This window comes from Cavia porcellus, unplaced genomic scaffold (assembly GCF_034190915.1).
Source record: "Cavia porcellus strain 051 isolate PalLab524CR breed Dunkin Hartley unplaced genomic scaffold, mCavPor4.1 scaffold_2, whole genome shotgun sequence".
Classification (NCBI taxonomy): Eukaryota; Metazoa; Chordata; class Mammalia; order Rodentia; family Caviidae; genus Cavia; species Cavia porcellus.
The window spans coordinates 81,708,536-81,780,624 of NW_026947485.1; the positions used below are offsets into that span (position 1 = coordinate 81,708,536).

General features: G+C 38.2%; 2 long non-coding RNA genes across 4 annotated transcripts; both read right to left on the bottom strand.

Annotated features, from left to right (window-relative positions):
• Positions 1 to 22,408: 22,408 nt before the first annotated feature.
• On the bottom strand, positions 22,409 to 28,744 carry LOC134475205 (uncharacterized). The gene is made up of 3 exons (XR_010046228.1): positions 28,260 to 28,744; positions 27,627 to 27,695; positions 22,409 to 24,931 (listed from the first exon to the last, which is right to left on the bottom strand). It is a non-coding gene; the product is annotated as an uncharacterized LOC134475205 (long non-coding RNA).
• A 4-nt stretch (positions 28,745 to 28,748) lies between these two features.
• Positions 28,749 to 40,580, bottom strand: LOC101789324 (uncharacterized). Of its 3 annotated transcripts, XR_010046227.1 has the most exons (8): positions 39,930 to 40,580; positions 38,141 to 38,413; positions 37,016 to 37,124; positions 36,241 to 36,308; positions 35,138 to 36,109; positions 34,881 to 35,038; positions 33,226 to 33,306; positions 28,749 to 28,869 (listed from the first exon to the last, which is right to left on the bottom strand). It is a non-coding gene; the product is annotated as an uncharacterized LOC101789324 (long non-coding RNA). The 3 variants fall into 3 exon arrangements; XR_010046225.1 differs by having other exon boundaries at positions 34,881 to 36,109; positions 39,930 to 40,578; XR_010046226.1 differs by lacking the exon at positions 39,930 to 40,580 and adding an exon at positions 39,649 to 39,777 and having other exon boundaries at positions 34,881 to 36,109.
• Positions 40,581 to 72,089: the final 31,509 nt, after the last annotated feature.

Genomic DNA, 72,089 nt, shown 5'->3' on the forward strand with positions numbered 1-72,089 from the left:
TAACAATTCCAGTGAGTCGACTCACAAAAAATATTGTGTAGCCAGAACAACCGAGTTCTTTGAGGCACTCTATTGATGCTTAGAGAAGTTAGTATTAAATCACCAGAGCAGAAAAGTCCTTAGGAATAATAAGGTCATCACCACTTAAGCTGCTCAGTATCTGTTTTGGAACTTGCCAGGCAGACAGTAAGGCTGGGACTTGCAACTGCTCATTCAAACCAGGAAGCAGCCCAGGGTTGGCTGTCCTGCTCCCCTTGCCGGTGTCAGCTCGTGGCAGCTCATTATCAGACCGTGCTCCGGAGACATCAGCCCATGTGTCGTTGTTGTCTCTCCACACGTCTAACAAAAGGAACTCTTATGGTTGCTGTGGTCTTGCCCAGTTGGAATGTCAAAAGAATAATCCAGAACAGGAGCTTACTGCTGGACAATACCAAGCACTACAAATGACAGTCACTTTACCCCTGCCAGCCTCTCTGCTTGATAAAACTCACTAATAAAGAAAGCGAGTGCCAAAGAAAAGTGACATCAGAGTTACACAGGCAAGAAAAGCTCTATTCAAAGTTGTCACAATAGTGGAGAGAGAGCAAACACAGGCACTCAGTGAATGAAAGCTAGGAGGTTGGGATGAGGTAGGGGAATGGTACTGAAAGGATTCCAGGAAGAGATCAACCTCTGTGTTTGTAACTGATAATTAATGGTTAGGATCCTACCCCTTGGCAGAGATAAGAGGTGTCCTTTCTAATTATCTTGACTGTATCTCACAGGAATTGGCCTCAGATTGTTGAGATATTCTAGGGTTGTAAAAGGGGGAAAGAAATTGAGAGAAGGCTTACACCTTAAAAGAACAGGGAAATAATTCTATAATTGTTAGTTTTCCTGAGCAAATGCTCAGGAAATTATCAGGGATCGATAATTAAGAAGAAACACACATGTTTTATCAAACTGAAGGAAGCATTGAGGCAGTCATAGTTAAGAGAGAACAACCAGGAGAGGGATCTGGCTAGGACCACATTTATTTTGTGAACCACAGAAGGATCCCATCTTCCAGAACTGTTATGTATCCATAATGCTTCCTTGTTATCATCAACTTAATGCATTATTTTAAGGGTACTACAGGTGCATTATAGCATGGTCATTCTTTATCAGTTGTATCTGTCACAGATCATGTGAAATGTGACTCTCAGAGGGCTACTCTGACAGAAATGTGTGCATGAGAAATTTAACAGTAGTTAACAGTAGTAGTTTACAGTAGTAGTTAACAGTAGTTTAACAGTCCACATTGTGAGGGAGTAAAGGAAATGAGGGTGGGCATAAATGTGCATGTAATAAATTCCAGCAAAAGTCTCGGTGAACACATGGGGAGTTTAAAACTGGAACAACCCTTCAGAGCTGTCCCTTCTAGGATGAGGGGCCCAGACCCATGCATCCTCCCCTGAAGAACCTATGCTCAGAAAGGTGGCATAGGCTTCCTAAAGCAGCTTTCTTCAGCTGAAAACAATCACTAGAAGGACAAAGCCATGTGCAAATGTCAACAACCACTACTTTTGGTAATAGGGGAAGTGGTGGGGTTGAGGTCAGAACCAGAGAATAGAAACTGTACCCTGAAGATGCTCTAGATTATGTATCTCAGCTCCAACACTTCTTCCTTAGAACGCCATCTCTGAACATCCCATGTAACACATCCCATTTGGGCTCTCATAATTGTAAATGATATTTTAATTTTTTAAAAATTTAACAACACCAGAAAATATCATGTTTATTTGTGTGTTTGTTGTATTTTTCTTTCCATCTGGGATGACAGTTCTCTACATACATGAGCCTTATCTGTCATATTTATTTCCATATTTGCAAACCAGAGCCCACAGTTTAAAATAAAGAGTAATATTCAATAAATATAGATGTATCACATTGTGTTTGTTCAAATAGTTAGAAAGTTCAGCAACATTTTCTTGACCCTGTAGCATGGAAAGCCCATCCTTGAAAGATTGTATTGGGAAAGTGTCTTCCTATAGGGACTCTTACTCAGTAGGGGCAAAGAGTTTTATGTGTGGAGGCATCAGCCAGAGGTGTGTATGAGATGGCTATGCACAGATAAGGGACTTGGGGCCACAGCATAAAGCCTCCCAGAATGCCTGGTAAAAGACTGAAAGATCCCCTACAGCACCCTAAGTCCCTGTAGTACCAAAACACATCCCTCAGAAATATAAGCCATGATCCTTCTCCCTGTCCCATGACCCTTACATGAATCCCTGCACAGATATCCTTCTTATTTACTGTTTCCTAGACTTATCAATAAAAAGTCACAGACCTTCAAATCAGGGACTTTTTTCTTGAAACTCTCTCATGCTGAGAGTCTCAGTTAAGGCAGCTTCTCTGGTCCCTCTTAGAGTTTAAACTGGACATTGATTCCAAGTAATCTCTCACTCCTTGTGCCATGCCACAGTCTTGAGTGGTGACATTTATGCAATTCTTTTTTCTCTGTGGTACTTAAAACAATTTCTGGAGTTTAACCGGAGCTCTACAAGGATTTGTTGGATGGATTAAAAAAAATGCATAATCTAACAAATTAAGCCCTTTTAATTCTGACAATTGGAGCCCAATGGGGGAAAAAATTGAAAATGTTTCTATATAAAATCTAATTATTCTCTGATACTTCTGGCCAGTTATTGCTTAATTTCTTCAAGAAATATCTTTGATGTTTCATCATTCTTGTTTAAGAATGTTTAGTCATTGTTGAAATAAGTAGTTTCCGAACACCTTCAACGTTCAGGACTGTTTTCCTAGGGGTGAAATCAAGGTGCTTGAAGAGCTAATTCACATTTTATTGATTCATGGTTTTCCTAAAAACTTATGTAGAAGATTCTTAGGAAGACATATTTCTCTCTAATCTTCACCCATCTTAATTCAGCATTTTACAAGAATGGAGGTTGCTCATGTTCGATAAATGTTTGTAAATGTAGTTGTTAGACACTTGCAGAGTGCAAGTTGGTAAATTCTGAACTGATTACTTAAATTCCACACCTATCCTTCTTCTTTTTCACATTTCCTTCAGTCTTTTTTTCCTGTTCTTCTTTTCTATGTGTGATTTACTCTAAGAATATTCTCCCTCTCCTAGAAACTAATTAAAGTGTACCAATAATCATCCTAAATGTTAAGAGTCATATCATGCCTTACATGACAGTTTTCACACAAATAATGAGTAATAATGCCTATGAGAATGAACATAGAAGTCTAGTGGACAAAATTAGAGTGCATGGGTCAGGGAGAGAGTGTAAATTCATGCAAAAGGTACAAATAAAATAGAAGAACATAGATTAGAGAAAGTTAGAATCTATAATTCACTCACATCCTACATATTTAGTGAAAAGGGATTCATTTCAACACCTCTGAAAATAAATTTCAAAATTTGTTAGTCCATAAAAAGCTACCATGTAGCAATGGTATACAACCCTGCAATTACTACTGAAAATTTCCCTAGTCCTGCTTCTTTTCAATATATTATGTTCAGTAACAGGCAAGGTGCAATGGTAGGATAGTCACAGCTTTAACTTTTGAGATTTTATTCTGAAATGAAAGACAACCATTAAACACAAAATTATACACTAAATTAAATGGGATGGTGATTGGTGTTTTTGGTTACTCCAAGTATATATTTTCATATCATTGATCATGTGCCTACTTTATGCCCAATACTTAGGCTGATGTTTTATTAAATTCATATAACATTCCTAGCAAGTAACCATTAGCTTATTCATTTCCCAGGTGAGGATGATGATTCTCAGAGTTCTCAGAATATATATTTTGTACAAGGGATGGAACTCACGACATCATGATTGTCAGCAGGCAGGAGCTTGTGCTGCTGAGCTATATCCCCAGCCCTACTATTGATAATATAATCTAAAATCTTTTTGTTTATATGCACTATTTAATTCACCTTCATGATCATCCAATAAACAGGAAGAAGTTCAAAGAAGTGAGGGAATTTTTCAAGGTTCTGATGCTAGCCTTTAGGAAAGGTATAATTTAGTTACTGCCAGATGCCTCCTCTGAACTCATGAAAGTAAAAGAAAAAGACAAAGAAAATTGTGCAATCTGAAATTTAGAGAGGTAATCACAGGTTCAGGATCATACCCTTGGTAAGTAAATGTAAATCTAGCATGTTTCACTCCAAAGCATAAGCCTTTGCTGCTAAACTGAAAGATTTATTTCATAAATATTTTAAATTGGGACCTGAGGGCATTGTGATTTGGGATACTGACACATTTGCACTTTTCCAGGACAAAGACCACATTGCTCCTCTGACAAATTGCCATTGCTGCCCTTCGAAGAGTCACTCCTGCCCACCAGTATAGCCTTTCCAGCACTTTGTGCCACTGGTTCTCTCTTCTTCTTCCAGTCTGTGTGAAACTGCCTTCACCTGTGGAGCCTGCTCCCAAAGTTGCTGCAGCTTCTCTGTATCTGCGGTGTTTACCAAGGCTAGGGAACTGCCTTATGCTGCATCTGTTTATGTGCTGTGCTGAGAATATTACTGAGGTGTTTCCATGAATGCACACTCTTTCCTTCTGCTCAGGTCTCACATCCCTGCACAACAGGAAACAAAATGGTTTCCACAGTGGGCTCCACAGAGCCTGACTAAATTCATGCACAGTTTGGTTAATTATCTCAAGACAGCCACTGCCTCCCTCAGCATGCTGATGCATGGTGAAAGACAGAGCATAGGGTATGAAAAAGAGACAATCAAGACTTGCAAGCATTGAGCTTGTGGGAAACAAAAACTATTTTCAAACAGAACACCGAGGAGCAAAAATGGAATTCCTTAGGAAGGGTCTGATGACATCCCAGAAGAGTGTACCTCTTCCCTTTCAGAGGTGGAGAACATATAGGACAATCGTGGTGAACTTTAATACATGGTGGTGATTGTGCATTTAGAGAAGAAAGGATATTGAGATGAACAGACAGACAGGACAAGAGACCCACTGGCCCTGATGGAGGAATGGCACTTGGACATGAAGAACAGGGAAATGCTCCATTTAGTTGGGGTACTGGATGCAGCATTGCATGCAGAGTAAAAAACAATAGTTGAAAAAGAAGGGAAATCTAGATGGGAGAAGCTAGAACAGCATGACACAGTTCACAATCTAATTTGCAGACAATGGGAAACCATGGGAGTTCAAAGTGTCAGAGAATAACATGATCAGAAATAAGATTTGGGACAATTCAGCTACTTTACCATTGACAGTGGATTGAAGAAGGGCCACACCACAGATAGGAAAAGTAGTTACGAATATATCAAGCAGGAGAGAAAGACGAATTGAAAGATGAAAGCACAGGAGAGGGTTATTAAGGCTCCCAAGAGGACAAGTATACGGACTTTTGCACAGAGGCCAGAAACAAGGGAGAATGGAAGAATGAAGAGACAAAATCTCTGGTGAGGGATGGAGGTTTATCTTAGTGGCACAAGCACCTGCCTGGCAAGCACAATGTCATGAGTTTGATCCCTGGTACAAAAAAAAAAAAAAAAAAAAAATCTCTTGTGACAGAGCACAGTGACTAAGATTTTGTAGGTGTTTCCTCTATTCTGGGAATAGCAAGTGCATGATTCATTCCTTAGCTCCCTAAAACTTTAAACAACTGCTATGAAGTTGATAGAAGCTATGAAAGTAGATATTTATAGCTATTGATCTTGTTTTACAGATACAATAAAAGAAGACTTCAAAAGGTAGAATAATTAGTCTGAATGCACTCAGATAGCAAGAGGCACAGCTAGGATAATGATCCCATGAGTTTTATGTGCTCAGCTCCAGTGCTTAACCATCAGGCTTTACTGGAGTTTCAAACACAGAAAGAATAAAGAGACCACAGAGGGTAGGCTGTCAGTCAGGGTCACAGGACATAAGTACATAGATCACCCTGCTGATGCTGGTGAGATTAGGTAGCTTCAGTGAAGATGTAGTAAGATGTTCCTGTTTATGGAAAGATAATTCTGCCAGGAACCTCATAATATTCTTTATATTTTCCTATTGAACCATTCTAGCTACCTTATGGAGTAGGTAATATTATTACTATTCCTTTATTTTAACTGAATGAAGAAACAGAGGTTCAGGTTAATTAAGGGAATTGCATAAGATCACACAGCTCCAACACAAGAAAAACGAGAACTGAGCCTGATTTTAAACAAGTCTATGTCCACAACCATAATGCACAGTGAGCCCAGTCTAACTAAAGGCACATGAGGAGGACTTCTCACTCATCACTGATGAAGTTATTGAAACGTAGCTGTGACCACCAAATTTATGCTGCAATCTGTATTTTTTTTTTAAATTTAAAAACACATGTCCATTAATATAAGTACCTGAATGACAGGCATATGCTGTGACTATGTCAGACAAATCAGGCCTTGCCAAAAGGACAAAGACACTTTTCAAGAGGGCAGCATCAGCAGAGCTGTGAGGCTAGAAGTCAAATGACAGTGAAATAGAAGAAAAACTTGGAGCTAAGTAGTTAAGGATTACTGTACTTTATTTATTATTTCTTAATTAACTAATTTTTTTTCTTTTTTTTTTTTTTTGGTGCTGGGAACTGAATTTATAGCCTCATGCTTCAATCTCTGGTCTGTCTCCAAACCATATGATCAGAGTCTATCAAATTCTCAGGTCTGGACATAATGGCACAGCTGGATTTCAGACAAAGAGGATAATTCAGTAACTCTCCGGCCTGCTAATACAGCAAAGGTCTTGTTTATAGACACAAGCACAAGGGAATACCATAATCTACTGGCATAAAGAGGATTCAAAACACACCCAGCTACAGTGTACTAATTTTCCGCTTTTAGGTTTTTCCCCATGGAAGAGATAATCAGCATCTTTGAAGTACCATCAATTTTCAAACACTTTGAGGACACTCAACTTTGTAGTGGTTCATAAAAACTGTGCTTTAGAAAAGTTTACTTTACTTACTCAGTTTTTGAAGAAGAGTATGATTTCTAAAACTATTTTTGCAAAGGAAGTTTATTTGGAGCCAAATGTGTGATTCACCTGGGTGACTGGTTTCCTGCAAAATGATGACTAACACTGAAAATAACGGTATTAATTTTCTTGTAATACCTGTAAAGTTTCATTATAAATGCCAAATATTAACCCCATTTACCTCATTCTACTAAGGACATTAAAGACTGAGATAATGGAGTAATACATTAATTCATGATGCACAAATCCCGATGAAACATAAAATGTAAAACATACAATGAGTGCCTTTAATTGCAGTATATAAACTTCCTCTGTCTCTCCACGTAACTGTAACATTTAACGTCTCCCTGGCTGTTCAACACTATTTATGTGCAGCATGATTAAACACTATTCTAATTCAGCATAAGGAGACCCTAGGGACCATATATTATCCTTTCAAGCTGCAAATGTGGAAAGAAGTCTTATTTCCCTTGCCTTTGTCCTTGTGATGCTTAAGTCAACCTAGAAACCCTCATGAGAGTCCCAAACAGTTCCTCTCTATTCACCTTAGAGAACAAACGAGACAGCAGTGTCCTGCTTTCATGGAGGGGACTGTGAGGCCCATACTGGTCTGCTGTTCTCCATGAGACTGCAATCTGAGGCTATGCTGTGTCTGCTAGTGACCTTTGCTTCTGCGGCACTCTGGTTTCAAGGAGCTGGACTTGGCTACACTCACAGATCACCAGGATCTTGAAAAGTTTAATGAAAAATTTTATGATAAAAAGGATCTGAGCATTTTAAATACAAGACACATTTTAGAATCACTGGAAAAGAACTGTCATGGCCAGCCAGATTACAGTGATGGCACTGTTGCACAGAACATGTCTATAGAATCTTCTAGAAAAGGAAGTAAGCATCATTATCAAAATGATTTAGATTCAACAAAATGTGTATAGATACCTAACATTCACTGACCATTTACCATCAGCTGGTGTGCGCATCAGATATCTGTTGTCACATTAATGTCTTGCAAATAAAATTTCAATGTCATACAAGAATCAACATTCACTTCCTATCTTAGTCTACAGAGTCTCTAAGGAAAAATTTTATTCTTCCAAGCCAGGCTCAGCAGAACTCACTTTGCATCTGCACTCAGCCACATGCTGAGATTGCCTAAGGGTTTCTACTGATCTTGATTGGGCTTCTACCTCTGGAAGTTTTCTGGTTGCAGTGGGTTGAATGCAACACTTTTGTTATGTTCCTATGCTAAGATTCAGATGGGTTTACTTACATTTGTACTCATGATAGTTGATTTCCACGAGAAAGTGGATGTAAAAGCTTTTTCATGAATATCTGTTAATGTTCTATTGACCCAAGCAAGTTACTCCTCTGAGACTAGAATGAGTTTTTAAAAATTGAAGATTTTAAGTTATTCCTCTGTGCTTTCTTTGCTGTATGAGACACAGGTGGAGGTGGTCATCTACTGTCCCTTCAGTCTACCATGTCCTGTCCCTCTATACACATGAACCTTACATCTATGGTTTCATGGTAAGTGCATCTATATTATTTAATTTTTTTATCACCTATATCTTTAACTATCAATTTAATTAACCACTGTAGCAGATGCTTAAAAGTAGCCAATGACATCTTCCTAAGTCACTTATCCTCCCAAAAGTCCTAAGTACTAGAGAACTGCTAAAAGTCTACACAGTTGTGCATACAGAATCCTCATGGGAATTCCTTTTTCCAAAGGAACCAGAAACACCTATTAATGAAGAACATGAAAAGAAAGTCTTGCTCAAGATGGGGATTTACACTTTATGAACAGGTTATAGCTTCTCACTCTAAATCAATCTGATAAATGAGAACTGATGATAGTTGTGAAAACACGAACTGTTAAAGCTAGACAGAAACTAATAGATAATCTTGTATATAAATCTAAGAAAGTTATAGAGTAGTGAGTCCAAGAATTAGTAGCTATCCATTTGGATTTATTTGTAGATTTGCCTTAATAAACATTTTCTCAATTATTTATAAAAGTATTTGTGGAAAAATATGGAATGCTTTTCTTCCATGCTATAGTTTTATTTATTTATTTATTTAAAAGGAAAAAGAGAAAAAAAAAAGCAGAACAAAACAAAACAGTGTAAGGGTACAAGTAATACAGAACTACAAAAAAAACCAAACAAACAAACAAACAAAAAACCAATCCAAAAAACAAAAAACAGTAAGCTATCACCAGTTAATAGATTACACGCTATCATCTTAGAAACGGTGTTTCACGGGGCTGGGGATTTAGCTCAGTGGCATAAGCACCTGCCTTGCAAGCAGGTAGTCGTGAGTTCAATCCCTGGTACCGATAAAAACCAAAAAGACAAAAAAAAAAAAAAAAAAAAAAAAAAAAAAAAAAAAAAAAAAGAAAAGAAAGAAAAAGAAACGGTGTTTCAGGTCACAGGATCAACGCATACAAAGTGAAACATTCAAACAGTGAGACTGCAAATAGTTGTGTTCAGTAATCGAATCAAAAATATTAATATGGTCATCTATTTAACACACCTAAACACCTTTGCTGTTGTATCCTTTAGGGCACTTTTTTTTTTCCCTCTCTTTATTACAACAGAATTTACACATTTTGGGATTTATTGCTCCCTTAGATCTTATTACTTTTTTTGGTAAGAGAATAAAATTAAGCATGATAAAACAAAGCTGTCAGTCAAAACCAAGGGTAGACACAGCACATGATGTAAAAAGAGAGTATAAGGTTATCAACAATGGTTACCATAATGCCTCTTGCTTCCTTAGGAAGAATTGTCTATTTCATTAGGTATTATTAATACTGAACTATTCCTTTCAGGTCTTATATATTAACAAACACAAATTTGTTTTCATCTTCACTTTGTACAGAGTATCTTACCTAGCTTATTTTTCTCTAACTAATAATGCTTACTAATAACAAAAAGATCCAGACAGACAAAAACTTTAGAAAGCAGATAACTGGGCCACTTTTGTTTCTCATGCTTAATCAATTAAATAAAAAATTTGATTTGAGGGTGCCTTGGGAAATAATAGGTTTAACAGGTGAATGAGTAAACATTGGAATTGTTATCACACTTGAGTTACTGTCTGTTGAAACTTCACATAGCCTGTGATTCAAAGCTCACATTTCTGAGCAGTTGAGGAAGGAAGGATTTGAGAATATGATGCAGACAACTGCTTAATCCCAAAGGAAAGATTTCCAGGCCTTTAAATGGGCTACCAAACAATAAATTATTCATTGCAAAACTTCAAGGAAAAGTTCTCTCAAAGACTAACTGATGGGGTAAATGAAAGAAGTGAGAAAATGTAAATCCAAGGTATTCTAAAAGAAGAAAATTTATCCCTAACAGATTAAAGTGTTTATTGCAAGTGAGAAACATCCCAATTCATGGGCAAGTACAGAAATACTTTTTGCAGGGGGTACCACAAGGAAAGTAAAATGTACTCCTTAATTGCCCAGCTTTAATGAGATATAGTTGACAAAATTGTATCTATTTAATGTGTATCATTTTATACATATATATGCACATATATACATACATATAACATGTTTCTTTTAAGGATTACAAGCTTAAATATTGTATGATTTCTCTTATGTGAGAAACTCAAAATATAAATAAAGAGCAAAATAAGAGATAGATAATAAGAAATAGATCTTTTGCAAAAGGAAAGGGACCCAGAAGATAGAGGAAAGAGGAGAAAGAGAATCTACAGGGATGAAAAAGTGTTAAGATGTGCTATGTACCTATGCCAACTCGGCACAAGGAACGTACTCACTATGTACTTCAAACATGTATTAATAAAAAATGAAAATTTAAAAAGAATGCTTTATCTATCCTTTCAGCAAATTTCAAGTATGCAATGCAGTGTTATTTAGCAATCAAACTACATATTAAATCTTCAAAACTCTTTGTTTTATAATTAACGTTTCTACTCTTTGATTAAACTAACATTGTATTCTGTTTCTATAAGGTTTCTAAAATTTAATTTACTATTTATGTGATACTACACACTACTATTTTTTCTTACTCTTTCTGCCTTTCACTTGTCATAATCTCATTGAGGTTCACTTATGTCTTAAAAATTTTTAGCAATCCCTTCTCTCCTAGGGAAGGATAATAATCCATTATGGGTGCATGTATGCATGTGGATACATGGATACACTTGCATATATACATGTATATGGAATTTTATCCATTCATTCAGTGATGAGCACTAATATTATTTCCATAATTTGGTTATTGTGAGTAATGCTGTAATAAGTACAAGCATTCAGATAACTTAACATTTAATTTCCCTTGGATATCTACCTAAAAGTAGGATTGCTGTTTCAGATGCTAGTTCTGTGGCTATTTTTCTCGTTTGAAGAAACTCTATAATAGTTGTACTGATTTATATTCCTACCAATATTTGTAGTGTTCAGTTTTTTCATATCCTAACTAACATTTGTTACCACTTATCTTTTGGCAGTAGTCAGTTGAGAGTGAGATGAAACCTTAGTGTGGTTCTGATGTACAATTTCTGATGATTAATGTAATGGTTTGTGTTTGGATGGCTCCCCAAAGCTTCATGCAGTCATGAAGGTAGCTAAGGCTAGCGTTTATGATTGGTTCATTGTCTAGCACTGGGATTGGCGATGGTGTGAAGGTTTCACCTACCCAGGAGCAGGTAATCATCACACATGTAAGAGAGGAAGGGTGTGTGATTTCGCTCTTCTTTTTTCATTCTTGTCACTTGCAGCCACCATAAATGGCTGCCCTTCAACCACACCAACCTGCCTTGAAGCCAGCTGAGTATGGACTGAAACCTCCAAACACTATAAGCTAAATAAATATTTCCTTGTCTCACTTTGGGCATCAGTATTTTGCCTCAACAATGAGAGAAAAGCAACCAACACAGAATTTGGCACCAGAGGAGTAGGGTTGTTTCTGTGACTGTACCTGACCGTGTGTTTCAAGATCCTTTGGGAATGGTTTGAGAGAAGATTTTGGAAAGCTTTGGAGATGTCACCTGGAAGAGTAGCCCTGGAACAGCTTAGGCTATTCTATATGGGAGATTCTGGTTAGAGCTCAGAAGAACACGGAGCTAATTGAGAACCTGCTAGTAAAGACCAGGCTTGGGAGGTTTCCGCTGGCAGGGACTGCAATGGTTGTTGGACTCCAGATGATATGTGTTATGGCATGGCAGAAAGTTTGCCTGCACTTTGCTCATGTCTAAAGACTTAGGCTGGGACTGAGATTAAGGATGGCAGACTAATTAATCTTGCAGAAGAAATTTCTAGGCAGTTGTATGCTGAGGCGTGGCATGGATAATGCTAAGGACTTGTTTCGGAGAAATTTGTATTGTGAATCAAGAGCCAAGAGCCCATCAGGATGATTCAAAATGTTTTTTTGAGTTTTCCCAGAAAGCTGTGGACTGTAAAGATAGAGCTGAGACCTCAACTGCTGAGAAGAAACAGAAAAATAAAAAATGGATGGCCTGTAGGCATTACAGGAAGAGGCAGCAGGTCCCTATGCTTTGTAGCCTAAAACTGCAAAAGTGAAAGATTTTACTTGGAGGAGAAAGCTGCAGAGCACCATGTTCCAGAATAGCAGCGACATAGAGAATTTATTCTTTACAGTCAGGTTCAGAGTACTCAGTGATCCAGGCACTAGACCCCTATGGTGAAGAGATAGAAAAATCTGGCTACTGCTCTACCTAGCAGGAGACCTCAGCATCATCCACATGGTGCTGGTTTTAAATGTATACAGAATGCATAAGTTCTGAGGTTAAAAGGCTTCCTCCAATTTCAAAGTGCCTTGGAAGCCTGGTAATGTGCTCCTGAGAGGGTAGAATGTTAAACTGTAAGTGTGAAGCCAAATGTGCAATGGAGAACTCGGAAGTGTGGAAAAGCCAAGAGCATGAATTGTCTAAGGAAATCTGCAAGGAGAGAGCAATGCTAGCTCAAGAGAAGATATGGGAGCTAAAACCACTGGAAGTATGGAGTGGGTGGTGGTGGAGTTATCCAAGCCTTTGGAGGTCACAACCAGATTGCTTCAGATTCTAAGTGTGGAACTCCAGGATTTAATGTTTGCCCTACTGCATTTTGGATTTGTTTTGGTCACCGTCCTTTGTATCCCATTTGTACCTTTTGGAATGGGAATGTTTATGTTGTGTTGTTGCATATTAGAATTGTTTAACTGTGTTTTCATTTGTACAGGTTCTCACAGTTATGAGTTTGCTTTAGATCATGGAGAAGACTTAGGAATTGAATTTTTCATCAATACTGAAACTGTTAGGTCTTTGGAAACTTTTGGAGATGGACTATTTTGGGGGGGCCCCGGGGAATGTTACAGATTGTGTTTTGGTGGTCCCCCAAGCCTCATGCAGTCATGAAGGATGCTGAGTATAGTATTTGTGACTGGTTCATTGTCTAGTGCTGGGACTGGTGGTGTGAGTGCTGCCCCCACCCAGGGCTGGGGAGCTGCCATACAATATAAGGGAGGGAAGAAGTGCTTTTCCCTTTCTTACCCATTTCACTCTTGTCACTTGAGGCCACTATGAATGGCTGCCCCTCAGCCACGCAACCTTGACTTGGAGCCATCTGAGTAGACTGAAACCTCCCCAAACTGTAAGCTAAATAAACATTTCCTAGCTTCACGTTCAGCATCATGTATTTTTGTCTCAACAATGAGAGAACAGTAACCAAGACAATTAATCTTGCTGAACATATTTTCATGTACTTGTTAGTCATCTACATTTCTTTTTAAAAATGTCAATCCAGCTTTTTTGACTTTCAAATTAAGATTATCGTGGGTATTTTAATATTAAGTAGCATGGGGGCTGGGGATTTAGCTCAGCGGCATATGCACCTTACTTGCAAGTGTGCGGCCCTGAGTTCGATCCCTGGTACTGATAAAAACAAAAAAGACAAAAAAAAAAAAAAATTAAGTAGCATGAGTTCCTAATCCAGAGTCTTACATAAGTTATAAGATCATCCTAAGAAGATTAACATTCTCCAGGCCTAATTTGCACAGCATGTGTTGACTAGCTAATAAATAATGCCATAAAACTGTCAGAAATATTTTTGCTACATGGAGAACAAGAATCCTGTATTAAAAGGCAGGACTCTGGAATCTTTAGGAAAAAAAAAAAAACTATTTTTAAAAGCTGCTGCCTCATCAAATATGTCTTTTTCTGAGACCATCAGTCCTACTTGCTAATCATATTGCTAAAGCTAAGAAGCCATTTACTACTGGTGACCAGACTACTTACTGCTGAGGACTTCTGCCACAAATTTAGGAAAGTGCTTGTTACTCCCTTCCTTTTAAAAATGAATGCGTATGTTTCACAATATAGGTTGTTTGTGATACATAGCACACTCACATATGGAAATGGTACATAAAACACTACATCTTGATACATTTACTTCCATTTCCCCACACCCTCATCTGGCCTCCACTCATATCTAGATTCCCTTCTCATTTCTACAAAGTCTATCACACTGTTTCATTTTTTAAAAATTGAGTTTATTGGTACAATTTAGACATACATAATGATCCCATTTCTTCTAGGGAATTTGTACTGGTGCATGATACATCTTGATGCCTCTTTTCTTCTCCAAATCCTCTCCCAATCTCTCTTGCCTCTTCAGTCTCTCTTACCTTCCTTATTTGCAAAGCTTTGTTTCTTCTTCGCTCATTATACTTTTTCCCTTCCTTCCTTTCCTTTCAATCCCCATCTTAGCTCCCTTTTCCTTTGGAATAATCTCTTCCTATTTTACAATAATTTTTGTATATTTTGATTATTTTCATTTTCATATTCTCACACAAGAGATAACATGATACTTACAAATTTGTGTCTGACTTATTTTATTTATGTTCTGAAGATTCATCCATTCAGCTATAAATCCCTCAAGTTTATCCTTCTTTATGGCTGAGAAATACTCTATTTTATACAAATGTGCATCTCTTTTGAAAATTTAGTTTGTTGGTACCCGTTAGATACACATAATGACCATATTCATCACAGGAAAGTCATACTCATACCTGATATATTTTGATGCCTCTTTTTTCCCAATTCACCCTGCTCCTGTCAACTCATCTTCTCCTCCCTGTTTACAACATTTTGCTACTGAACTTTTTCCCCCCTTTCCCTTTCTTTCTTTCCTCTTTTCCCCATCCTACTTTCCCTTTTCTCTTGAACAAACTCTTCCCATTTCACAATAGATATTGTACCTCTTGGCCCTTATTTACTCTTTCAGTTTCTCACATCAGGGAGACAATGTGATGTTTACACATGTGAACTCAATTTACTTCATTAGAAAATATGGTTTCAAGTTGCACTGATTTAACTAGAGTGCCTCAGATCAACTGTTCAGTATGGTGGAGTCATATTTCATTATATAGTGAAATCACATCCTTTTTATCCATTCCTTAGTCGATGGACATTTGGATGGTTTCCAACATTTAAGTATTACAAACTGTGCTGATATAAACATGAGTGCACACATATTGCTGTGTTATGATGCTAAGATGCTATGCTAATTCTTCTGGGAAGATGCTAGAAGGGAAACAACTGGATGGAATGAAACTCAAACCCTGGGTTTCTGAGGAATTTCCTGAGTAGTTGAACCAATCTGCACTCCTACCAACAGTGGAGAAGGGCTCCTTTTGCCCCACAGCTCCTCCAGCATGTTATCAGTTGATTTCTTAATAACAGCCATTGTTTTTGGAGTGAGATTCAATCTCAGCATTGCTTTAAATTGTGCATCTCTAAAGACCAGTGATACTGAACATTTTTTTCATATATTTACTTACCATTAATACTTATGAGAAATATTTTTTTCATTTCAGATGTCCACTTTTGGATTAGGTCTTTGAACTTCAGGGACACGATTGTTTTTTGTTCTTTATATGTTCTAGATATAAGTCCTTTGTTTGAGAAACATCTGCTAACATTTTTTCCCAATTCATGGGTTGTCTTTCCACTCTATGTGTGATTTTTTTTTTTTGCTGTGTAAAAGCTTCTTTATGAGAACCCAGTTATTGATTCTTTGTATTATTTCCTATGCAATCAGAGTTTTGTTAATGAAATTTTTTCCTAGACATACGTCTTCAAGAGTTTTATGTATTCTTTCTTCCAGCAGATTTGGTGTTTTTGGTTTAGTATTTAAATCTTTGATCCATTTTGACTTTCGCTTAGTGCATACTGATAGACATGGGTCTAGTTTTAGTCTTTAGCATGTCAGTCTTTCAAGCACCAGTTATTAAAGAGGCTATCTTTCAGAACCAGCTAACAGAAAACCAACAATGGTTTCTATATTATCTCTTTGCCTACATAAAATTTTGTTTATACTATCATATGTAATAAAATCCAATAAGATACAACATGATAAAAGCAATGGAGACAAAAGAACAACAATTTGATGGAACTTCAAAACAAGATGATACTAAATCAGCACTAGCTATTATGGTGTCTTGTTTTCTTCAAAATAGCTGTTCATATCATCACAGACAATAATGTCAAACAGCCCAGAATAAAACCATTCCAATTAATACCTTGTAATATTTTCATCCTTTTGAACGGTTTCACACTGTCTTGATACGTTTGATGCTATAGTATACGAAGTTATACTAGAATATTTCAAGGAAAGAGACACTATGGTAAGTACTATTAAGTAGGGTTATCTTGTAGTAAAACACTATGTTGCTTAAATTGTTCTGTTCTGACCTGTATTGTTATATTGTTATGTCCCCTTTTATCTCAATCTCCCCCTTTTTAAAAATTTTTAATTTTTTTTATTTTTTAATTAAGGGAAAAGTTTTTTAAAAATTACCAGGATATATTATAGTAACTTTTTTGATTTCCTATTAAATCGATTTGAAGCCCTGTATTGCTCTCACCATCTTGTTTTGACTGATTTTACTCTATTCTGTTCTGCTTGATATTATCAATTTTAAGGGTATAGGCAACTACTTTGAAGGCAGTAAGATTCACTATGATGTCCACTCAGGTTTGAGTATTATCTTCTTTTGAAGTTCTGTAATGTTTCCAATGTGCAGGTTTTATTGGTTTTGTTCTGTACTGTTTAGTTCAATTTTATTATACCTGATGATATAGGCAATTCTTTTTAAGGTAGCAAGGGGGCATTATGGTACCCATTGTTAATTACCTTGTATTCTGTTTTTACATCATGTACTATGTCCATTCTTTGTTTTGACCGACTCTGCTTTGTTTTGTCACATTTGGTTTTATTCTCTTCCAAAGAAAGTAATAAGAACTGTGGGAGTAATAAAACCCAAAATGTGTAAATGTTATTGTAAAAAAAAAAAAGAAAGGAAAAGAAAGTGCTTTAAAGGGCACAACTGCAAGTGTGTTTAGGTATGTAAGACAGATGACCATATTACTAAGTTTTTGTTAGATCACCGAACACAACGGTTTGCAGTTTCACTGTTTGAATGCCCACTTTGTATGCTTAATTTTGTAAGTTGATCAACTATTTCTAAGATGACAGTATGTAATCTATTAACTAGTGATTTCTTACCTTTTTCTAAAATTATGTTATTACTTGTACCCTTTTACTGTTTGTTTTTTGCATTTTTTTTGTTTTGTTTTTTGTTTTTTTTTTTTGTTTTTTTTTTGTTGTTTTTCCTCTTTAAATAAAAAAAAAAAAAAAAAAAAAAAGAGGCTATCTTTCCTCCAGTGAACATGTTTGGTCCTTTTGTCAGTGATCAAATGGCTGCATGTATGTTGAGTTGTTACTGCTTGTTCTAATCTGTTGCACTGAGCCTCAGATCTGTTTTGTTGCCAGCAACATGTTGTTTTTACGATAATAGCTTTGTAGTTTAAGTTCAAGCCTTGATATCCCTGCCTTGCCTTTGAGGCCCAGACTTTTTTTTTTTTTTTTTTTTTTTTTTTGTTACTCTGGGTCTCTTCTGTTTCCAAATAAATTTCAAGAATGATTTCTCTAGTTCTGTGGTATGCTAATAGTTTTTTTATTGTTGTTGTTGTTGTTGGACTGGCCTTAAGTCTGCACAACAATTTTGTGAGTATGGCCATTTTCATTATGTTGGTTCTTCTTACACAAGAGCAAGGAATATCTTTCCATTTTATGATACTCTTTGATATCCTTTTTCATAGTACTATAGTTTTCAATGTAGAGATATTTTACCTCCATTATTAGATTCTTAAGCATTTCATTTTTTTCAATGCTATAATAAAAGATACTGTTTCCCTAATTTCTGTATCAGTGAGTTTCGTATTTGTGAACAGGAATGCTAGTGATTTGTTTTTTATTTTTTAAATTTTTGAGGCTTGATTTGCATCTATCTACACTACTGAACCTGATTATTAAATCAAGAGGTCCTTTGGTGGAATTTTTGGGATTGTCTCTGCAGAGTACTTTGTCTTGTACAAATGATGATAAACTTCTTTCTTTCCTATCTTTATTCTTTTCACTTTTCCCCTTCTCTCATTGCTCTGGGGAATGTTTCTAGAATGGTATTTAGTAGAAACAATGATATTCTTGTCTTTTCCTTGTTTTAGTGAAAGCTTTCAGCTTTTTACTATTTAGTATGATATTGGCTATTGATTTGTAATAGATGGCTTTATTCAGTTGAGATAAAGACAGTCTTTCTGTATGGTGTTTATCATGAATGGATACTAGTTTGTCAAATGCTTTTACGCATCTATTGATATGATCATGGGATTTTTGTCTTTGGCTCCATTGATATGATGTGTTACATTTATTGATCTGCATTTATTTCTGTTTTCTTGTCTGCTAATATGTGATTATTATATGTAGATGTTATACTTGAAATGTATACTTATAATTATTGCATACTCATGGTCAATTAAAACCTTAATCATCACATATTGACCTGACAAATGAGATAAATTTTAATTTTGACATTTTATTTTCTTATATAAGTAAAACTATACTTTTCTATCATTTGACTTCAAACTTGCATGACTTCTCTTATACCTCTTTCCTTTTCAGTTTGTATCTGCTAAGCTCATGTGAATCAGTAAATATTATGTAACAGAATATAGTTGGTTGTTTAGTCAACCATTCTATGTCTTTGAATTCTAGAATTTAATCTATTTATATGTAATGTAATTAATAATTGGTACTTTAATATTATTATCATGTTGGTGATTGTTTGTTTTATATTTCTTTTATTTGTTGTTTTTGTGCTAAGTTTTTTTCTAAGTTAAGGTTTTTCTTTAGTGATGTATTTTAAATCCTTTATCTTTTGTGTGTGAACTAAACTTTTTGGTTACTACTATACTTACATAAACAATATTATAATAATCTAATTTATACTAGTAATCGAGGATATTAAAAACTGTACCTATTTACCATGTTTTACATTTTAACCTAACAACTTACATCTCATATGCGTTTTGTCCATTAACAAATTGCATAACTTCATATCTTTTCATTACTTTTGTCTTTTAATGTTTATATTAGAATTGGGAAAGTTTTATAGTAATCTTACATCATTAGAGTTTACTGAAATGTGAATTTCATACTTTTGTTTATTTCTTAGTACTAAATAGAATTCTTTCAGCATGAAGAACGTTGAGATTTCTTGTAAAGCACGTTTGGTCACAGTGAATTCCTTACCTTTCATTTGGGAATGTCACTGTCTCAACTTCATTTATGAAGGACAGTCTCAACAGATGTCAGAAATCTTGAGTGACATCCTTATTTTTTTTTCTATCAAAGCATCAAAAATGTCACACTTCTCTCTCTCAGCTTTCAAAGTTTGTGCTGAAATTCACTGGTAGTCTTTTGATACTTTTCTTACATGAATTAAATGTCTTTTCTCGTGAAATGAAACCAGTTTTTTTTTAAAGTGGCCCAAAACATCCAGCCTCAGTACACCCATACTTTTCAATTTTGAGATGTATTGATAAAACTGATGTATTGGTGTATTGATAAAATGGTCCAGAACTCTTCTTTCTTGTCTTTTTTCCCCTGACATCTCACAAGATCATTATTTTCTTTGTTCCAACCAAACTTAGTAGTCCAAATATTTGGTTTCCCTGGTTGTCAAGTTTTACCTAGGAATGACAAAACCACAGCACATTCACTGTGATTCATCAGTCCACCAACACTGGTGGTCTGCCCACTAAATGGGTAACTTCACTACTGGCCAGGGGTTCATTTGTTACGTGACTTCTCATTTTTGTTATTAAACACACGAAGAATACAAACAGTACTTCTCCTCTGCATAAGCAGAAACTTATAAGAAATATTTGGACAACAGTCTGTTGAAAACATCCCTGCACTCCAGACTCAACAATGTTTGCATTTCTCAGAGCTGGAGATGCATCACAGAAGGAGGGGAAAATCTATCTTGGCTTAGCCTGGATTGATTTTTTAGGAACTGAGCTGTACCTAAGTTTCTGCCCTGTGTGTTTCGACTGAAGAGTTAACTGTGCTACTGCATGAAATTAGCCACTTCTAATGGGAGTAACATGATTTTTAGTCATTTCACATATGTAGTGCTGACCTGGGAAGCAGCTGCATCTCTATTAACAGCAGAGCTTTGAGCGAACTGTGGACAATCTCTTTAAAACAGAACCACTTAAGGTACTGAAAAATCCCTTCCAGCCGCCTTTCCATAGGTTAATGGAGCTACTTCTTTCCAGCTGTCTGACTTTTATAATCACAGATGCAAAGGATTTTAAAGTACAGCTTGATAACTGAAAATACTGGGGTCCCTTAAAAATATCATTGCTGGGACAGGGTAAAGCAATTGTATTACAAACCAAATTTGCTACTTAGAAATATTTCACTTTGTCTGTGTAATGACCCTTCTATAAAATTTGCCTCAAATAATGCACTTGGGGGAGTCTATAAAGCATTGTGGATTCTTATACTTTTGCGGTGGTGATTGATTATTTTGCAGAAGAGTAGGAATACTGTCACACAGCAGTAACCCCACATAACCAATTTGATTCTGTGAAGTTGTAGCCTCTGTGCTGCCAGAGTAGGTGCTCATAACCAAAGGCTCCAAATTAAATCAGCTCAAGACACAATCAGAATTGTTTGATTTTCAGCACATCTTTTTGATCACAATTTCCTCCACTCTTTCCGCTTCTCCACACCCTTCTCATATGAACAAAATCGGTGACCCTACTTCTTCTATCTTTTACTTTTCTCTTCATTTGTGTTATTGGTATCTTATATAAGAGAAATCATGCTGTAGTCAAGCCATGGGTCTGATTTATTTCACTTAATGTTATGGTTGCCTCCACTTTCACACAACAGCTTTATTTTCCTGTAAGGCAGAGCAGTACTCCATTGTGTATGCATAGCAAAGTTTCTTCACCTGATATAGGCTGTTACTTAGACTTGGCCAATACGAACTGTGCTGCTACAAACATGGGTAAACATGGATCACTGTAATATGATGTCACTAACTCCTTCAGAAAGATACATAGAAGAACACCTGGATGAGTCAAATGGAATTTCTAGCTTTACATATATTTTTCAATTAGTGCATGTTTGCAGTACATAACTATCATATCCATATCCAGCTCCTTGTGGTGATTAATCAATTGATTGTCACCTTGAGTGGGAATGCCCCGCTAAAGTTCTGGGAATGGAGGATCCATTCGAGGAGGACTGTAGTCTCAAAGGTATAAAGGAAAAGAGGCAAATATTTTGTGCTAGTTGCCTATGGAAAAGCCTCCCTGCTTCTGATTTCCACTCTGGCTACTCTTCTTCACAAAGCTCTGGATGTTCTCTTTGACTGAGATTCCCTCTTCACCTTTACCAGGGATGGCTGCTTCTGGCTTCTGAAGAGTTCTGGCCTTCGCCTTTGCCTTGAGCATCATCCACCGGGTCTTGTCACAGACACTCTGGCTTCCAGCACTGGCCATCAAGCTGCCAATGCAGACTCTAGCCTCCAGCATCCACCTCGGGGTTCTCAGCGCAGACCCTCCAGTCTTCCATTGCAGATTCCTTGGCTTCCTGATACAGACTCATGCTGGACATTGCCACAGGCCCTCAGCTGGATTCTTTAGCTCTCTAGTTGGACAGATCTCTTGTATTCTTCCAGATCTGACTCTGTGATAAATGTTACAAACTACTCATAAATTTCTGTATCCTGCATTAAATCTGTTCTTTTGCAAACACTGATCAACATACTGCTCTTCCCCTCCTTACTGTTAGTTTTCTTTGTTGTTGTTTGTTTCTGTTGTTGTTTTTGAGGAATCTCCTTACTGATTTCCCTAGTGCTTGTGCCAGGTTATATTCCACCAACAGTCTAGGAACATTTCTTTTGCCTTGGAAGTTTACCAGCATTTTTATTATTTGATTTCTTGATATCGGCCAATCTTTTAGGAGACAGACTCTCAAGGTTGTTTTAATTTGTATCAGGATTTGATCTAGATCTCCTAATAACACTGGTGAAATGAAAAGAAAAAATGGATGGAGAGGTTACTCAAAGAGTTAATGATGAACTAATCTTTATTTGAGAATTAGAGGCATTTACCATATTTAAAATTCTCAAAGAGAAGATTCCTGATGTTCCTAACACAGGTTCTAAATTAGTGATAATGGGAATTCTTTAAGTGAATCAGGTGTATTCATTCAACAAAATTCTACCATTATGGTAATAATAATAAATAACTTCAAATGGCATGGGTATAACACAATAGAATATTCAACATGTGTGACACAATCACAACTGCTACACATAAACATATAATCACAGGGAAACACAACTGATTAAGGTTATAAGGTACAAATGTAATTTTATTCATTTACAGTTACAAATGATTTACTCCTTTTGAAATTTTCACTGTATTTTATCAAGCTTCATGCTTTTTTGTTCAGAATAAAAATAATGTCAAGCATGAAAGGGACATTATTTCCAAGTAAAATAATTTAAGTGTAAAAAGTTTACTTTTCTATTTACAGCTCTAGCATTCTGTCTGTGAACAGCAAATATTAATAACACCCACACTTACCTTGAGGAATCACCAGAAAGTTCTATCACTGATGCCACTGGGACCCTTGAGAATACCAAACACCTGATACCACGCCTGTCTCATCAGATCAGAATCCCAAAGTTGAAGTTAACAAAGGAGTTATAAAAATAATTTGCTAACAAAAAATGCTACTGACATTTTTATAGTATTCTTCACCCTAAGTAATTAAATTTACTGTTGGTTTCAGAAGCCAAATAGACTCAACAGATATATTTCAGAAGATTCAGATTTCAGCCAAGCACAGGAAGGACTTCCCAATAATCAGTGCTCCTGAAGAGGACAGCTGGACACAGGTACTCAGTTGAAAGTAGCTGGAGCCCTTAAATGTGCAGTATGCTGGTGAGACTGAATTCTTACAGTAGGCAAAGGTTGTATTTAGATGATATGCAAAGTCCTTGCCTAGCTCTGGGATTCTGAGATCCAGAATGACAAAGCTGAGAATTTATTTGGTAAGAAAATAAGGCAGGGCCATTCACAGACTGAGGCAGGAGAGAACAAGGTTTGTATCAGCCAACAAGTCTGGGAACCAATGCCATGAATGAGCCTCCATTAGACTGGGGAAAGCCAGACCCCAGCCCCTTCTGGTGCACAGGCTGGCAAACAGAAAGTACCAATCCCCATCCCCAACCCGCCGAAAGTGATTGGCTTATCTGGAGAAACAGTCTGTGATTATAACTATTGAGGTTAAATGCAATTGGATGCCATGGTGTTTTGGTGTTTCACTAACATTGCAGGCTAGGACCAGTGGTCTATTCATTGTTTCAGAGGATAGTGCTACTCAGGGTGGCATCTGGAGGTATCTCCTTCTGAGGGTTGCGGCCATTGTTGGTTCCCTATGTCTTGTTTTGAGGTCTTATATAATTTCCATTGTTTTATTGGGTGGGATTTTATTCTCTTTTGTTTTGTTTGATTATGTTAAATCCAGTGGCAGGAGCAGCTATTTCAAGGATAGAAAAATATTATTATGGTAGCAATTTTAGACTTACTATTGGCTTGTTTTTGAAGTCCTTTATTACATTCATTGTCTTGTTTTTATTGTTTCTATTCTATTATATTCTCTTTGATTGTTACTATGTCTGAACTTATCTGCAGCTATTTTGAAGACATCGAAAGGCATTATGGTAACTATTGTTTTTGTAATGTTTGGGGTCCTGTATTTCTTACACTGGTTTGTTTTGATTGGTTTTATTCTGCTTTATCCTCTTTGAAATAAAAAAAAAGAAGGTAAGGCAGACAGAAATACCATCATAAAACAGGTGAAAAGTTTAAAGCTTATGAGTACTCAATGTCACATAATTAGACATAGGTGGAATCACTACTTTTCACATTACCACTGGGAACATCACTACTCCAATAACATGGCATATGTACATTCAGGATGCTAGCAACTTCCAAAGATTCAGGGAGACGGACACTATTATGGAAGACAGAAGGAAGCAGTAACAATGTCCGCTTCAACCTTGGGTCTTTGTGACTCGTTTACATTTTGCACAGATCATCTTCATATTTCATCTGACACAACAGTCTGTCAAGAGAAATGAACACTGCAGAGACCACAGAATAATCTTACATTCTTGTCTCACACCTGTTTAAGCTCCTTCAGAGGACTTAGAGAAGTCTATGCAGTCCTCTCAAGCATGCTGGCTAGGTCTGAGACCAGGGCTGGGAACTGGTCGGACAGGAAGGAAAAGACATGCAGATCCATTTGGCTGTAGGAAAGTTCCCTTCCCAAAGTGAGAAAATGAGTCTTTGGTACAGAAGCAGGAAACTTCTCTCAGGATCCCTACAAAACCACTGTGGTCCTTGCTATATGGCTTCTAAGGAGTACATGGGGCTTCCTGCCAAACAAATTCAGGGATACAGAGGGATCCGGGGAGGAAGCGAAGACATCTTGGCTACCCTTGGTTTCCGGCACTTTGGTCCTGAGCTGTAGCTGCTACCATTTTGCTGCAACTGCTTCTCTGCCATGCAGGGAAATCAGAGAAAACAGGAAAGAGACAAAAACAAAACAAAATAAAATAAAAGGCAAAATCAACACAAGTCATAAGTCTCAGGTAAAATAAAATCATGAGTATAGACAAAATTTGCCCATGGGGAACTGTTGTAGTGCTAGCTTGTGTAAGAGGGTGTACTGAGTATTCCAGCCTTGAGAATCAGTGGGCTCATTAGACCAAGGTTATTAACAATTAAAAATCATTCCAGTTGCCACTAACTGAGCTACCATTATGAGACAGGCTTTCTGCTGGTGCATCTTTGTGTGTGCTGGTTGGAGCCATCCTCTAGGAGGTTGGGAGAGGGCGTCTTCATTATGAGATGAGGAAGCACGCACAGATTCGCCCCAAGTAGAACCTGCGTATATCCAATGATCACTAGGGTGGCCTCAGAGCCCCAGCTCCACATCTCAACAGCCTTATCCACATACTCCAGGGGATGAAATCAATGCTTGGAAAGGACTAAAATTAAACTAACACATGTAATGAAGGCAAAACTCCAAGACCATCCCTGCCAATAGGAAGGACAATGGACCAGTGCTCCCAAGGTCCACGTGTACTCACAGAGCTTCTGGTTCAGGTAAACTTCCTGAAAACACTTCACTAGAAAAGACCAACACAGACATTGAGACAAACACACATTTGTCACCTAGGGTGAGCTAACCCTTCCTGTGCTAAGGGCTCTCACTGCATGAATTCATCACTACACTGTCATCTTCATATCCAGTACTGAAGAGGTTACATAGTTAACAGCGGGCAGCAGAAATGAAACCCTGACCAAGTCCTCTTTGCTTGGATTACAGTTTGTCTCCCCAAATCAATAGAAAGATCTTGAAACACAATGGCCAACATCACTGAAACTTGAGTCTTAGTCCCTCTGACTTAATCGGATGCCATTACAATTTTCTCTAAATGTCTTAGCCTTTAAAAACTAATTAAATGGTGCTCATAATTTTGGAAGCCAGAATCTACCTCAGTGGTCTGTTTTATTGTCCCTCATATAATTTTACTGATGTCTGCAATCACTTTTCACAAAAGTAATGCCTTCCTTTAGGAAGCAGTTACTTCTCGAAGTTTTTTAGTTTTCACATTACTGTCTCCATAGTTGTACAGAATCAATTTCGTAATCCAGGTCTCATTGGTGGAAATAAACTGCTACAAAGAAAAACAGAGATCACTTTTTAAACAAGTTGAGTCTTTGGTGCGAGAATGGGAGAGAAAATTTGGGCCACACTGCAGTTACTGGGGTAGGAAGGAGCTGTCAGTTGATGGTAACTGATGAAGGCCCGTTTCACAGACACTTTCAGTGAGGGTCTGTAATCAGCAGCCTGAGGAAGACTACAGGTTCAAAGCAAATCTGTTTTCAGAAGAATTGGACTTGAACTAGAATCCAGTCCCTCAAACTATAATGGCAAACAATTCACTGGAAGATTCACTGAGGTACAGAGATGCTAACTCTTAGGACTGCTTTACCACATATCCTGAAATAGAAAGTAATACTACCCAAGACTGTGCTACTACCCGTCAGTGGGTCTCTGCCCGTATCTAAACAGTCTCCCACTTGCAGTAACATATTCTTCTATTAATAGTAACCCACTGAGTCAATCAAAAGCTTTGCCTTCCATAGACTCTCTTAAGCTGCTTTCCTAATTAGGTTTTTCCATTAGCTGCATTTACACTTTCCAGGAGACATGGAATGGAAAACTGTTTCCTGCAAGCACTGGTCAAATCATTATAGATGTTCATTCTATATGCTTTTTATATACAACTCTTTGGACTCTGTTACAGCATCACACATTGTGTTCGAGATAAATCTCAAGTCCTCTCCTGAGATGCTTGATAAAGGATAATGTTTAAAAAAAAGCAAGATACAAGAGAAACAAACATGTAGTGAAGGGATATCATTCATTCCTCATTTGTTCTAAATGTTTAAAAACCCTCTCATCTCAGAGGATTCTTAGAGCATCTATTGGTACAGAAGATGCATTGATAATTTATTAATGAAGGTTTTGAGTGTCATCCCTAATTTTATTTTTTAACATTGCGTCCCACAGAACCTTACGAACTCAGATGACTGAGTCATAGGTATGTTATCATCAATGGATTTATCCAATAATGAATTTATAGCTCCATGTATTTTTAGGAGGTGGGGCCGGTAAGGAGAAATGAGTCCCTGGGGTGTGCCATGACAGAGCTCAATTCTCTCCCTGTCATCTTCCGCCATGTTTTGCTTCCCAGGAACCCTGCTGTGAGTAGCTTTGCTCCAACATGTTAGATCTGCTGTGGAGCCAGCGGGCAAAGGATTGCAACCAGGAGCCAACACAGCTTTTCCATGCAGTAGTGGCTTTCTGCCATAGTGTATACTGATGGGAAAGTGACCAAGGCAAACATGAAGAAGAAAACCTTGCCATGCAGAAAATATGTGTCTTATAATCTTTCAGGAGAACTAAGCGATATTAGGAGATTTCAATAAAAGGGTGTGGCAAGTGTCAGAAATGATTCCAGTAGGAGCAGACTTGGAAGATACAGCAGTCTCAGCTACAGGTGCAATTATTTAGCAGTTCCTTGGAAGAATTGCTCCTTTCCTCAATTCCTTGGAGTTGTCTCCTTTCAGGTTACAGCAGCCTTGATTTACATGGTCTTCATTTCCATTAATAATACCTACCTCACTCAGGATGCGTCTCAGAGATGGCCAGATGATACAAGGGACCAGGAGGGACAACTCTTCTCTGGGCTGCCATAAGCACAGAAATAAAGAGGGATAATTAACCTCTTGGCTTTGCTCAAGACACTGCTAGATATAAGTCTCTTCCCTCAGGGAGAACTGATGGTACCAGATCTTAGTTTTGCTCAGGATACCTTGTAGAGGACTATGTGTTTTGTATCTGATACCCAGGACTCACATTCTAGAGAACCACTTGAAATTTCTCTCCATTAGCCAAGCCTCAGTCAAGCATCAGGAGAGGAGACCTCAAATATCAGGAGTCCTGTACGGTTATCATTTATTTAAATTTTTCAAATGAAGTCATAGGCTAGATTTTATAGACTGAACATGTTACTCCCCCCCCACACACAATTTCCTATGTTGAAATTATGGCCCTCAATTGGATGATTTTGAGAAATAGAGCCTTTGGGAAAGGACTGTGCTGATGTCATGAGGGTGAAGCCCCTCATAACTGGGATTAGTGCCTTTATGAAAGAGACTCTGAGAGCTCATACTTCTTCTATCATATGAAGACACAAAAGAAGACCAACATATATAAACAGAAACAAGCCAGATACCTAAAGCAGGCCTCACCAGACACTAAATCGGTTGGCATCTTGTTCTCGGAATTCCATGCTCCAGAAAAAAATAAATTCCTGTAAGTTGTAAGCCATCCAGCATTGTTTCAACAGCCCTACTGCTGTAAGATATCACAAGAGACTGCACGCTATGAGAAGGTGTCCCCTGAAGTCAGGTGCATACATTCAAACAAACGATACACAGCACCCTCAGTGCCACTGGAGCTCCATTTCCTTGGCAGAAGACAAGCAAGGGCAACATTATGGCCCAGGGGGACAGTGCTCCTCCTTTCTAGTGACAGCTCAAAAACCTACACCCTCTAAGTACATATTGTCACTACCCAAATAAGGCCATAATTGGAAACTAGAATCAGGGACATCATCCTCTTTAATTTTTCTTTTTCCACTCCCTTCCTAGGTTCCCCAAGAGACCTGGTTATAAGCCATGTCTTTTAATTTTAATCTACATACACCCCTCTCCACTCTGAGGCTGCCAAGCCCCTTTACTTGCCTAGATTAGCTTTCTCTGTGCTCTCCTTGGCATCATTCTGAGGTTTCCACGTCTGATTTGTCCAAAGACATATCTGCTGATTTCTGAAGATAGCAGGAACACAAATACCACACCTCTGTACACAGAAAAAACATTCAAATATGTTAACAGTTTTATTACAAATATGGCAAAAAAATTCAAAATAGCGTAAGTACACATACAAATCTAAGTGAGGGGTGGACAATCTTTTTCCCTAAAGGACCACACAGGAAGCATTGTAGACTTTACAAGACACAGGGTCGCTATCACAGCTATTCACCTCTGGTGTTCAGTACAGAAACAGCATAGACAGAGACAATCACAGACAACCATAGGCAGTGTGCCGACCAATGAATGTAATTATGTTCTGTTAAAACTTTATGTAGAAGAAGCAGGTGGCAAACCCAATCTGTCCCACAGGACACATTTTGTCTGTTCTTGTGCTAGATCCCTAGCCTTACTTCCCAAAATAACTACTAACAGGTACTTATAAAACATAATCAGTAAATCATTTACCCAGCTCCAACTCACAATTTGCAGACAGATAGCAAAAATACACAGTGCTTAACTTGTCCAGGAGCTAATTTCTCAAAAGAGAAGGAAACCGTTAACTGGCTTTACATTCCCTATAAAGACCAGAAGCAACCATGTGGTTTGGGTAGCTAGGATAACATTCATTTTTTTTTTCCCTCAATGACTGGAGAGTCATAAATAAACACATGTATCCAAGTCTTTGGCAAAATAATAACCACTTCCTACTATGAATTCAAAAATCTAGTTTTCAAAAGAAGTGAAACAGCTTATTCTAGTTTGCTGCATGCCCTGATAAAACAGACAGTTACAAATATAAAGTCATCTAACTCCTTAACCACCCACATTCCAGTATAATCTCAATGTGAAACCCTGTGTGTCTGTCTGTCTGTTTTTTGTTTGTGGGCTCTCCTAGAAATTTAACCACTTGGATGAATATGGTGTCAAAAGTAAAATGCTTAAAAAACAAAAAAGAAAAGAAAGCTCTGAAATAACTCCTTGGTGAAGTCAGGAGTCACACACAGAAGGCTCTGGCCGCTAGTTAGGTCAGAAGTCTTGTGTACATCTCATGGGACCTCTACGGTACCTAGGGACAAGAAAAGCTCAGAGCTTATTTCAAATCATAAAAAAAAAAAAAAATGTTTATCAGTATATTAAAAGAGAGTCTCACGAATGCAAGAGCTATCTATATCCTGAAATCATGGTACTTTTAAAAAGCATTGAAGAATTTCAAGTACTACAAGATTTGTGATTCCCTCTGGTTCTTTGGATTTCCACGTCTCTGTCTTATTTTTTTGTGACTTGTCCTTTCTCCATCTCTCTGTATCTTACCTTCACCTTTAATCTCTTTTTTACTAGTGCCCTTACATTTAAGTAGAAGATTAATTAATGTCTTGCTTACCTCTATGATTGATAAGGCACAGGGAGAATATATGTGCTTGAATTACTACACATACATATGGACCAGTCTGTGTAGAAAAAGCAATAGGTAGAAACAGACATGCATGCATAGCAAGAGCAAGCTAATTTCTGATGTTTAAATCAAGTCATACACATATTCTTTTATGTTGAAAGGGATAATGATATCTCAGAACTGTGTGGAGTTTTACTGATGCAATGTCTCATCTCCAATTTAAAAAAAAAAAATTGATGAAAGTAGAGAAGAATCCCCTTATTGTATATTCAGAAGAAAAAACATGACTATCTTGGTGCCACTGTCATTAAAGCTAAGTACTAAGACTCAAAATTAAAGTAAAATTTTGGGTCTAATTCAGTTATCCTTAGTAATATGAAATACAGGCAAATTTATTGGTCCTTTTTCTCAGCTTTCAATTTACTTTTAGAAAAAACGCTGATGCAAATAGAAGAAACATCAGAAAATGCAACTTAGTTATAATTAAAACATTCATCAGTAATCATTGGTAACACTTTGCTGTATTTTTTAAATGGTTTACACTTTCATTTTTTTGCTTACAAAAATAGAAATGTACTCAATAAAGGTTACTGAGCTCCTGTTGGGAACCAAATGACAAATTAGGTATTTGAGATACATTAGAGAATTTAATACAGAAAAATTTCTTCCTTTATGACTTTAATTTTTGAAATTTGTGTTTTACTTTTTGTTTTGCTGTATACATTTTCTGTGCTATTACATATACTATAAACATATATGAATAATATAGATAATGGTTCTATGCTGTCTTATTCAGTTTATATTTGAGGTCATGGATTTTACTTGTTTTTGTACACCAAGAAAAGTAAAGAACTTCAAAAGGTCAGTAAAAATTTTAAAAGTGCTTAACCTGAATAAATGGTTATAAATACTGTAAGGGGCATAAAACAAAACAAAACAAAATAAATTTAAAAAGACAAAAAGAAGCTTCAGCCATTACATGAAATGGAACAGGGAGAGAGTATAACTACAGAAAGTGTAGAAATGTCCCAAAGAATATCTTATCCATATTTGGGTGCAAGTCATGATGCTTATTATCATGATTGCCATTAATACAATGATAAAATGATAACCAAGTAGTACTAATACAATAACTAAAACGTTAAAATCCCATTATGTGCCAGTCACATAATGGCATATATTTATATTAAGTGGCATATATTAAATAGATCGATCAATCTATTTAAATTATACTCCTAAATGAAGGAGTGGCATTTTGTACATGACAAAATAAGTCAAAGTTACTTTAATGAGCTAGCAAATTTTCAAGCAGTATTTCAGTCGTAAGGCATCTGTGTCTGGAGTCTTTGCTAATAACCAATACCTAGTTAGGAGACTGCACACTTTTATCTTCACAGGACATACCTTGTTTATGTAGGCGGCCAGAAAAATGGTTCCACAGAAGTTACTAACCTGGTAGGAACTACAAATCAAAATGCCTCTTTCTAGAGAAAGTTCCTTTCCAGGAAAAGCAACTTTGCCCTTTTTCTAAAATCTAGCCTAGCATGTGTTACATGTGAAGCATTGTATCTCTACTGGATGCTTCAGAGGATTTCTTCTTGTGTGCTGAATTCACACATTTCTTTAAGAGGCAGTTAAAAGCTGCAGGCTTAAACTCCCTTTAGAAAGGAAAAAAATCTCAATGTGCATACAGCATGGATGTGATTTCAGAAGGCTCCAGGATAGGAAAGCTCTTAGAAGATCCCTCTAGAGGACGATTTGTCAGTCTTTAGTTGTGGAAATTGTGCTGGAATCTTTTCAAACATGAATATTCCTTCTGATTCCTCCTAACTACTATTTCTGGAATCTAAATTCACCTACATTAAGTAGTTCAAATGTATGTATCACAGGCCCTATGTCTGAATGCTGCTTCAGTAGTCTGGGAGAAAGGCAATGGTTTCACTGTGTCTCCATGACTGCACATTACCAAAGGGAGTTTAAAATCGCACCTTCTGCTCAGAAAAAGACAGAGTGAGTCAGACGAAGAATGAAGACAGAATTTCTAAAGCAGGCTCTACACAGCCTTCTTGCCTAACAGGCAGAGATGACATATATCAGGGTCACTGTGCAAGTTACTCCTAAGAGAGGACAGAAGCCATGAAAGAAACAAATATGTCTGCCCACGGGACCTGAACAGGGAAACCCATGGACTTTCCTATGAATGCCAATGGTCTTTCCCATGACCATGTTCAATGGATTATAAGTCTCTGTCTAAAAAACTTCAAACTAAACCTATAGATAACTCAAATTTCTGCTCTGCTACTTGTTACACAAGTAATCAGCAAGCTTTTAATTCTTCCCAGTCTCCACTTCAACAATGTTAGAATGTTGTGAAAAAAATCAGGAAGGAGGAAAGACCAAATCAAATGGAAGAAGTGCAGGCACTGAGGAGTTGGAAGGCAATTTTTTATTACACAAGCTGTCAAAGCTTATGTCTGTGACGCCCAGGCCTCATGCATTTGCATTATGCATCTGTGATTGGTTCATTGTCTAGAGCTTGGATTGATGGTGTCAGTGCTACACCCACCTAGGGGTGGAGCCAGCATACAATGTAATGGCAGGAAGAAGGTGTGTCTCTCTCTCTCTCTTGCCGGTATTCACTTGCTATTTGCAGCCACCATGAACTGTGGCCCCTCCATGCCACCCTATCTTGGAGCCAACTGAGTATGGACTAACACCTCCAAAAACTGTAAGAAATAAACCTTTCCTTTCCCAACTTTGAACACCAGGTATTTTGTCTCAGCAATGAGTAAAAAGTAACTAAGACGGAAGCAGACTGGTGGAAACTGCTTTCCAAATCATCAGCCCTGCCTTGGAATTAAACAGATTTCTCTCTCTCTCTCTCTCTCTCTCTCTCTCTCTCTCTCTCTCTCTTTCTATATATATATATATATATATATATATATATATATATATATACTAGGCAGGGAGTACAAAAGGCTGATGGCAGGTTATTTTCTAGTTGATTACCTAGTGTGAGTCATATGTTGTCAGGTAGGCTTGTTCTTGGCTGATAGAGGTTTCTTTTGACACCACTGGAAGTTCAGGAGCCTGGGTGAGCAAGTAAAATCAATCATTGTCTTTAACTGAGACCATCTTTTCTTGAAGCAATTTAATACAAAATTCACTTTCTGGCTGAGTTATGTCTATTTGCAAGTTGCAACTGGCAGGCGGGTTCTCAAGGCTACCTGAGACTAAACAGGCTGGGCCTGCCTTTCCTGCTTTTCATATACTGTAAGATTGTAAATTTTAAAATTTCCATGATAAGAATGGAGATAACACCTACTTCCAAGGGACAGTGTGAGGATTCCATTACATTAACATGCTAGTATTCTGCAATGTGTTTACAAAGAACTGCTCAAAAGATCTGATGGCTTTTATTATTGCACTTAAAACTTGGCTTCTGTTGTAACACAGATGTAACATCTCACTGGACAGAGCTTCTAATGTTCAGTTAGCTTTGCCCATAAGCTCCCTGTCCCACTGTCCCCTCCAGCCCACATTTATTGCAAGAAAAACAAAAGGAATAGTTGATAAGTCCACTACAATGATGTCACCATTTAAAGTAGCATCTGCACCCACAGGCAACCTGTGGTTTGCTCAGCATTGCTGGTGCCATCTCTAGCTGGTTACCAGCAGAGCATGTGGTACCAAATTTGCTTCCTCCATGAGAGTTACTACTAGTGTGCACAAATATGCTGCTTTAAGTTTTCCAGGTGGTCTCCTGCCCCATAACAATGCTCTTTGTAATTAGTACAACAGCTGTTCATAGTCCAGCTTCCCCAGCTTTACTTGGCCCAATATTAGCAGAGAATGAACAAAAGAACTCTCCTGCCTTCCTCCTCCTGATACTTACTTCAGTAACACCAGCTAAAATTGATCTCATCTGGGAAACACATCAGAGCCTCAACACACACTGGATAAATGGATGGCAGGCATCTCACCTCAAAGTACGTCTTATCAGTACCTGTCACTGCCAAATCACCTTTTAAGGCCAATACACAACCTACAACTCAACATACACTAAGCCACTTGCCTTAAAGGCCAATGCATATAATTTACATAGGTTCTTGTGGAACTCAGACAGGGCTGTGCCCAATCTCTGCACTTTCCCCTCAGTGATGGCTATTTATAGGCAAGGGCACTGGATTCATCTAAAACATACACTATAAAAATTGTTGTGTCTCTGTCCTCAGCTTATAGTAAATCAAACGATAACAACAATTACAACCCTGAGCATGTCCTGGTGTCAGAAGATTGCTGCATTTTAAGTTTTACCCTCTTCCGCCAACAGTTGCGGCGTATTTAAATCACACTGCTCAATCATCTGTTCATCTGTTTCATCTCCTGTGAAATTGGGTGATAAGGGTTTCTATCTTTCTCATCTCTTAGGCCTGTGATCAGTAATCTGACAAAATTCTTCAAATGTCAAGCATTTTGAAAAGTGAAAAGGGACCTTACTGATCCAAAGTGGCATAAAATCATTCAGGGGATGTGTAGAAACCTTTTATGTACACGCAAACGTCCACATGTTTCCCACAGAACGTTCACATCCCTTTTTTCCTACCTACATTTTAAACTAGACACAGTTCTTTCCTTATAAACCACGCACAGTAAGATTTCACCTTTGTGTCTTGCCAACTGTCTGACCACTATCTGCATTGGATCCACGCAGAGGCAGGCCTCAGGGATGACCATTGCAAACGGCTGAGTTTAGTTTGACTACAAAAGTGCAGTTTGTCCTGTTTCTCTGCAGGAGATGCAGGTGCACCCTGCATGCCTCCTGGAAATACAGAATAACAAATCAAGATACATATTGAGATAGGCCAAGCAATTTGTTCAGATGAATTATAAAGAGAAAAGTCATTCTAGTCAGTGTTACCTGAGGATGTCTGGGGTAGATTTTGCTGTCAGAATGTTTTTTTCTGAATTATGCATAAAAAAATAAGTCAAGATAAAACTGGCAACAATACCATGATGAAACATAAATGTGCAAGTAAACAGAACCAAGTTTTCACGGAATATATTAGACAGCTTACCCACTTCTGGACAAAATACTCCATTCTCCCAATTTAAAGGGGTAGAGATTAGTTTGGGCTAACAGACTCACAGGTTTCATCCCACAGCAGTTTCTAAACTAGAAATACTTAAAGTTGTTACTTTATGGTGGATTGAATAAAGACCCTGGGGGAAGAGCAACTTGTGTGTGTGTGTGGTGAGGAGCAGATATACACCCAAGGCCATGCCTCCCTGACCCACCACACTCAGAAATACTCAGGAGGTATTTCACTGATCTGACAAATGAATTAAGTTCACAATCAAGATTGTCCAGGTGCTGGCGTGGTGGTGTATGCCTGTACTCCATTACTCAGGAGGCTGAGGCAGAAGGATTGTAGTGGGTTCCAGGCCAACCTGGGTTATGCAGTGAGTTCAAAGTCAGCTTGAATAACAGAGTGAAACCTTGTCTCAAACAAACAAACAAAAAACTAAAAATGATTATCCCAGGGACAATGCAAATATGTGTTTTTACTTCAGTTATTAATTTCTCCTAAGAGATGATAAATATCTACCTTCATCGCTTACAGGTTAAGAAATCGTAACCTTTCCCTTCCATGCATTTGCAATGATTTGCTTCCATGTGCTCCCCTTTGAAATTTCTCTGCACTGTCCACAGCTCATTTTTAAACACTGCACTTGCCACAAGCCTACACAACCACCCCAGCCTGAAGGTTCCCATCTTACCTTCAGGGTTCTGTCACTCTCATCAGCCAGAGGACACACATCTTCTCCCAACTGACCTGTCACACATGCTTCTTCATCCGATCCTGTGGCACCTCCGGTGCTCAGGAAGTATCTGCAGAACCAAAAGTGAATGAGGTAAGTTTATAAAGCTGTCTGTATCGTTCCTGGAACAAAGCTAATATTCCTTAAATGTTTGTGAGTATTAACATCATAAATAAAACACTCCAAGTATTTTATCCTTACCTCTATGGTTTTGAGTCCTTTCAAGAAATATGGAAGTTATTTCCAGAGGCAGAGATGCATCATCTTTTCTAGAAGACACAAATTAATTTCAAAAAGAGGGTTTCATTTTATTTTAGCTTATGCATTTTGTAGGGCAAATTTACATGTGCACCAGCACAAAGTTGATAGAAAACAAACTGTTCAGATTTTATGTGTTACTGAAAATATCCCGCGCCCGGCTTAAATTAAAAGCTTTCACATTTTGGCAATTTCTATAAACATATATGTATATGAACAATACCAAAAGATTGCATGAATTACATCAGCTCACTCTCAAGTCAGCATGAATCACAACGGCACCTCTGTTCATCCAAAAATTTACTTTGCAAGAACAAGATGCTCACTACTTCGAGGCTGAAAACATTAACATACTTGGTGATCACTGGGTGAGTCTTCAGATATGCTGCTGACCTTGTCATTCAAAACAGAAAGCAGGCATTGCCCCAGTTTTAAGGTAGAGAGTCAGAACAGCTGAGGTTCAGTCATAAGCCTATCTTCATATCATATGTATTTTTCTCTTTTACAGGAAAAAAAAATGCTATGTTGCACTTGCAATTTTTGCCAGGACTGAGGTCTGATCACAGAAGGGAAAAACTGTTTGCTAAAGAAAACCAATTCCATCAAAAATATAAAAAGCCAGGCAAGAAGACCTTAGCCAATTGATCACAAAACCCCGTTATCACAGCCAGTTTGAAATGAAATGTGATTTTATTAACATTGAACTATATCAACTCACAAGTCTGGATTTCAAAGTTTTTTGAGGACCTCAGGATGAGTGAGTAACAAGTGCTGATTAGAGGATGCTATTGATGTGGAGTGTGCAAGAGCATAGCGATCGCTGCTGGCTGTAACACATGGAAAAGGACATGAGTACGTTGAAATCCTTCCTTCTCATAGAGCAATAGGGCTTCCACATCCAGGATTCGCCTGTTCCCAAGCACCTCTGAAATCCAAGCAAGACAAACACTGCAGACAGAACTCAGAAGGGCTCTGCTTTCTGGGGTCTGCATTAAAACCTAGGAGGTAAGCATAGATTTTTGGAGTCAACTCAAGGCAGATTCAAATTGTATTCTGTCTTTAATGCCTCACATGGCCTTGGCTCACTTAATTACCACTTCTGAATGCCAATTTCTTGTTTGATACAGTAAAGTTGATAATCATACCATCAGAAATCACTGTGAAAATTAAGAAAGTGAGTATATGGCTTTTTATGAAACATCGGCTTAAGTTTAAATGCTAAGGTTGTACTGATACATTAGATTCAAAAGTAGCTGAAGGCAAACACTTGCATGCCAAATGCCAGGCACTCACACAGTTTGGTAAATACAGCTTTGAGGTCATCACGATGACTGAAGGTATGGATGGCAGATAACACTGTTTAGTTTATGTCTCCCTGAACAACACCGTCAAGGCGAAACATACTGGGGGCGAAAATCTGGAACACTGGAAAGGCCTTCCGCATAAAAATGTGAAGAAGAGATAATGAAACTTATCACCTACCGGGAAGAACTGTATCAGGTTCAACTGGTTGGTCTTTTGGAACCCAGTAGGAGAAAGAATAACACGTGCACTTCTCCACATAGCACAAAATATTAAACACTCACATTAACGTACAAGATGAGATCACTGCACACAAATGGGCAGCGTCAGTGAAACTCATTCCTTTAACAAAGTATCTGCACTCAGCCCAGATTGCACCTTCCGCTCAGATCTTGCAAAAGATCCCATCAAGACAGTAAGACCTTGCAGGTCTTAATAACTGGATTTAAATACTGGCTCTTAAATTTGGTGAATTGCTCTGAACGTACACACACAAACACCCACACACAGGTATACACACACAGAGGAGAAGAAAAGTTACCTCTTCAAGCAGCTGGCCCTTGAGCTTACCAAAGGACACAAGAAGAGAGGGGGGCAAGCAAAACATGTGAATTCCTGAAGGGTCAGAAGGACCACCTGAAACTCCAGGTGTCATCATTGTCCTGAGAGGTTCTTAGCCACTGCTTTTAGCTAGAGAGCTGGGTGAGTCCAAAGGAAGCGTGATGTTATGCTTAGGAATTCCAAGTGGTAATAAGTCCTAAGTTTCTGAGTTGATCTTCAGACTTGGGGTTAATGAAGCATCATCTTCAGTGATCTGCAAGAAGAAAAAGTATAGTATGCTTTCCTCCACGCTTAGATCTGTTATTCTGTTAATTAGCGCTGAGAGACATTTACCCCTCTTAGTAGATGAGGAAACACAAACTCCGATTACAACAATAACTCACCAAGGGCAAGAGACAGACAGAGAGCACTGGAACTCAGCTCAGTTTCCTTTCCATTTCACCCAGGAGCCTTCACCTAGAAGGTTTTCCCTGATTTCCATACTTTAATTTACAGAAATAACCAGACTTTGCTTCCTTTATAATAAAACTCAGACAAATGCGGTGGGACGAAACTAGTTTTACTCCTCTGAACTTGTACAAAGGACACAGAAGGCAGAGCTTGTGTCCTGAGTATTAGGGGCACAGTGCAGCCTGGACCTTCTCAGAACAGGCTGACAGCAATGACCTGGGAAGTGGCCTTATATAGCAGCTGTACTTATTTACCAAAGGAATTTCCAGTGTTTTAAAATGTCTAAAACTTTCATTTTGAAAGTGAACAGTGACCATGACTAAAGTCCATGTCCCAGGAAAGCTTTCAGACAACCCTTCTACAGATGAAGTGACAAGTGCCAGGCTGGGCTCTGTGCAGATTTTAACATAATCTCTCAAGTTTTCTACTCAAGTCTGAGGTTTCATTTTTACCATATACTGAACTGTAACATTCTGACTGCTGCTCTGTGGGCACCGTGAGAACTTTCACACACCTTTTAAATAGTTTTTAATCATGAAAAAAAAAAATTGTTTTACTTTTTGTCCATTAGAGTTTTCGGCAGTTTTAATTTCTGACAGTCCTAAATCCAGTCTTCCATCTCTGCTAGGTTCTCTGTTGTCTATCTAAAGCCCAGCAGAACTCCTGGAACTCCTGTAATAAAGTAGTCTCTTTTCCCGCAAGAAATAGACAAATTTCTAAGTGTGTTGTGCTTCCAGGACTGTCTTACAAGGGGACACTGAAAACAGTAATGCGCGCACACACACACACACACACACACACACACACACACACCGCCCCAGGAGTGCAGACACTCACTATAATTTGACTCTCAGCGCCAAAGACCAGGACTTTACCAAAAAGCAGTGAAGTCCGCAGCGGACCTCACCCCACCGCAATAACCTGTAAGTTTGTCAACTTAAGTTTACTGGAGCCTTCCAAAAGAAGCCCGCAGCAAGAAAAGGGCACCGCACCCCCCCCCCCCCTAAGCGTTTCACCGCAGCACTCCAAGTTCTTCACCCTGCTCCTGGCTTGGTCTCCTCCGCAAGCTCCAAGGGCAGGAAGCTGAGAGTTACACAGTTATGTGAAATGTGTTTTTCGGGATGCAGCTCGAATATTAGGGTCCCTGAAAGACGGAGGTGCACCCCGGAAGTCACAAGATATACGGAGGAATGGGAAATCTTTATTCTGTTTTAGCCCCATCCCCATCCGGGAGCCTCCGCCCTCCGGGCGCTGCAGCCCGCTCAGGCGCGAGCACCCCTCCCTGCGCTCCCGACCCGCCCGCCGGCGCTGCTACTCACGGCTGCCAGGCGCCAGAGGTCGGGTGTCCCGGCCCGCCGTGTGTCATCCCGACCCTCCTCCCCCGCGCAGGGCTCTGCTAGGTCCAGTCCCGGTCCTGGTCCCGGTCCCGGTGAGTTCCGGCCTCCCGAAGCCATCAGACCCAGAGACCTCTCCGGCCAGCTCCCCGTGCTGGGCGCCGGCTGCCGGGGAGTCCCGCGGAGATGGTCGGAGGAGAGAGGAGAAGAGGAGCCGGGGTGGGGGCTTGACCTAGCCGTCGCCGGCTACAGCCGGCGTTGCGCACCCCAGCTCCACCGGAGTCCCCGCGGCAGCCGGCGGAGGCGGTGCCACGCGGGCTGCGCAGTCCCGAATGCGCCCCACTCTGCACCCTGCGTGCGCGGCGCTGGCTCCTGTCCGCGTCCTGGGAGATCGAACTAGGCTAGAGTCCAGGATGGTCAGTCCCTGCTTTATTTCCGTTTATTGGCTTTCTCCATACCCAGTTCTGACTAAAACAGCCCAGCTGCGCTAGTGGCCCAGGCCTGCTGGGATCCTAGCCCAATGGCCAGAACCTGAGGTGTTCGCTCTGCCCCCGTACAGTTGACAAAGCAAGACCTTGTCTCACATCTTAAAAATAAAGAAATAAAAGTAAATGGCCTGGGGATGTGGCTCAGAGTGGAGGCTCTGGTTTCATTCCCCCAGGATCATAAATAAACTAACTGGCCTTTCACCACGCCTTCCCATAGGTTTCCTCCAAAAGGTCTAGGAGCTTCAAAAGGAGAAATAAAATGACACAAAACTATGGCTTGGAATCTTCTGCATTTTTGGCACACTATTGTAGGTGCAGTGTATGGGGAAAAAAAAAGTCCAACACTCCTAGGAAATCAGTGATCCATTGGGAACAGGTACTTATGTCAGTCATATAATGGTTGGAAACATGCTTTGTTTTCCTATAGCCATTCCCACTCATACCCCTGCACTTTGCTGAAATGTCCTCAGCGGTCTCCTAGGGAACTTGGCACAAGTTTGTCAGTCTTCTGTTTATGCACAAGGTGCTCACCACGAATCTGCTATAGACTGGTAGGGAATCACCATGCTTGTCAGTGATAGGAATGGAGCAGAGTGCCACTGAGGAACACCCTGCAAAAATAAGGGGGAAAGGCCCTTTAAAATAGTCAGCATGGCATACTGTTGCTTTCAAAAGGATTGCTTAGATTACCAGATGTAGATGTGTAAAATTGATCTAATCGTATGAGTATTAACTGTTCTTTTCCAAAAAAAACAAAAAAACAAACAAAAAACAAAACAAAACAAAACAAAACAAAACAAAAACTCAGTGTAGTCATTTTAGTTACGTATACGTTGTGCAGTATCACAATCATCATTAAATTCCTATCATTCTGTTTTGAAAACCTATACTATTATTGTTTTGGGTTTGTTGTTGTTTGTCTCTTTTGCTTTTTGCTTTAATTTTCTGTGTCTTTTTTCTCTTTAATAAATAATTGCGTCATGAAAGACAAGGATTTTAAGAACAGACCAGGTTAAAAGAGAATGAGAGAACAAGAAGAGGAGTCATGAGATCCTGGGTTAGATGACAGACTGGGGAAATGACAACAGTAGGTCATATGGTCTCTAAGTTACTTGGCCCTGTTATGTCACCTTTTATCGCCTAGATTTTATAATATATTGTATTTGTGCAGGATGTTTATATTTGTGCAAGATGAACACAATACATAAAAATTATTTTTGTAACTTTGGGTGTTCCGATGTCATTATAAAATGAAAATGGAAAACAATTTTGGTAAGTTAAAAATAGTATAAAAATTTAATTGCACGACATTTAAAATCCTTTCTGAGCCTAAAATTCGTAAATCGTTGGCCTTCCAGACATGTCTTCTGGTGCTGTTCTTTTAAAGTGTGAGTAAAAATTTTAGGGAGAAAAAGTGAAAATTGCAATTTTTAAAAAAAATGGGAAAATATTCAGGGTTTTATTCCCTTTATTGTTTTTACATTAGATTTTACTGGTACATTTTAGATATACATAATAAAATGTCTTAAGTTTCTCTCATAGTTCTTCTAATAGTCTTATATTAAACTGATAACACTTTTGTGTGAGCATGGGATCAAGCTGAAAATTGCAAATTTAACTATAACAATAAAAGAAGTTTCCTTAGAAACTTATTTTAGAAGTTTCCTTAGAAACTTCTTTGAAAACTACAATCCCTGAGACTGATGGGAGCACTTTGAGGACAAGGACTCTTTAATAAGCTGCTTTTGCTAGCTTACCTAAGGGAAAGCTTCATTATGTGAGGTCTTTCAGAGGATGTGTTTTGGAGAAGCATTTCAAGCTCTTCTAGGGAACAGCCTAAAACAAGAGCAAATACAACCACAGTGATCTCAGCCTTTCATTTTCATGTTACCATGATTGAGTGTCCTCAATGGTCAGTTGGCCGCTTCTGTTTTTGATAAGCCTGAAAGACCCTCGCCATCTTTTGTGGTTTGCATCTAAGATGATCCTCAAAGCTTTATTGTTTGGGAGGTGATAGGATTATGGGAGTCATAGCTGACTATTAAGAACAAGGTCTAGTTGGTCAAGGTGGGTCATGGAGTGCGTGACCTGGAAGAGTGTATTTCCTCCACGGCTTTGCCCTTCACTATCTGCCATGCTGTGAAAAGCTTTCCTCTGCCTGGGACACTGCTACTGGAATTCCTGCCATGAAGTCTACCAGCTGTGGGCTAAATACATGAGCCTAGATAAACGTCCCCTTTCAAGTTTGAGCATCCAGTGTTGTATCCCAGTGACGTGAAAAGGACTCACACTCCACCCTTTCTCTGAGGTTTGTATCCCACTAGTGAAGCAGCAGGCTGGGCTGGCTAATTGTGTTCTATAAACTCGAGAAAGAATCCAGGCCTTTAAACTGTGATTTGCTTTCAAATCACAAGTTCTACTCATTAAAGCCTAGAATAACTCATTCTCTCTCTTTACACAAAGCTTTCAGAGATTTGCAGAATAATAATTCAATGTCTTTTCTACAAGTTTTATAAAAACTCCTTTCTGTACAGGATGAGAGTATGAAAATTATTCCAGGGGTAGGAATCCTGATTCAAACACCAAAATACAAATAAGTCCTCAGATATTGCACCTTACTTAAAAGATATTTTTAAAAAATACATGAGAAGCACATTCAATAAATGAAAATATAAGGTACTATATTTCATTAACTTTAAATTGTCTTCAAATGTCCCCATTAAATACATGAAAAGACAAGATAATGATAAAAGAAAATATTTTCAAACCATAGAGCTGATGTAAGATTTGTACTTGGCATACTGAAAAACAGGCATCACTCAATAATGTTAAGAGAGTTGAATTAAAAATAAACACGGGTTTAAATTTATGTGTATGTACATATAAGCAGATACAAAAATGATTAAACCCACAACAAATGATGAACACCGTACCAATAATTATAGAAAGAAATTGGTATTAAATCCACAAGAGAAACTATTATTCACTCATTGAAATGCCTGTTACTTTTAAAGCAAGTAGTAGCAAGTTTTGTTGACAATGTAGAGAAACCAAAATTACTGAGACATGTTTCTTCTGGGAATGTAAAACTGTAAGGCTGCTTTAGGGAAAAAATGACTTTTTCTTTAGAAATTAAGCATAATTTTGCTGTGCAGTACAGCAATTCTTCTAGATATCTACTTCTGAAAAATAGAATGCATGGGTACAAGACAACTATATGCAAACTGCCCATAGACAACTTATGCATAATAGCAGAAGTCACCCAGAATGTTGAATGGTGAATGGCTAGACAAAATATGCCATATTAATATAATATATAAATATTCAGTAAAAAATGAAATAATGATTAAAAATAAGATAACTAAAATTCTTTCACCTGATAAAGGATGTGAAAAAGTCAGGGGTTGATATTGAAAGATTTAATGCAGTATGGGTAAATATAAAAATAATACACCTCAGTGAAAGATTTAAGACAAAAAACTCTGTATGTGTTGGTTCCACTTACAAGAAATGCTTAGAAAAGCAAATATGGCAGAAAGTTGATCACCATTTACCTACACTTTGAGGTCAGAGTGGGGATCAAGAATAAAGGTGAATATGTGGACTTTTAGAAATAATAACGAAGTTAGAGAAATAGAATGTGGTAACTTCACAATGAAATGAATTTAGTAAAATAACTGAACTAGACACTTTTAATGTATGAACGTTGTGGTATCTAAATTCTACATTAAAGAAAGTGCTTGAAAAATATCCTGCTAAACTAACTGTCAGCAAAGTGAAGAACATAAATATTACTATTTCTCATAGTCTAGAAAATGTGTTGTCAGCATACAGAAAGGGCAAAATACTTACAGAGGTCATATCTGAGAAATATCTTCAAATGGGCAGTAAAACATAAGTAAAATGAGTTCAAAACTTATTTAAAGACTAGTAACATAGAGAAAGAGACAAGAAACTAAAGAAAATAAGCTCAGAATCAGCAGTGATTAGAAAATGCAAAATAAAACTGAGACAATGTTCCCACTTCCATGTCAAAATTAGAAAAATATGAGAAATAAAATGTAGACAAAAATATAATGTTTAATATTAAAGGAATACAGCAAAAATAACTTTCCCTATGCATTGGCAGAATAAATTGTTAGCCATTACTTTGTAAAGGTTATTAAAATACGAGCAAGATCTAAATGTGTATAGCCTCCCATTCATAAATTATACTTCTAGTTATATATCCATCATCAGTGAGACTCTCACACACTCCTTTGAAATTTATTAGACACGCATCTGATCAGATCTATCATGATGAGCAAGTCTTTTTCTGCTTTTCCAAATCTTATAAGAGTTTTGAATGTAAAATAGACATTCTGGAATAAATATCTCTTTTGTACAATAAAAGTAAATTTAGAATAGGGATTTAAAAAGGAAAACAGAAATTGTTGGTTGAACAAGATTTTTTCAAGCACTTCATTTAGTATCTTTTCTCCCTAATCGGTTCTATTTTTCCTTCATGGTTATATATGCACTAAAGCCACCATTCCTTTTTAGCTACTTTCCCAATTATTGCAGGTATCTAAAAATTTCTTGTGTAATCAAGTTACAGAAGAGAATGGTGAAACAATGTAAATGTCAATCTATGCATGTATATGTGTATACTTTTGTGTATACACATAATACATTGGACTTTATGTTCACACAAACAACATCATTTTCAAAGTACCCATAGGTATTAACATGAAAGTTAAATAAAATGCACATCATGAACTACTAGAAGTGTTTATGAATAATTTATTAGATTTCCAAAATACTGACAGTGAAGTTTTAGCATACATTAGCATCCCATGGAAATAGTCTTGAAATGTCCTAACCTATATTACTTCTATCACTGCATCTATGGCTCTTGAAATAAACTGTCCTCAACAAACCCTTGCAATGATCTAAATACTAAATCTGGTTGAAAGGAACTTGATACACTGAGTTCACATGCCTGACTTGGAAAGGCACAAATGAAGAACCCAGAGAGGCCAAATTGTTCATGATAATTTCTTTAGAATCACCAACTGGAAGATGAGCAGCAAAAGCAGTGGCTATGTTTTCAAACATTTCTCTTCTCACTCTACTTTTCAAAGAATCTATCTAATTATCCAAAAAATGAATGAGGCTCATTGAAACCAATTGCAGCAGATTTAGGAAGAGGAAGTAACAACAGAAGATGTCTGCATGAGCTGAATAGTACTTGTTTCTTTGTGCCCTATGCATTTTGAGTCTAAAGAGACTCAAACTGGTGCAGAGGACTAGTTTTGTGCCAAATTAAGGTCCAAATTTTTATTAATATTTTCTTCCTAGGGATTCCAATTTCTGATTTGAGATTGCTTGTTGACTTGAATAGGATTTCAGTTACCAAAAATTGTGTTTAGAAGTCATGGATCTCAGGAATTTTCACCCATGGTTAGATAAAGATTATCCCTTAGGCAGGGTTTTAAGGGGAGAGTGAAAAAATAAAGTTATGTTGTTTTATGTCAGAAGTCATAGTCAATATACTGATTTCATATGTTGACTCTTAAGCAGTTTGCTTCAAATTTGGGCTGTCTAATGAGCCAGAGCTCAGCTGACAGCAGTGTGTTCATGGGTGAGTGCCAGATGTGTTTAGTGAACATCAGCTGTGAATTTAATTTTTACAACCATTTGTAATGATGCAGAATAATTTTAAGAATGGTAATTCAGTATAATAAATGGAGATTTTTGGCCTTTTCATTTTTAAATTTATTTTTGGAAATCTAGCTCTTTCGTATATTGTTAAAGTTATAGGGGACGTATTACCCACTCAATAGTCCTGTGATGCCTAGTCTGAATGATTTTGTGTGTGTGTGTGTGTGTGTGTGTGTGTGTGTGTGTGTGTTTCATTTTTATCGGTACTGGGGATCGAACTCACAACTGCCTGCTTGCAAGGCAGGAGCTTATGCCACTGATCTAAATCCCTAGCCCCTGAATGATTTTTTAAAAAAATCTTGCTGGTGTCTTAGTAATTTTTCTCATGGTTGGGAAAAAAATACCCAATACCCATAACTTAAAAGCAGAAATGTTTAGTTTTGCTCATGAATCTATTCATGGTCAGTGAGCTCCAAAGAAGTAATGGCATGAAACAGAGGAATAGTGGAGAAAAATATGCTTACCTCTGGCAGCCTGAAAGCAAAGAAAGTGAAAGGAGGAGCCTCGCCTGGAGATGAACCATGCCAGGTCAGGCCCCAGGCCTTGCTTCTTCCCAAAGTCCTAAGAGGAAGTGATCTGTAATGACTTCATAGTCAACCAGCTTCCAAAAGCCCTGCCTCTGAGCAAGTGAGTCTTTGGAAGAATATCCAGATACAAGCTGTAACCTTCCCCACTTGGCCCCTAGTGTTTGTGCTCATGTGCCGATGCGAAACGAGGCAAAACACACTTAGTTCATCTCTAAGAATTTAATAGTTTGTGTATTGCTAAAAGGTCCAAGTCCAAACTCACTTCTGATACTATAGGCAAACTCATAGTTATTAGCCCTTTAAAAAGAAAAAAAAAAAAAAAAAAAAAAAAAGAAAGCTAAACACTCCTAGCATATCATGGCACAGGTTAAAAATTCCCATTCTAAAAGAGAGGCATAGAGGGATAGAAAATAACAGGACCGAAGCAAGACTGTAACCTTGCAGGGCAAACATTAAGCCCTGTACTCCATATCCACCACTCAGCGCAACCTATAGTGAAGTGTGAACTTCAAATTGTTTGGGCAATCATGTTACTCATATGCTATTACTAGTGTTTGTAGCTCTCCTAACTCTTCTTGGGGGCTGGTTTTTTTCACCTCCTGTGGCTTTTCTTAGATTTTCAGATTCCTGAATTCTCTATTGAACTTTCAGATTTACAACTTCTAGCACTGCTCTCTCACCAATTGGCCTCTCCGGTCTTCATTAGAAATCTGGGTGGAAGTCTCCGTGACCCTGTTACTCTTGCGTTTTTCATGCCTGTAAAACCAGCACCATGTTGATGACATTAAGGTCTGTTACCAGTGTGAGTAGTAACCAGGCAACTGACATCTTAGCTGCAGAGGCCTTGAGTGCCTGGAGGGTTGAATACTATGAACCAAATCCCAGAAACTGATTCTCTAAATGACCCTTTTAAAGCAAAGTGACCTGCTTTCTTGCCAAAGCAAAACCTTACACCCTTGCATCCTAGAGCTTTTGAAGGGAGTGATCTTTCTGATTCCTGACATGTTATGGAGCTATTTTCCTATTGTCCCAAAATAAGTACTTGGCTTCTGTTTAATGCTGGTATTTTCAGCAATGAAACACTCTTTTGTCAAAAATATACAGGTCTGATTTTGCAGGAGCTTCATTTCTGGCTACGGCTAAATGGTTTTCAAGTTGTCCAATGTAGCTTTTTGTTCTTATACCCCACAACAGATCACATGAAAAATGACAAACAGTATCCCTGTTTGCCATAGGCTGAATTCGGACTTCCAAAATTTTCTCCACCAGGTCAATTAGTAGAGAGGCCATAAGTGCAGCTTCCTTCAACGTTTCAGAACAGGAGTGAAATAAAGGGAAATTTTCTGCTTGAGTCCGCCAAACATTGTCTGGAGTCTTACAGTCTGTATTTTCATCAGAATTTTGGTATTCTGAGTTTTGACTATGCTGTCTTGTCAAGTTAACTTTAAAACATCCTATGTCTTTTATGGCTCACATCTCTAAACTTTTGGTAATTTCCCCCTCAAGCGAATTTCAAAGTTTATGAATCACATATTCAGCTAATGTCACAGCATTGATTCCATCCTCAGTAGTAAATTTGTCCTTGTCAGTTTTCTCAACTCTGGGACAAAATACACAATACTCATAGCTAAAAAGAGTTTTATTTGGGTCATCACATGGTCAGTTAGCTCCTAAGAAGAAACAGCATGGTAGAGGGGCATAGTAGATCCAAAGCTGTTTACTACATGGTAGTTTGAAAGCAGAGACAGTGAGGGGAGGAATTGGGAAAGGAGATATTCTTGTCTAATTAGTATCACACCTGTCCCAACAAGACCCCTCTGCTTAACAGCAGGTTAACTGATAAGCCATTCCATAATCTAATCAAATTCCTGAAATCCCTGATTCATAGAACATGAGGTTTTGGGGGGAACTTTAGATATAAACTATAACGAGCAGGACAGAATTCTGTAGAATTATGAAAAAAATATCAGTGGCAAAATGAAGCATAAATCTTGCTTCTTTCTACTTAGTTGTGGTACAACCTTTGGCAAATTTTCTTTCTCTAAACTTCTCCAACTCATGCATAAAATAATTAACCTACATTCCTACAAAGACGGTATGGTTTATAATATTGTTACAGATATTTTTGAAAAGTTTAAAACTATATAAAAATACATGGTATGATGTCAATTTAAATGTATTCTAGAACAACATAAGATGAACATTAATTGCAAATGTTTCTGAGTAGTATCAATGGAAAAGGAGAAATTTCAGAGGCTATCAGATATGTCTGCTTCCACCTCCTCACTTCTATCCCAAGAAACTTTTTTTAATATCACAGGACAGATATCCATTAAAATCTAGAGTCATGAATTCTAGATTCTCAGAAATCTATTTCATTGTAAGTAATACAGTCTCAAAAACACAGAATTATATATTCATTATTTGTTTCTCCATAAAGAGAAAATTATTCCTCTAGATATTACTGTGGTAACACAAATGCACACTAAACAAGTTCTTTGTCAAAGATATTTTAATTCTTGATTTTAGGAAACTACTGTTCTTTGCTTGTCTGTTCAAACATATCCAAATATATAAACAACTTTGTCCAAGCAGTAAAACTAACACCAACAGATAGTATATGTTAAGACACTGTCAAAGAATCATAGATCAAAGATATTGGCATTAATATTTTATTATTTTCAGATGTAATTTATTTTTAGAAATTCACTATTCTATAAGTCTAGCCTACTATCACATTTATGTTTTTATATACTTCCTAGTGTACCTGTATGATAGAAGTTTTAGTCAGTTTGGAAACATGTAGATTAAGTACTTTGATGCACTTGAGTCTCTTTTGACCAATGTATTTGTGACACTGAGTTCTTTAAATCCATAAGCTAGAATAATCTCTTTCATTTTATTTACTCCTCTGTAATTTGCTTGTAAGAATAGATGCCTATTTTTATTGGTCATCTCTCTCAGAAAGCTTCAGCTATTACTGTGTGTGTGGTATTGAGAACATTCAATGGATAATAATAGGTAATGTGACATATTTTTCATTTCTTTCTAGGGTAGGCGTTAGCATATCCATACGGTTAACTTCTACTAAATTTACTGTTGTTCAGCATAAGTATATCTTATAGAAAGTTTTAAATTACTCCTGTATTTCAATTTTTGACTTCTTTTCTTGTGTCATTACTCTTTCCCTGTTCCTCTGTGAGGGAACTGAATCAATGCACAGAAAGATACAGTGTCCGGAGAGCTGGAGCATCTCGCCATCCCTGTGTGTTGAGCTGTCTTTCCAGGATGACAGCACCACTCTGCTTGCTTCCTGGTGCCTCTGAAGGACAAACACCGGGTATCTTCTGAATGGACACTGTACCCAGCCAGGAGCATGATGCCTATGCTGAGGATGCCCTGTTTTGTGGAGTTCCCCTTTTAAAGAGGAAAATGTGCAGTTGAGAACCTAAGTTGTCTTGAAATTCACAGCAATAATGTATATGGCTGGTACAAAAAGCACCATAGATTCTGGCTTAAGCAAGAGAAATGTACATTCTCACATTCCAGAGGGAAGCAATCAGAGAGGCTGGCTAGACCAGCTTCTTCAGAGGTGCTTTTGCTTACCTTGACGACATCATTATTCTCTTCCTCTTTACCTGGGCTCCTTCCATCCAGGCCTGTGTTTCAGCACGTGCTTCTTACAATGACACCTGTCTTATTGGACCAGGTCCCTCCCTCCTGGCAGTCATGCAGGTTTATCACCTCCATAAAGACCTTATTTCCATGGACAGTTACATTTTCAGGTATTGGGTTAAGATTTTATCATACGAGTTAGGGAAGGCATAGTTCAGCCAAGCAATTATATATGCTCCCTAATCTTACTTTCGTTGTAAGTTACTTCTAAATTTTTAGAAATTGCTTATTTGAGTGTATTTTAAGTGTCAGAAAACAAACAATGCACCAATAGACAAATAGCTGGGAAGTTTAGGAAAATTACTTTGTGAATTTTTCACAGGATATTCATTTCTTCATTCAGATATGTGAGAATTCTTTTTAGATTTTTTTTTCCCTCAGCCAAATAATGATTGCAAATGGGGAGTGAAATCTAAAAGTTGAGTGTTTTCTTTCCTAGTGAAAAGGGGGACTTCCTCTAATTTTGCATTAGTAGATATAGGAAAAGTAGTGTTCAGAAAGCCCGCAACAACATATTATTTAAAAAAGAGATGGAACGAAGGTAAAGAAAGCACATTCAGAAGTCAGATAGCGCATTTCAGGATCCACCTTTACTTCTCTCCGACTCAGCAATGTTAGAAAAGTAAACTGAGCCACACATAGATCTCTTATAATCGCTAGTAATTTGCATGATTAAGATTAAAATCATCTCAGCTAAAATATCCTTTTCTGAGGTAATAAGATTTGGTTTGCATTTATTATTGATTTGTTACCAATGACATGCAGTTTAATCAATATAAATGACAGCTACAAACTGAGAAATGTGTTTTTAATATCAGCTGTAATGTAGGTGAGATTTAAATTTATGTTTCTCCAGACTTCCTTTTTGTGCATATAAAGTTAATCTCAATACACTGTGAATCTCCTAAAAGCTTGGCTAAGGGATTTAAAATTTATAGAAGTAAATGAACAACATATGTCCTGTCCTTAAAATTTTTCCATCTAGTGAAGGGACAAGATAGTTACAGCAGGTAAAATGTAATGTCTTACATAAACAAAACAGAAACATTAAGAGGTTTACAAGAGAAAAAAAAATATCAAATTGAAACCAAACATTTCAGCCACTTGAGGGGCAGAAAACGTGAAATGCTTAATGATAGAGGTATTGAATCCTGCAAATTGGGTTTGTAAACTCTATAAGAACAAAAAACAAGGTAGAGTTCTGTTTAAATTAATCATAATGGAAGAGTCAATTGCACAATTTTCTTACATTATTTTCTATTAATCTAACCTGGAGGGATATTAGAGGAATAGTGTCAAATTCCATGCAATCCATAAGCCACACTTAGAAATCTTAGGCATTTAGATATAGTCACAAAAATCAGTGCAGTAAGTGATACCTTATTCTTAGCCTCTAGTAGTATTTCTCTCTCCTAACTATGCAGTCCTATTTTCCTCTTTCTGCTCTACCATGGTTTTTTGACAATGTTCCATTGGGTTTGAGGTGGTTTTGACCTTTCTTTCTACAAACTACTAAATTCACCACCATAAGAACACATGCATTATTTTTTTTTAATATTCTATGCATCTTTCCTAATGGTTGAGTCAGAAACTACTCACAATGTTTCTTAGAGTAATTATCTTTTGATCCAACAAATATTGACTGTTGCTGAAAATACACTGATCTATGTAAGACAAGAAAATAAAGGTAAGTGAAAGGATTTTGCCCTAGATAGGACACTACAACAGTGTGAAGCGGAGCCAAAGGAAGTTTACCTTGAAGACATTTTCCCTGCCCCTAGGCAATTTACCTGTGGCATGAAATGAATTCCACTGGGCTGCTTGGGGGTCAGCAATGCCCTTCTAGGCACTGCCCCAGACCAAAGCAATATGTATGCCCCCACACCACGTGTCTGGCAGAGAAAGCAAGACCTCAGTGGTTGTGGGATTCTCTCCGTGTTCTTAGAATAAAGGCCACTTTTACTTTATATTTCCTGTCTTATAACCACACCGAAAATCCTATCAGTTGGTTCCTCAACTGGGAACGGCAGCGTGAGTGATTGCTGGGGTCCTCCTAGTTTGAGTCCCCTGTGGATTCAGATTGGACTGCATCCTGGATTAATTCCTCATTTCTCAACATGTGGAGCTGCTTAACTTATCACTGCTGGCCTTTAAACAATACCAGCCTAATTCATTTACTGCAGGTGAGCCAACCCCCGGTCTGAGGGTTACTCCATGATTGTGGGCCAGGCCTATGCCGGATTTCCCTTTTTCTATCCCTGGACTGAGGTATCAGTTCTCATGTTCCTTGGGCAGCCCAAAAGAGAGCCATTACTGTAGTCTGCAGGGACCCCACCCATGCCTTTTGGTGATGACTAAAAGGGACAAGTTGGAACCGATTAACTGTGCATTCAAAAGATTAGGTGATGACCTGCTTCTGGATTTGCAAAGGTCGTTTGGCTCATTTTAATTTATTTGGATCATGGGAAATACTTTTTCCTCTCCCCAGAAAACACACCTCTGGTGTGCCTGGTTTGTAACTTTAGCTCCCTAAACAATTAATGTTTTCCTGCCAGGAGGCTTGGCTGACCTATGAACTTAAAGGCAGCCCATGGCCTAAAGAGGGGACATTTGACCCCTGTATTCTCAAAAATTTATATGACTTTTGTTACACTGGTGACAAGTTAACAGAAAGTGGGTATGTATAGGCCTTCCTTACCCTAAGGACATGCTCTCCTCTCGTTATATCATGTACACCTGCTCAGATATTTTTAGCTAGCTCTACTGCATCACAAACTTTCCCCTCTTGCCCAGAAGACCCCTGGATGAGGTGCCCCATCCTTAACCCACCCTATCCTCCCTATCCCCCAAATCAAACCCCACAGCCCTCTCAAAGATTTCTGCTCCTGGGTGCAGTCATCTGCCCCTCCTTCCCCCAGTGTCTCTAACCCTTCCCCTAGTGTTTTGCCTCAGACTCCAACTTATAACTCCTCCCTGCTACAGCTACCTGTCCTGTCTTTGTCTTCTTCTCCTGCATCAACATTTTCTCCACCCACTCACCATACTCGGTCTTGGGCACTTCAGCCTTCTGGCAGGTCACTTGGTTGCTGCAGCTTGCATGGAGGACAGCCACCATTTTGTGGCCCTCTGCCATGTGGCAGAACCCCACCATTTTGGGATGGGTCTCATGGTCAATGGCTGCCCCCTTGTGGCTCCTCATGTGATCAGCAACAACCACTCTGCTGCGGATCACATGATGGTTCATCATGCTGCGGGCAGCAGCTAAATTGCTGCTGGAAACACATTAACACACCAGCAGCCTGTGTTTCCAGTTGCTTTGCAGCCAATCATCGGGTGACTGCCCACACATGTCTGCTAGATGGTTGGCTGCTTGATGGCCATCTATTCCACAGTCTTTTCCACCTCAATCTCTGCTCCCGCTTTGAGAACAGGCTGGCCTGAGGGACTTGTTAATATGCATGTGCCTTTCTGACTTATCTCAGATTAGCCATAAATTAGGTTGCATCTCTGTTGACCCACCAAATTATATCAAAGAATATGAATTTACAATTAATTGTTATGATTTACATTTTAAGGGTATTTATGTGCTTCTGAACTCCACCCTCAGCTCACAAGAGTGAGCTCAGCTGTGGCAAGCAGCTCAAGAAGAAGTCGATCACAGACATAAGGCAAACACCACTGAAAATGACCCTGGGCCTACTGTGGTGCCAGAACAAAATCCTAACTGGAATTACCAAAATGGAGAAGGTTCTCATAAAATGCATAAGATGATTGAATGTCTAATTGTGGGCCTTAATAAAATTGCTCACAAACATACTAACTATAACAAACTTTTAGAACAGGTCCAGGAGGCTAATGAAAACCCAGCTGTGTTCCTAAATAAGCTTAGGGACACTTTAATTAAGTTTACTAATGTAAACCCAGACTTTCATGAAGGGATGATTGTTGTTAACTCTTATTTTATTTCTCAGTCTGCTCCTGATATTTGTACATAGTTACAAAAGGTCGAAAATGGCCCTTAAAGCCCACAAAGAGACCTTCTTAATTTAGCTTTCTGTGTCTTCAATGAGAGAAAACTCAAAAAGAGGAGAAAAGAGGCTCAAAAGAAAAAATCTGCTAAATATCAATCTGATCTCTTAACAGTAGCACTTGGGGCTCCCAAGACAGGAAAGCCAAAACAAGATGGATCTGCCCAAGTCACTCTTGGACCATGCTTCAAATGCAGCAAAGAAGGACATTGGGCAAGAGAATGCCCCAATCCAGGCATTCCTTTGGGACCTTGCCCCATTGCCACATCAAGGGCCACTGGAAGAGTGTTCTAACTGCCGGAGGGGGGGGGTGCAGTAAGCCATCCTCTAACTCTTCGCCTTCACAGGAAACTCCATCACTGCCAAAGTCATTACTGACTGATCTGCTCGGACTTGCTGCTGAAGATCGATGGGGCTCAAGGCCCGCAGCCCCCATTAAGGTATCCTTCTCGGAGCCCTGAGTCTCACTGGAGGTCCCAGGTAAGACAATATCTGTACTTGTGGACAAGGGGGATACTTATAGTGTACTTCCTGAGTTTTCAGGTCCTTGTATTAAGTCCTCAATTTCTGTGGTGGGTGTTGACAACCAGCCTACACAGCCTTTGCAGACAAAGCATATTCCATGCAGATTCCAGACTCTCTTCTTTACCCATAGATTCCTAGTAACCCCAACATGCTCCATACCCCTTTTAGGTAGAGACTTCCTTCAAAAGCTTAACTTCTCCTTTACCTTCTCCCTCCCCACAGCTCTACTCCTCCAAACAGCCTCACAGTGCCTGTAAAGTCATCCCCTCATCTTCCTTCTTCTTTGGTGGATCCCATAGTTTGGGATACTTCCAATCCCACCCACTCTACTCATGCCATGCCTATTTTCATTTGTCTCAGGGATGCTTCAATTTTTCCTTGTGTTCTGCAATGTCCCATAGCTCCTAAACACTTGCAGGGACTTAAACATATAATTAAATGCCTTTAAGATAATGGTTTCCTTAAACCTACCCATTCACCCTATAGTACTCCTATTCTCGTGGTACTCAAGCCTGATGGGTCCTATCGCCTGGTACAGGACCTTAGGGTAAATAGTAGTTCATTATCCCAACCCACCCAGTGGTGCCAAACTCTTATACCATGCTCTCATATCCCTTCCTCCACCACTCACTTTACAGTTGTAGATCTTAAAGATGCTTTTTTTTTTACCATCCCCCTACACCCTGATTGTCAGTACTCTCTTTCTGTTTACATGGGGTGATCCAGACACTCTCAGGTCTTAACAATTTAGTTGGGCAGTGCTCCCCCACGGGTGCAGGGATAGTCCCCACTTCCTTAGCCAAGCTCTTGCTGCTGACCTCACAGAACTTGATCTCAAACCTAGTACTCTCCTTCAATACATAGATGACCTCTCATGTTCTCCATCTCATATACTAGCCATGCAGCATTCAGCTAGTCTCCTTAATTTTCTTGCCAATCATGGGTAAGAAATTTAGCAGGAGGGTCTCTCCTGCTAAAGCCCAAATAGCTTCTCCAAAACTCAAATATCTAGGTCTTTCTCTCACCCCCACCACTCATTCCATCACCACAGATCATAAGAGTATTCTTTGAGATCTCCAGGTGCCCACAACTAAACAACAGGTTACATCTTTCCTAGGTTTAGCTAATTTCTTTCATCTCTGGATTCCTAACTTTGTAGCTCTAGCTCAACCCCTCTACAAGACCTCTAAAAGTCTCTTATCAGAACCCCAAACCCACTATGCCATGGGTGCCTCCTTTCATAAATTAAAAGAGGTTATCCTAAGAGCTCCAGCCCTTAACCTTCCTGACCCACCCAATCCTCCATTCTATATACTACATCTCAGGGCCACAATGCTGTAGGTGTACTAGAACCCAAGAAGGGAACTTCTTTTCAAACAGTACCCTACTTGTAAGACAGTTAGACAACACAGTAAAAGGATGGACACCTTGTCTGTGAGTCCTCATGGCTGCAGCCCTACTGACACAGGAAGCTAAGAAGTTTATGTTAGGGCAGTCTTTTACAGTACACTCACCTCATCACCTAATGAGCTTATCCCACACAAGGCACTCCCTGCTCTGCTGACCCCTTCTCATGTTCAACAGGTACATCTAGCCCTCTCTCAGGACCCTTGTATCTCTATTGCACTAGTGGTCCTCTTAATGTGGCAACTTTACTTCCCACCTCAGAGGGACATCCTCACCATGACTGTATTGAGATCTTATAGATGAATGCCACCCCTTTCCCTCACATTAGTAGCACACTTCTCTCTTTAGCCTTTGACACATGGTTCATAGATGGCAGTTCAACAAGCATAGCCAAAAAAGGCAGGATATGCAATAGTTAATGGGTCAAAAATTATAGAGGCAAATCCACTGCCACCTGGGGCATCTCCCCAGAGAGCAGAACATATTGCCCTTACAAGGACTCTTACCCTAGCAAAGGACAAAGTCATAAATATATACACTGATTCAAAGTATACATTAAGTATTTTACATTCCCATGCCTCTATCCAGCAAAAAAGGGGTTTTATTAACTCTCAGGGAACCCCCATCTTTAACTCTCCCTCCTTAAATTCCAAGAAGCAGCACTATTCCCAAAGCAAGCAGCAGTTACTCATTGTAGGGGACACCAAAATTCTGCAGATCCCTTTGCTCAAGAAAATGCCTTTGCAGATTCACAAGCGAAGTTAGCTGCACAAAGGCCCTATCCTTCTCATCTTCTCCTGTTAGTCCCAATCAGTCTACCTCAACTTAATTATTCACCAGAGCAGTTACAGTACTTCATAAACCAGTTTATACACAATACACTCAGGGATGGATTTTCTGAGGACCAAAACCTATTCTCCCAGATCAGCAGGCCTTAGACATCATCACTGACTTACACAACTGTTTTCATGTAGGATCACAGGCCCTATACAGATTCTTAGACCCAGTAGTCACACATCCTTCTCTGAGGGCTATCATTCTTCAGATTGCTCACACCTGTCATGTATGTGCTAGGACCTCTCCCCAGGGAAATATAGCACCCCCTTCTTGTCCTACTCATCAATTTCAAAGATATATCCCTGGTTAGTACTGGCAGGTAGTCTTTACACATATGCCGCACCACAAAAATCTCAAATATCTTTTCACCTTTGTTTGTACATTTTCAGGATGGATAAAAGTCTTTCCCACAACCAGGGAGACCGCTGATGTAGTTAGCAAAGCCCTATTACAAGAAATCATCCCAAGGCTTGTTCTACCTTAGAGTATTCAGTCAGATTACGGTCCTGCATTTATTTCTCAGATCACTCAACAGGTACTCTCAAGCTTACACATCCCCTGGTGCCTACAGATCCCATACCATCCACAATCCTCAGGTAAAGTAGAAAAGGCAAATGGCCTCATAAAAACACCCTACAAAGCTCACTTTAAAACTACACCGACCTTGGCCTCAACTTCTGCCCTAGCCTTAGTCAAGTGAAGGGCACTTCCCCAGGCTCCTACATTTTTAAGTCCTTTTCAACTTATGTATCACAGGCCATTCTTACTCCCCAAAGTCTCTCTCCTCTTGCTGACTATATCCCAATCCTCTCCTTCCTCCAACACTTGTTACAACAACATGCTGATCTCTGCCTTCTTCAACCCTCTGAAGGGGCCAAACTAGGTCCTCCCAGATCCCTAGGAGATCTAATTTATCTCAAATGTTCTAAATACACAGGACTACAACCAAGGTAGAGAGGCCCCTATCTGGTCTTCTTGGAAACCCCTACAGTGGTCAAAGTTGCTGGCCTTCCATCCTGGTATCATATCACTCAGGCTAAGCAGTGCCCTCTGAGCCCTAAATCTAACCATCCTGAGTGGTCATCTCATCTTCTGTCGCCCACCTGTCTTGGTCTCACCAAAGTCTCACAGCTACAACTCTCAGGATAAGTCATGTTTTCTTATCCAATATGATTACTAATTCCTTACATTCTATTAATTATCCTTTTTATAGCAGGACTCTTAACAGACTTTCCTAAAGACTCCCACATCATGTGTAAGATCGTCTTCATGTTGTTCTATGTGACAACTGTCTTATTTCTCAAAACCCTCACCTGTTTGATGAAACGTGACATCCCTGAAGGCCTAGGCTCTTACCTTTCTTAGAGTGACACGGCCACAGCCCTCCCTTCCTCTACTCTGTAATTTCCCAAATATGATTCAATCAGGCCTTATATTTCTCATGCCTCTTACTCTTTCTAGCTCAACTCCTGGACCAGGGACAAGCCCTACCTACCTACACTTTTAACTTTTACTCTTTAAGATGAAAAGATAATTACCTCTCATAACTTCACTCCTCCCAACCCCACACTTATTTTTCAGAATTCTACCTGACCATGGTCCTGATGGAACAACATAAAAATCAAAGGCACGTTTCCTTCTACCTCACCTGGGTCCTTAAATACGACAGTGGCCTGCCTTCTCATAGCACCTTGTCTCTTTGTTTTTCCAGTCTACGATGTGGGCATTCACCAAGATAAAATTGTCCTAGCTGAAACACATGGGACCAGCTTCTGCACTGGCATCAACCATCATCCCTTGAGCCCTCCTAAACCCCAATATGGCACCCCCTTCTGCAGAAAGTGGTAAAAGAGAGAAAAACTTTGCCCTTTTCCTAACAATAAAAAGCAGAGAAGGAAAGGATTTTGCCCTTGTTAAGACACTACAGCAGTGAGAGGTGGGTCCAAGGAAAGTTGACCTTGAGGGCATTTTCCTTGCCCCTAGGCAATTTACCTGTGGCAAAATGTGGGCTGCTTGGGTGCCAGTGATGCCCCTCTAGGCACCACCCCAGACCATAGATATATGTATGCCCCCACACCACATATCTGGCAGGGAAAACCAGACCTCAGTGGTCGTGGGATTCTCTACATGTTCTTAGAATAAAGGCCTCTTTCACTTTATATTTCTTGTCTTCTAACTATACCAAAAATCCTATCAGTAAGCATCCTGGGTTATATGAACAACAACAACAACAACAACAAAACATTTAAAAACATAGTTTTTAGGATAGCAAGCTGGTGCAAGTTTGTGATACTATAACCCTAGGAGGGTGGTAAAGGAAGGTCACAAGTCTGAGCCACCCTTAAAAGCTTAATTACTTTATAAGGCCCTGTCTCAAAAATAAACAAAAAAATGACCTGGGGATGTACGTAAGTGCAAAAGTTCTGAGTGTAATCCACAGTCCTGAAAGAAAGTGAAAAAAGAGAGGGGGAAAGGCAAGCAGAAAGGAAATAAAAATGAAGGGACTAGGAGAAGAGGAGACGGAAGGGAACAAAAAGGAAGAGGGAAGAGCAAGAGGGATGGAGGAAAGGAGAGAGAAAAGAGACCAACAAGTAAAAATAGAAAACTGTGTCAGAGATCAATAACCAAAAACCTCCTGGGGAGTTGTTTCAAACTTTGTGAACTTTAATGGAAAGTGTTTTATTCATTTAGTAAATGTAGTCGGACGTGTTGTTCACAGCTCAGGCCTGCTCTGCAGGGCACAGCAATTGGAAAACTATGTGTACAAAATGCTACAGTGTGAACACAGAAGATGCTTTAAGGCTGCCAGGACCTGTCACAGCTCAGATCTATGTTTGTCTTCTAAAAGATGTGCAGGACACAGCATTTTTCAAAATTCAAATAAAAACATCCAGATAAGGACTTTTACTTTTTGAAGGGGAAAGTATTTATTTAAAAGAGTTCAGTTGTGTCTTCATAACTATCAAATGAGAGCAAGTAATATGTGCACTACCAGCACAATCTCACTGTATTCCCTGCCATGAAACATGTATGACAATTAAGTATGTGGGCTAATACTTAGCTGAAGAATGCTTCAAACTTCAAAGTAAAAATGTTCCCTTTCTACTAAAGCACACTTTGCAGATTTTAAAATATATAATATTAATTTTTTTCATTCATATGTTAGAAACAAGCTCAAGTCCTCCCAGTAATAAGCAGAATAAAGCAGAATAGAATTTCCTCAGTCTTTCCTTTTTTAAGAGAAAATTTTATAAACATATTTACAGGAATTCATGAAGTGTTTTATAAGATTGATTTGGTATGAGATTAATTCATTACAAAGTAGCCTTGTAAAAAGCAAATAAGAAAATTAAATAATAATATTCAATAATTTTTTGATCATTGGTGTCTAAAGCTATTTAGTGTCAAAAATGCTTGTATAATCAAGATAGCAATTAAAATAAACTAGATGAAGGTGATTGTGGAAGATTAAAGCCATCTGATCTCAATAAATGCAATATCTAATAGGGGAGAAAAGACAATAGAGAAATAATATAATGTAAGCAATAATTACACAAATAAGAGAAAAAGAGATTTTTATAAAGTGTCCTGTGATATGGAAAAATTACTTAGCGTCCAAGAGAATCAGAAGTGAGGTCTTTGGAAGGAGACCGAAGGAGAGAATACCAATAAAGGTAGAGGAAGCAATATCAACAGCAAAGCCTGTGGGCACAAAACCACTGCAGCCAAGACATTAGCTGAGGCCATGGGATTTTGAATTCATTATTCACTTTCTCCTTCTTCCATAATAATAGATGTTTGCTTATTTTCGCTTTCTTTGAAAGGGTCAAGCTAACAATGCACAGATATTCCAAATTGGCATTGCTTTGTTCACACATAAAAGATTTCTGCTGTACTCTTTTTCCAGCAACAGAGAAAAAGCTGCAAATCTTAGGTAAAAGGATGCATGGATGGAGAATCATCAACACTAATTATAAAATTATAGCCATAGTAAAATAAAATTGCTCAAAGCTTTACTTAATACTCTTAATAGTTAATACTCTATAATACTCTATCTTTCTCTCATATCTGAAGGGGAGCTACTAATTTTACTCTACCGTGTTTAAAAGTGATACGCTTCCAAATTGCATTCAGTTTTTGGTAATATTTGCTCAATGTATGGTTTTACCTAAGTCATCATTAGATATACAGAATCACTAAAATGACATTTAGTATCCTGCAACGGCTGACAGGAACGTGTGAGTGTCAGTTCTTTGAATTCAGTATATTGTCCTCTCTATTATAAGACAAAAAGAACAGTGAAGTCTACAAATGGTGAAAAAAGACTCTGTCAGTCAGAAAGTGTCACCTTCTTCCCAAAGGTGTGATGGAATGCTGAGGACAGCCAGCTGTCAGCAACTAACTGAAAGAGATTTCAGCATAAATTCAAAGTTTGAACTAAACACCTGATGATCTTCCTCCAAGAATGCGTTCCTAAATATTTTCCAATAATACTTATTCATCCTTACTATAATTTCTAAGAAACACAGGGTGGATTCCACAAAAGAGCTGTAGCTTTCCTATAATGGGTTCTTTAGCCAACTAAGGCCTCAATTTATTTATTTGCAAAGTGAAATTTATAATCTGGGTACTATTGGCTCACTCCTTTCTCTCAGTGTCTTATAAAGTATTTTAAAAAATATTGAGAACTTTTGGTATATATATGGACTGGGTCTAAGAAATTTCCAAGCTAGAAAGCATTTGGGAATGTTCTGTTATAATTTCATAGATCAATCACCATGGCTTAGAAAGTCAGAGTGTTGTGACTCAGGCCATGTGATTACTTAGGGGAGGATCCGTAGTAAAATTCAGTCCAGCTCTTGTTATTATGTACTAACTATTCCATAGACTTGGGCAAACTGAAATCCATTGTGTTTTTCTTCTCCTCAGATACAGACAACACTATAAGAACCTTTTAGTCATTCATTGTAATGGCTGTGTTCAGATTTATGTTCAAAATCTGACTTGTTTTTCTGGTCTTTCCTGATTTCTATCATCTATGGAAGGGAGAAAAATCAGCACTTCCTCTCTGGTAATATTACATGGAAGTTTCATATTTATATTTTTTCCATGTTCTATTTAATGAGCAAATAGATGTTTTAGGATGCAAACAATGCTGAAGCTTATGAAATACGAGATAGCTACCAGTTTCATAGTAACAGGGCAAAAGAAGGATTTTTATTGTATCTTGTAGTTTCCTTCTTGATAGGAATCTGAAATCACTGCTAAGGGGAAAAAAATGTTATAATGCCAAAAACACTACCCTGACAGTAATGAAAGCTCTAAGGGGCATCCTCTGACACCTACAGGTTTTGTAGGTGACATTTTTCTTAATTCCTGGATTAATTTAATGCCAAGTGAAGATTATACTTACTACTGTCTGAAGTCTACGTGACACTTCCTATGTTTCAAAGAAGATTCTGAGCAGATAGTGTAAATGTCAGCTTTATTTAAATGCTGCTTCACTTGTTTATCCAACTGAAGTTTAGCCAGCTAAATGAATGGCAAGCAATTAATACACTTGTTGCGGTCAAGAATCTAATCATGAGGTTTAAGAAAGGGTTACTTTTTTGTGAAATATGACATGTTGGAAAGTAAATCAATTTGCACATCTGTTTTTAAGCCCATTCCATTTTTCATACTGGGTTATTCATTATTCACACTATTGCTGCTAATAAAAGAAGGTGAAACCTATATCTAATATGGAGATTTGGTATCTAAATTCAGATATGATTTGCTGAGTCAAGTTTCTAAGTTTGTCTTAATTATTTTCCCTTTCAAGTCAGATGAGCTAGAAAATAAGTTATTCTTTCATGGCATAATTTTTAATTATTAAAGCAAATACCAATGACTAATCAGACTCCATGCCACAGGCTAGGACTGCAGATATAAAAGCACATGAAGGAATATTCCTGCTGTATTTTGTGGCTCTCTTTTCGTCAGAGGGTATAATATGCTACACCAGTAAACTGATAATTTGATGAAATACTACCTACAATGAGAATGAGGGCTAGGCTGACAGGAAAGAGGAAGAAATGGTGAACGGAAAACGTTGAGCTCACATGAGGGTATAGTAGGAAGCTGAAATAGGAGCAAGGGGAGAAGCCAGACCGTGTGGCAGAGAAAGTTTCGGAAGTAGAGAGAGCAAGTACAAAGAGCAGAAGAAGCAAACAAGTCCTCCACCGTAGAAAAGAAGTGAGACACTCTAGACAAGATGGAAACCTATCTGTAGACGGTACTGAGCATGCATTGTAATGAGAAGACAGATATCGATATGACCCAACCCCTAAGAAAAGAAAAAAACACCTTAAAATTTGGTAATCATTTTAAATTTAGTTATATGAAAAAAAAAAAACTATAGAGAAATTAGTTAAGAATTGAACGGGTATGTTAAAAACTACATAAATTTTAGTTTAGTCCATCTGGTTTTTATGATTTCTTTTCAGCCAAGATATTCGGTAAACTAAGACCTATAAGTGAAAATTTTGCGCAGGTTCCCAAATTCAAAGAACTCAAAATTCAGCTGAGAAAATTTATTGTTAATATCTTGGAGATGAGCACAGGAATGCATGGTGGGCAGAGCAGACCAGATGTGATCAGTGGTTTCTTGGAGGACGGAGCCCTCAATTGTCTCTTTGAGACAGAAAAGAGGTAAGAGGTGTTAAGATGAAGTTAGTAGCTTGACTTCTGGTTAGGAATTATGAAACAGCACAAGGCAGCAGGAAAACTCAGCGGTGATGAGTTTTCAAAGGAAAAGCAGTAATTACACCCTCTTGCTTCAGAAGCTTTCCCACCCATCCCTCCAACTCTGGCTTCTGCATGTTGGGTGTCTCAACTTACTTTTGCAGGTTTAAATCAAATAGCAACTCTTCCCTTCATGTCATATTTTCAGATGACCATGAAAAGTTTTAATGTTTTTTAAGTCAAAGATGAACCATGGCTATATGTTACGATCTTTCCAGGTAGGACAAGATCTAATTTACCTCTATTTCTATGATAGTCTGATATCCAATGAGACCTTGCATAAAGTAGGTGGGCAGAAACATTTATTTGATATAAGAATTAAATCATTTTGTAAGCAGAATCAAATCTAAATTAATTCCCAATACTAGTGTCTCAAAATTATCCTTTCTGGGGTGACTTTACTCTAAAAATTGTTCCCAACTTAACTGGGTTATGACTACTTCTATTCTGAGTGCTTCCTACTTTTATTTCACCCACTGGTAGCCCATTTATCCTTTTTTTTTTTGTTGTTGTTTGTTTGTTTGTGTTTTTTTGTTTGTTTGTTTTCAGTACTAGAGATCCATCCCAGGGCTTAGCACATGCTAGGCAAGCTCTCTACTATTGGGCTACACTTACAGTTGCCCTCTTTATTCTTTCTGAAAACTAATACCTGTACCAAAAATCTTAGATATGGACCAAGTCTTAAAAATCATCTAATTTAGTTACCTCATAGACAATTATATATTTAAATTACTTTTGCACTATTTTATAATATCTACCTGTGCTGTACCGCCCATAAATTCTCATTTGAATTATTTTAGGTAGTTCTTGGACATACCTCAGATTATTCTAATATGAAGCCATGGCTTAAACCACTGAACTTATATTATGAAACAACTCCTATGTAAATGAAATGTATACATTCATTTTTCACTTTAATATGTGATTGGATACATCTCCCTTGCAGTGGACAGAATTACCAGATGCTCCAGAATTCTCATGCCATTCTGCAGTCCCCTCCTTGCAGACAGAATCTGTTACTTTGAAAGGATAGTTAATCCATTGGTTATCTATTGATGAATGGTGGTAAAATAGTCAATCCTTGATTGTGACACAATGAAAAACTTCCTCGTAACACACTGGAGAAAAATTTAAAAGTTCAGTGAAGTGAGAGAGATACACACAGTACTTCTGAATGGAAAAAATCAAACCACCTCCTGTAACTGCCTCTAGGAGTCATGAGTTGAGGTGGTGAATTTGATTTCTAAGAGCCTGGAGCTATCCCTGCCTGGTAGATAGCAAGAAAATAAGATCTCAGTGATACAACTGTGTATGGTTTATATCTAGACTATCCCACAAAAACCTCATATCCTCCAAGGTAGGGACTTTGGGAGGTGGTTTGATCACAGGGCACTACATTCTTCAGAGGACTAATTCTCTGTTGAGTTTCTTGCTGAATGTGCTGTTAGGAGGTGGGGCTTGGTCAGGAGAGGTGGATCGCTGAGGTCATGCTCCAGAAGGGTATGGCACTTCTTTTCTCTCTGCTTCCTGGCCACCAGGAAAGGAGCAGTTTTTCTTCGCCAGATCTTTCTACCATTCCTTTTCTGCCATGGAGCTACCCATCTATGGACTGAGATCTCTAAAAAACAGGAGCCAAAATAAATCTCTCCTCCTTTAAACTGTAAGTGAACAAATACTTTGTTCAGTGGTAAGAGAGTAACTAGAATGGGCTGCAAGACAATGCTTCTTAGGTTTTTTATTTGTCAGGACTGCTACACTTGGGATTAAACCAGGAATGCTCACTGCTGAAGTACATACTCACTGATTTACATCCTCAGCCCTTTTTGTTTTTAGTTTTTTGAAACAGTGTCTGCCTAACTTGCTCAAATCGCAAACTTGTATTTCTCCAACGTGACTTTGCAGAGTAGCCATGCAAGCTCTGCAAACTAAGTAACAGATATGTGACACTGTAACTGTTTATAATCAATGTTGCACTTAAATTTTGTACTTAGAAAAATTCTTGCACCACAAAAGACTACTGAGTTTCTGGTTGGCACCTTAATTTCAGCATTTTAATAGTCTGGGTTCAGTACTCTCTGAACCTGGACTTGGGTTCTTGATTGGTGGAAATTGCAAGATAACAAAAGAGCAAACAATTAAGTTTGTGGTAATTTGTTACACAGTGAGAGAGCACTAACAAATTGTTCAATAAACAGCGAAAACATTCATTCCCTAATTTAAAAACACTTAGTAGGAGACTATTACATGCTAAATACCACAATAAGTAATGGATAGTAAGAGTCAGAACTATCACCAACCTAGTGAAAATAAGAAAAAAGTTTCTTAGGAACTAATTTGATTTTTGCATTGTCTCATTAAAAAAAAGTAAAGCATTTGGCTTTGCAGGATATTGTTATCAGTTTGTTAGGTAGGAAAGTAGAAGTTAGATGCCCTATCACAGGTAAAAATAACTAATGGTTTGTCTTTTGACACCCTTAATGCATTGCATACTTCCTCTGCCATTGATAAAGGCAGATCTTAGAGCTGATACAAATTCTGGTATCTTTCAGCACACTCAGAAATAATACTTTCCTAGCTTTCCGAACATCCCTTACCTCAATGAAAGTGAGTCCTCAAATGAAAGTGAGTCTTCGGGCATATTTTTTTTTTTTTATTCTTATTCCTAAAGCACTTAATGAGTGAGTAACATGACTACAAAACAAAGAGCCTTTTTTGAGGAATAGCAATACCATAGAAATGGTGGAGACAACTACTCTTCTGTAGAGGACCATCTGGGTTACTCTCCTTTGATACAGATAAATGACTTCCACTTTGGCTAAACCTGGCCTTGTCTCCATGTACTAATAAAAACAGAACTGGCTAAGATATTTCCTTTCCCCTTCCGTTGGCTCTAAGCAATGTAAATAGGGCTGGCTGAGGTGCTGATGTTCGAAGAGTGTAAAATTAAATAGAACAAAACATATAAGAAAACAATGTAAGAGACACAGATTTCAAAGCAAGACAACAGGAGATCTGTACTGTTCATTACATTGTCTCTTCTTTTCTTCCAAACAGTTGTCTATATCTTCGCATAAAATGAATTCATACAAAACAAAATAATATTAAACTAATCAGAACAGGATGATGAAGGCATTTTAGGTCTTCAAGAACAGACAATAGGGAAGTCAACAATGGCTGCCAGAATGTCTCTCATTCTCTTCGAAATAGCTGTTCATACTTTCATGTATGTTGAAATTAAACAATACAAAACAGGCTAAAATCACTCTGAATAAAGAATAATAGTATTGCTGGATTTCATAGCACGACACTACAGAATCACCATTGGGTACTAAAGTGTCTCTTTTTCTTCAAAGTAGCTGTTCATTTCATCATACATTATATAATTGATTCTCATAAACTGTTCAGGAGAAGTTTTACGTATGCATGAGTCTCTACATGTATACCTATCCTTTCTGTATTAGAAGGAAAAACAAAACAAAACAAATTCCTAGAAAAACACAAAACAAACAAACAAACAAACAAACAAACAAAAAACCAAATTAAACAACAGTAGCAAAGAGCCCAGAACATTGACTGTAGAGTCCTTCAGAACAAGGAGGTATTTTACATAACAATATTCAAGAGTTCCTCAGATCACTATACAATATTATGCACAATTGTTCCAGTCCTATGAATGTTAACTATTTCATTCCAAGAACTTACAGAATTTGTAGCACAATCATCTTAGCTATCCTAATATGTTTATATAATTCTAGACATTTTTTTTTCTTTTCCCTTCCTTTTTTGATCTTTGAAATCAGGTGACTGTTTCTCTGCCTCAGTTTCTCCCTAAAAGGTTGGTCTCAGAGGGATGCAGAGTCAGCATTCCAGAGCTGTCAACTGGGCTCAAGTCAGGAGATGAGAGACTATGACTTCCCAGGGCAGAAATGGTTTGCTCATCAGAACTGAAGCACCAACCTCTTAAACATTAAATGCTACCTCAGTTGTGTTATGCAGATCGGTCTTTCTGCATATCCTTCTCTCTGCATGCTGCAGAGGTGCTTTCGGGCCTCCTAGCTAGACCAGTTAATAACAGTATTCATGTAACTCTCACCATTCTCATAGTCACTCATCCATTGGCCACTCTCTTCTTCATGAATTAATAAAATCCTGCTTAGGCCTTGGGTCAGAATTTTTTTTTTTCTAATAAACGTTCATCTAGGTCAGGCTCAGGGCCCCTTGACCACCCATAATTATAAATATGTCTCGGTGTCTTTATTCTCACCATGAGTTGCACCGGAAGTGGAAGATTGGAATTAACTTGCTGGAATTCCAATAACATTTCCATGAGATTACAAATGTAAACTTCTTAGAGCATGACAAGGATGGGGAAGGGGACTTCTATACTCTTCCTTGTATATGAAATCATTAATGTTGCCTCTCATGCAAATATCAGAGTTAACCCCATACCTCCCTTAATTCCTGCCCTAAAAATCAAGAAATTGTAAATACCGTTATTCCTATTACTAGAGCATGCAGTACAGCTTAGTTGAAGGACTATAGTGTTTATTTTAATGTATATATTTTAAAATTAACACCAAGGCAAAGTATTTTTAATATGTAAAATTAATTAAGCATAAGTGCAAAAGACGTGATACTTCTAACTTTCCCTCCTTTCCCACTATGTGGGTTTGAGTGTTCTTTCTGTAGCATAGATGCTCCTTTCTATGTTGAGTAAACCTGGCCTATCAAATTAATTACAAGATTTCAATCTTTGCCTCAATAATAATCCTCAGAGAAGGTATGTAGCCTTTATCTCTTTCATAAAAGCAAGTCTCTTGTACCCATCAAAGAGTTTGATAGATTCTAAATTGAGATGCCTCCAAATGGAAAAGATATGAGCTCTAAAAAGGTCCTTGACATTTTTAGAGGTAACTTTTTTTTTTTTTTTGAACTGCAACAAGGCTGAGATACAGAAAACTCAAAAGCTACTTTGACAAACAAAAAGGGTTATTTTAGGGTTTCCAGCAATTGTAATAAATCAATACACTTCAGCCTGCTGTAAAGGCTGAGGCCAGAGTAAGAAGTGAAATGCAACCTATAAATTCAGCCTTTTTGAGCAGAAGAGTTTATTCTGATTTCTAAATGTAAAAACTTACAAGAATATGTTTAACATCAAAATTCTCCATTATAGTTTATTGTGTTCAACCTAGGTAAGCCCATCGGTCAGTGGAGCTGATACATCCATTTGCTTGCAGCATTTACAGAAATTAAACTGTCAGTCCTCATTTATCCTGATGGCTACACCAACATGTCCTATTTTCATCTTAGTCTTATTTAAATTTAAAATCATTCTGGTGGCTTCAAAGCCCTTAATTTCAGATTGCAATATTCTGACGAGATCCAGGATTCTGGCACCCAATCCATCAATGTAAATGAAGGCTGACTACATCAGGAGAGACAATGGGTACTATGTCCTAGAGTTACAGAAAATAACCAAAGAAGATGGTTGAACCAGGGAATTGATCACCCTAAGCGTACACCCCTGCAAGAGTTCTTGAAGGCAGCCCTGGGTTAGCCTTTTCATTTCAGAAGCATGAAGTACATCAGGCAAGAGCCTTGGGAGTCAGGAGCTCACACAGATCTCATTTCTTTCCTCCTCAAACAAAATCTTGCCTGGCTTTAGATTAAGCCACCAGTATGTGATTCTTTTTCATGAAGGGTACCTATGCCCATTTCTCGGCCATGCAGTTCTTTTGCTGTTCATTTACACTATTTCCTAGCATTCTCACATTTCGGTTCATCACTTCAAACTCCCAGCACATCTGTATTTGTAATGAAACTTAGCTATGTTCCTTATTCCACAATCACTTTTTTCCATATTCACATCATGAAATTTCTGTTCTCTGGCTGCTCTCAGAGAGTACAAAAGTCACTGTCATTTAATAGTGATGAACCATTTTAATCAACCAACAGTTACAGCAGCAGATTTGAATGCATATTGTGAACCAGCATCATTAGCAAAATCAGTAGATTTGTCAGAGAGACAAATAATCAGGCCACTTCCCAACTATATTGAAACAGAAACTGGAGCCAGTGGGAGGGAAAGCACACAGCCCGGTGATCTAGATTAACTATGTCTGGGACAATGAGAGGCAGACAAGTTGTTGAACCACCATGCAAGAACAGACTAACTCCATTAGGCAGCTAAATTCAGCATTTACTGAACATCTATGTTTTTAATAAAACATTTTTAACTTAAAATAAAGATTTCAGTACAAAATGAAAAACCTACTCTTATTTCCAGATCCTGAATATGTAGTGGTACATATGACATCTTGGATGCAGTTAGAAGCTATGAAAATGTTTGTTTTATTTGGACTACAAGAATTTCAAATTAAATAGTGCACATTTTAAAATTACATTTTGTGAACACAGATTTGTCTCTTTTTAAAAGCAGTCTTTATATTTAGATAGATATGGACTCAAGCCCTTACTCTGCCAGTTCACTGGACAAATATTTCTTAGGCAGATTATAATTGATTTCTGTTTCTTATCTATCAAATATAGATTTCAGGTCCAATCGGGAAAAGTTGTCACTTGAGTTTGCTGTTGACTTTTTAGATATGATACCCATTGCATGAATTATGAAAAAGAGAATTGATAACCTGGATTTCATTAAGATTAAAATTTTGTGCTCTGCAAATGACACCACCAAGAGAATGAACAGAAAATATCTGGACTGGAAGAAAAGTGACAGATACACTTGATGAAAAACTATTATCTAACATTCAATAAGAAAATGAACAACCCTGTGAGAAATGGGAGGAACAAAGATACTAGCCAATATCTAATCAAAGAAGATTTACAGAAGACTGATCAGCATATAAAAAGTGTTCCACATCACCTCACCAGGAAAATGGAAATTTAATCAGCAGTGAAGCACCACTTCCTGCTGGAATGACCAAAACACAGAGCATTGATACCACCAATGCCGGCGAGCACTTAGAACAGCACTATGCACTCATCTCTGGTAGAAAAGCAAACTGACACAGCACCCTTCCTCTCCAGACTCACTGTGTAGCTCAGCCTGGATTCCAGCGTGTGACCCTCTTGTCTTAGCTTTCCCCAAGGGCTAGTGTTACAGGCATGTGTCACCTCACCCCAACTCTGTATAACTACTTGGGAAAACAGCTTAGCAGTTTCCTAAAAACGTGTTCTAACCAAATAATACAGAGTCATGTTCTTTGGTACTTTCTCCAAGGGCTTGAAAAAGTTTGTTCATACAAAAATTTGCACATTTGTTTAAAGCAACTTCGTTCATGAATACCAAAATCTGGACATTCAGACAATAGGGGAGTATTGATCAATAAAGATAAATGAGAAACAAAGCCATGAAAAAGACGTAGAGAAAATGAAAATGAATATTTCTAAGTAAAAGAAGTCAACCTGACAAAGCTATACTGTTGGTTATATCTAGATGCCCCTCCCCAGGCGTCATGTATGGATAGATGGAGCCTCGAGGAGGTGACTGGATCACGGACATGTCATACTCGTCAGTGTGTTAGTTCCCTGACCAGTTTAGAGCTGATTTGCTGTTAGGAGACAGCACGTGGTCAGAAGACTCAGGTCCCAGAGAGTGTGCCCAGGAAGCCTTTGTCTCTTCCTTGCCTTTTCTTGCTTATGGTGCTTTAATTACTGTATTCAAGTTCATCTCAGCACAAGTCTGTAAGTTGACCAATAAATTCAAGACACAGCTTTAGTATATGGGCTTCTCCATATGGTAGTCATAAGTCTCTTCACTGGGAAAACAGAATATTTGAGCATTAATTTGCAAGTAAGTATCTATTTGCTCTCTACAGACACAACAAGAGAGGCGGGTAGGGAAGCACTGCACCTGAATTTGTTGGTGAAGTTATCAAAGCTCCAACATTGCTGCTTGTCGTGTTCTGTATATGCATGTAGCTGCAGTTACAGCGAGCAGTCAGCACCAGCAGGGCTTACTGAATTCTCCATGTGCAGAAGGGTAACCACAGTACACACAAAGATCACTGTGTATAATTTTTACAATTTTACCAACCAAATTTCCACTAGTTACCTCAAAAAAATTTCAAGTTATCACATGACCTTTAAAAACAAACAGGGTTTCATTAGATCATATTTGTAAAAATCTATACATTTGATTATTGCTTC